Source organism: Coregonus clupeaformis, unplaced genomic scaffold (assembly GCF_020615455.1).
Source record: "Coregonus clupeaformis isolate EN_2021a unplaced genomic scaffold, ASM2061545v1 scaf0472, whole genome shotgun sequence".
NCBI lineage: Eukaryota > Metazoa > Chordata > Actinopteri > Salmoniformes > Salmonidae > Coregonus > Coregonus clupeaformis.
In genome coordinates this window covers 192993-265081 of record NW_025533927.1, presented here as the reverse complement: position 1 = coordinate 265081, position 72089 = coordinate 192993, and the positions used below count along the sequence as shown (strand labels likewise).

The 72089-nt window shown below is 44.2% G+C and overlaps 2 protein-coding genes across 7 annotated transcripts; one reads left to right on the top strand and one right to left on the bottom strand.

Annotated features, from left to right (window-relative positions):
* Nucleotides 1–22904: 22904 nt before the first annotated feature.
* LOC121543538 (mitochondrial inner membrane protease ATP23 homolog) lies at nt 22905–37127 on the bottom strand. Its single transcript, XM_041853483.2, has 6 exons — nt 36879–37127; nt 36544–36589; nt 24358–24439; nt 24113–24250; nt 23918–24001; nt 22905–23630 (listed from the first exon to the last, which is right to left on the bottom strand). Exons 1-6 carry the CDS (start codon nt 37027–37029, stop codon nt 23427–23429), a joined length of 705 nt encoding a protein of 234 aa, XP_041709417.1. The 5' UTR covers nt 37030–37127; the 3' UTR covers nt 22905–23426.
* LOC121543537 (RNA polymerase II-associated protein 3-like) lies at nt 36586–46491 on the top strand. 6 transcript variants are annotated; one of them, XM_041853477.2, is made up of 17 exons: nt 36586–36648; nt 41663–41818; nt 41916–42056; nt 42222–42341; nt 42727–42854; nt 42952–43073; nt 43217–43287; nt 43372–43506; nt 43701–43828; nt 43908–44029; nt 44214–44284; nt 44391–44483; nt 44588–44823; nt 44966–45161; nt 45553–45650; nt 45738–45838; nt 45945–46491. In XM_041853477.2, the coding sequence occupies exons 1-17, from the start codon at nt 36628–36630 to the stop codon at nt 46028–46030; spliced, it is 2025 nt and encodes a 674-aa protein (XP_041709411.1). In that variant the 5' UTR covers nt 36586–36627; the 3' UTR covers nt 46031–46491. The 6 variants fall into 6 exon arrangements, with proteins under 6 accessions (XP_041709411.1, XP_041709414.1, XP_041709413.1 ...); XM_041853480.2 differs by lacking the exon at nt 36586–36648 and adding an exon at nt 37916–38114; XM_041853479.1 differs by lacking the exon at nt 36586–36648 and adding an exon at nt 41125–41209.
* Nucleotides 46492–72089: the final 25598 nt, after the last annotated feature.

Below are 72089 nucleotides of genomic sequence, written 5' to 3'. Positions count from 1 at the left end.
GCCATGCAGTCATGGGTGAACAGAGAGTACAGGAGGGGACTGAGCACGCACCCCTGAGGGGCCCCCGTGTTGAGGATCAGTGTGGCAGATGTGTTGTTACCTACCCTTACCACCTGGGGGTGGCCCGTCAGGCAGTCCAGGATCCAGTTGCAGAGGGAGGTGTTTAGTCCCAGGATCCTTAGCTTAGTGATGAGCTTAGAGGGCACTATGGTGTTGAATGCTGAGCTGTAGTCAATGAATAGCATTCTCACGTAGGTGTTCCTCTTGTCCAGGTGGGAAAGGGCAGTGTGGAGTGCAATAGAGATTGCATCATCTGTGGATCTGTTGGGGTGGTATGCAAATTGGAGTGGGTCTAGGGTTTCTGGGATAATGCTGTTGATGTGAGCCATGACCAGCCTTTCAAAGCACTTCATGGCTACAGACGTCAGTGCTACGGGTCGGTAGTCATTTAGGTAGGTTATCTTAGAGTCCTTGGGCACGGGGACTATGGTGGCCTGCTTGAAACATGTTGGTATTACAGACTCAGTCAGGGACATGTTGAAAATGTCAGTGAAGACACTTGCCAGTTGGCCAGCACATGCTCGGAGTACATGTCCTGGTATTCCGTCTGGCCCTGCGGCCTTGTGAATGTTGACCTGCTTAAAAGTCTTACTCACATCGGCTACGGAGAGCGTGATCACATAGTCATCCGGAACAGCTGGTGCTCTCATGCATGCTTCAGTGTTGCTTGCCTCGAAGCGAGCATAGAAGTGGTTTAGCTCGTCTGGTAGGCTTGTGTCACTGGGCAGCTCGCGGCTGTGCTTCCCTTTGTAGTCTGTAATAGTTTTCAAGCCCTGCCACATCCGACGAGCGTCAGAGCCAGTGTAGTACGATTCAATCTTCAATATTCAGTATTACAATGTTACGTATTAAAGCTGTAGAAAACAGCAAAGATGGGGAATACACACAAAAAAAGCATTAATATTGCCCTTTTATGGTGCTTTCCTCAGCCACATGAAACTTCTAAGATCACATGGCTAGTACCCCACTTAAAAATGTGTGACTGGCCAGAGGGCCAATTCTCTTATCTATAGGGGATCTGCCTTGCACGCTTGATGATGGAGAGGGTCATTCACTTGTGAGAAGGGCCTGATTGGTTTGACCCCAAGGCCATGTCATGTTAAATACACCCCACATTCTTGGAGTAACTGACAGATAAAACGGAGCAAAACTTGGGGTGCCACACAGTGTCTAATCATGTAGGCGACGGCGACACTCCCACACCGAGGCACCACCTGACTGATCTGACCCTTGACCTGTTGGAGCACCGCCACTTCAGACACTCCAGGGTCAAACATGCTGACACAACAACGCAGGAGAACCTCACCATACGCACACACAAATGTTCAAACCACACACCCTGCAAAAATGGGCAAAGACCTGACCTCAACGGTCTTTCACTTAATTGCTTCATTTCTTAAATAAAGAGAGCTTTCCTTTAAAGACATTGAAGATACTGTCCTGGAACTGAGGTGCAGATGAGTCCTTGTCAAGCAATGACATGCCATATCTTCAACTGCACAACTGGGAGTCTACCTACCGCATTGCAATGGATGGCCTGGGACAAGTCAATGGATATGCTTTGAAAAGGTGTGAGTGATGCTCCTCCATAAATGGATGGAAGAGGCCCTTTTGTTAACTATGAGCAAGCAAACACCAAAGGGCTGTAATGTGAAGCCAAGCCCCCTGTCAACAGCTCAAACATCACCTGAATGAGAGGAGGGATGTGGGGGGAGGAAAGGGGAGGAAGGGGGAGGAGCACACAGACATTGACCCTCACCACCCAAAAAAAGGACTCCTTCATTGATTTTAAGTGCTCTTTGTAGAAACCAGATCTGATGACAGAAAACAAACAGGGGAAGAGGTTTAGAGTAGCGGGGGTGTTTGGATTGGTATTTTACCACAGTAACCAATCCACTGTTTACTGAGAGCCAAAGCTGCCAAATGGCTGCTGTTTTAGAATGCTCCAAATGACTCAGCCAAACAGAAGGTGGACCAGGAATGGCATTGGGGAGTAATATGGTGTAGGGAAGATAGCTAGCCAGCGCTGTGCTATGGAGATTACCCGAATGTGCCAGAGACGTTTTATTATAGGGAGTACTTCTATATTCCCATTTATAGTATAATAAGTATTCAGCTCCAAGAGTTTCTCTGTGGAACAGTAGGGAGCGCTGCAGAAATGTTGAGTTCATGTCTTGGCTGGTATGTTGAGGCAATTATCTAATGTTTTTCTGGGTTTTGCCAGTGATTAATGGACACAATCTGTTCGATCCCTTCACATGCAAAGAATCCAGTCTTGGCACCATGGTGTATTTGTTTGCCTCGTGCTCTACTGGCTCTGTCTGGGAGCCTCAAAAAAGGCAATGGAAACACAACTTGTGTGTTTTCCAGGCTAATCATGATATGTGCAGTCAATCTGCAAATGTACACACTTGACATATGCCACGTGCCTAAAGACTATTGAACTGATAAAATCATATATGTAAAAGTACAAACAGGTCTGTGCTGTTGGAGAACTTGCAATAAAGTTATGTAAGAGCCAAAGTTTCTGTGAAGAACTTAAATCTACCCTTGTGTGTGAAACCTCATTTGGGTTGTGTATAGTAGGCTACAGTATGTTTTGAGGCTGGTTGTTGACAATAGAAAAGCCTCCACATCGCCATAAAGCGAGCATGTTCGGACGTGCACTGTTGTGGAAACACTGCTGCTTTTAAGACAACTGAACTGTCTAATATTTATTGTTTGGTTTTGGGTTACAGCACTGAATTACGACACTGGACTGGAGGAGCAACAGGGCCCACAGTGGAGACAGAGGAGGGGGATTTCCCACTTTCCCAGCCCAGACCTGTGCGTCCCAAATGGCACCCTATTCCCTGTGTAGTGCACTACTTTTGACCAGCGCCCCATGGACCCTGGGACCAGAGCCCTATGGACCCTGGTCAAAAGTAGTGCACTAAATAGGGAATAGCGTGCGATTTAGTCTGTGGGTTCTGTTTAAGATATAACACCAACTCCAGTTGATAGATGAAGAGTTTCCATATCAGGTGGATTTGTCCGGAGGGGCTCTCCGTTGATGGATAGGTCTACCTTACCCAGGGTATTTCTTAAGCTGATGTCCCTCCCTCGCTCCAAAATGACGGAGAAGTACAGTTAAGCCCCTGGAGACTTCATTTGAGATGTACATCTCCAAGCCCACCCAGAAGAATATTACAATAAATGTTTAATAAGTTACACAACCCTCCTCTCCGTGGGTTGACTTTCTGGGTATGGTGCCAAAGTCTTGTATACATTACCCCCTCCTCCCCACATTAATTTAGTATGATCCTAATGGAAATAGAGCTTTTTTCTTCTCCTTCAAGACTTTCTCTACAACATGAAGACTGAGGCAGAGGAGCTCAAATGTGCAGTTAATTTTGGTGAGCATCACACTCTTTTCATAACAAAGATTTTCTAATGTTTTCCAGACCAGCGAAGGGGGGAAAAGCAGCGGCAGCAAGCACTGTGGTGGCTCCATCACTGTGTTAGATAATGTCTTGGCACTGCAAGCGTTCTGAAGCATAAATAAGATGATTATAAAAGATGGTGGTGGTGATGGCAGAATGAGTCCAGCAGCTCTCTGTCTCTGCTGCCTTGCGCCCCCTGCTGGAAAACTCAATGCATATGTAAAATAACATTTGATCCCTCCGAATTTTCTCAGATTGTTTTCATATGTGGTGTGAATACCCTGCTTTGAATCTAAAGGGGATTCCAATTCTGCATTCAGAGTAATTCACTTCAGTCAAAGGCCTCAGTCAGCTTTGGAGTGGGGCTAACCTGTGCTATTTCAGATGCCAATGAGTGTGTGCACGGTGAGTGAGAAGTACTGGGAGACATTAAAGTGAAACACAGACAAAGGAATTAAAAGTGGACGGGAGGGAGAGAGAAAGTGAACGGATAAGCGGGAGAGAGAAAGAAAGAGAGAGAGGGGGAGGGAAGGAGGTAGAGAGAAAGCCTGCAGAGGCCTACATCAATCCTGTCATTATTGTAATGGATATGTAATGTTTTCTCTCCTGGGGCCAGTAATTGTTACCAAACCTGGTGTTCAGAAGTGCAGGTGGACAAATTACTCCATACAGAAAAAACAGCATTACTTTCCATGGTAGTGGGTGGAACTTGCTTCGCTGCAGTTAAACTAATCATGTCCACAATGGAGGAGGTAGCTGGGGAGAAAACATGCGCAGTTTGGTGGCAGAATTGTCTGATTATCTCCCTGAGGAGATCCTTTTCTTGTACTGCTTGTTCCTTTCCACCACTACTGTTATATCCTAAAATTATTTTAGGTTATGTACCCCATGTGTATGAAACTGTTTTTCAACCTCCCTCCATTGCCCAGCACTATTGTCTTTGAAATGCCCCCTCGGTTAGCTAGCAGACACCACAACACCACTCGGTTCTGAATGCATTTGGGCATGCTGTTCCTTTGTACAATAAAGGCTGAAAAGTACTGCTAATACATTTAACATTTTTTTTACATTTTAGTAATTTATCAGACGCTCTTATCCAGAGTGACTTACAGTTAGTGAGTGCATACATTTTCATAATAGACTTTTGATCAAATCAAGTGGGAAGACAGCCACTCTTGGCGTAAAGCCACTTCCCTCATCTGTCCTGCTTCATCCAGACTTCTGTGTACTACAACTACTTCACACATTTTTGTGGTTATAGGGAAACGGCCCTAGCATTTCCACATAGACATACTACTCATGTTCCAACCATGCACTATACCGGCATGTACTGACCCCTTTAAACCTCCACGCTCCATATAACCCATCTGAACACCTCCCTCTAGCTGCCTCAAACTACCCATGAGTCTTAAAAACCACCATATGGTCCTCTACGTCATATAAATACTGGACACCTCACAGCTCTCTCCAAAGTCAAGAGCTGGCTCTGTTCAAACGACTTGTTGCACTGCGTTTTCAGATATGAATGTCACTGGGTGGCTTTTTTATTTTATTTTTCTGACGAACATCTTTCTTTTCAATCCCAGATGGCCTTTAGTTGGACTCTTCAAAGTCGGCGCACACGGACGCACATCAAAAGGCGAATTCCACAGCTTTTAAAGTGTTGTAATTACCAGAGTGCAAGAGCACATATGTGGGCCATATTGCATCAATCAATCAAAGACGAACGTCCGAGTTTAATCACTTCGCCACGGTTGCAATGATCATTCTGACACCCGAAAGGTGGTTCAAACTTATCTTTTGAGAAAAGGAAAGAAAGAAAGAAAGAAAGAAAGAAAGAAAGAAAGAAAGAAAGAAAGAAAGAAAGAAAGAAAGAAAGAAAGAAAGAAAGAAAGAAAGAAAGAAAGAAAGAAAGAAAGAAAGAAAGAAAGAAAGAAAGAAAGGGGAAATATGTTGTTTTTGTATCTATAACCAGAGAAGATGACACTGGCCATTTGAGTGTAGGCCCTGTAACCAGATCATACCCACCAAGTCCACAGTTCTTCAGATCAGTGGTCTTGTTGTTATGTTTTTGTATGGCCTTGGATAAACAACATGAAAGCTTATTGTTATTCAACGTAGAACAAAAACTAAATGTTCTCTCACTTTTTGTGGCAAATACTGCTCGGGGGGAGCATGCATTTCCAGACTAGCAGCTCTTGTTTTTAGTGCAAATTAAGTTAACTCAATTCACTTTTTCTTCAAGCAACTTGACTCCTATTCTGTTAACTTTGACTCAAATCCTGATAATGATATTTATATTGTCTGATTGAAATTCTCATGTACACTAGTTTAGATAGCAATACACCTCTTGGACATGATCATATTATTTTGTGTTCTGACCTCCAGCAACATTTTGGGTTGATACACCCCACCATTCTATGTGAGAAGAGTCATGTTTCTGGTCAATGACTCACAACGCCATGCCCAACCGCAGGTCTGTGCCCTTGTGTTCGTTCCTTCAACCCCCCGCTCTCTCCACCCTCTTGTACAGTGCTCTTGTCTGATGGAACGTGCCTCAGAAACCATTTCCATGCTCTCTCACAGAGAAAACTTGCAAACAGCTGCATTTTCCATTAGAAGTGGTTAGAAAGTCATTTTTTCTTTCGGAGAGAGTAGGGGAGCGAGGGAATAAGGAGAATGGGTGGGAGGGGTGTAGATGAAAGCCAGAGAAGTCTAGAGAGTTTAAGTGGGAAAACATGTGGCGGTTGCTCAGCTGCATGGTTCCTGCCTTCCTTCATCAGCAAAACACAGCCTTGGTTAAACATGTTAGAATACAAATTCTATGACAGACAGACAGACAGACACAGATGGACGGAGGGATGGGCAGACATGCGGAAAGACAAGTAGGTAGGTAGGTAGGTTGGTAGCAGTGGTGGAATAAGTACCCAATAGTCATACTTGAGTAAAAGTAAAGATACATTATTAGAAAATTACTCAAGTAAAAGTGAAAGTCACCCAGTAAAATACTACTTGAGTAAGTCTAAAAGAATTTGGTCAAAAGTAAATGTAGTTGCTAAAATATACTTAAGCATCAAAAGTAAAAGTACAAATAATTTAAAATTCCTTGTATTAAGCAAACCAGATGGCACAATTTTATTTTATTTATTTATTTACGTATAGCCAGGGTCACACTCCAACACTCAGACATAATTTACAAACAAAGCATTTGTGTTTAGTGATTCCCCAGATCAGAGGCAGTAGGGATGACCAGGGATGTTCTCTTGATAAGTGTGTGAATTGGACCATTTTCTGTCCTGCTAAGCATTCAAAATGTAACGAGTACTTTTGGGTGCCAGGGAAAATATATGGAGTAAAAAGTACATATTTTCTTTAGGAATGTAGTGAAGTAAAAGTAGAAGTTGTCAAAAATATAAATAGTAAAGTAAAGTACAGATACTTAAGTAGTACTTTAAAGTATTTTTACTTAAGTTCTTTACACCACTGGTAGGTAGGTAGGTGGGTACACTACCGGTCAAAAGTTTTAGAACACCTACTCAGTCTGTCACGGTTTACTAAGCCAGAACCCAGAAGCAGACCAGGACAAGGTAGGTTGAAACAAAGGTGAGTGTTTATTTAATAGATCCACGAGTGAGGCTGAATAATCCAGGGAACAGAGCGGGTGGCGTGGATGGGTTGTTGAGGGTGCAGTGGTAGGTCCAGTAATGGCTCGGCAGCCGCCGACCATCAGGCAGAGGTTGGGTGAAGGTTCCGGATGAGTGACTGCAGATGGAACAAAACGGAGGTAAGTACAAAACAAGCAAACAAGGTGCAAAACAACAAAACTAACGCTACATGCTCTAAGGCTGATCCACTGATAAACATACTGTTCATGGCTAACGATCCGGCAGGGAATGGATGTTAGGACAGAGCCTAAGAAGGGTGATGATCAGGACCAGGTGTGCAGATTGCTGATGGGATGCAGGTGCGGAAATCAAGAGAGCTCCCGCCTAGCAACGTTGCCCGGCAACCAGGCAGGGAGCGTTCCAGAACCCTCGGGAAACTGGAGATCCCGAGCAGAAAAACTAGTACCCAGACAGAAACCGACTCAGACTGCAGGGATCGTTACAGTACCCCCCCCTCCGACCGACGCCACCGGGCGGACTCCCGGAGCGCCAGGATGGAGGCGGTAGAAGTCACGAATGAGGTCAGCATCTAGGATCTGTCGCCGCGGAATCCAACTCCTCTCTTCAGGACCATACCCCTCCCAGTCCACGAGATACTGAAACCCCGGCCCCGCCGTCTGGAATCCATGATGCGTCGCACCGTGTAGGCAGGACCACCTCCGATCATCCGAGGAGGAGGAGGAGGAGGCGGAGGAGGCAACAGAGGACTGAGAAAACAGGCTTGAGGCAGGAGACATGAAAGGTGGGATGGACTCTGAGCGTCCTCGGTAGTTTGAGTCGAACTGCCACCGGATTGATCACCTTCTCCACCACAAACGGACCAATGAACTTCGGTAACAACTTCCTAGACTCAGTCCGTAAAGGAAGATCCCGTGTGGCCAACCAGACCCTATCTCCGATGGTATAGGTGGGAGCGGGGATCCGGCGACAATCGCCTGGAGCTGATACCGGTCCGAAACTCTAAGGAGTGCCTTTCTGGCCCGATGCCAGGTCCGGTGGCAGCAGCGAATATGGGCCTGAACAGAAGGCACTGAGAGCTCCTTCTCCTGAGAAGGGAACAAGGGAGGTTGGTAGCCATACAGGCACTGGAAGGGAGACATCCCAGTGGCAGATGTAGGGAGAGTATTGTGGGCATACTCAACCCAAGGCAACTGAGAGACCCAGGAGGTGGGGTTGGAAGAGACCAGGCAGCGTAGCGTGGATTCCATCTTCTGGTTGGCTCTCTCCGCCTGACCATTAGATTGGGGGTGAAAACCAGATGTGAGACTGACTGTAGCTCCAATGGCCAAACAGAAGGACTTCCAGACAGCAGAGGTAAACTGAGGGCCACGGTCGGAAACGATATCACTGGGCAAACCGTGGACCCTGAAAACCTCCCTAACCAGGATCTCGGACGTCTCCGAGGCAGAGGGAAGCTTGGCAATAGGCACAAAGTGGGCGAACTTGCTGAATCTGTCCACGATAGTCAGAACGACCGTGTTCCCCTCAGAAGCGGGCAACCCAGTGACAAAGTCCAGGGCCAGATGCGACCATGGTCGCGGGGAATAGGAAGGGGGTGAAGTAGTCCAGAGCTGGGCCGATTGGTACTCTTATTCTGCGCACACACTGGACAGGCAGCAACAAAACCCCGAGTATCCTCGGCCATGGCAGGGCCACCAAAAACGTCTGCGAAGAAACGCCATCGTCCGAGCCACGCCAGGGTGACAAGCCATCTTGCTGGCGTGGGACCATTTGAGGACAGCAGGACGAACCGACTCAGGCACAAACAACCGACCGGGTGGACCGTTACGGGACCGGGCTGCGTCCGAAGGGCCGCCATCACCTCCTCCTCAATCTTCCACATAACTGCTCCCACGACGCAGTTCCGGGGGAGAATTGTCTCGGTCTTGGACCCACTCTCTTCCGTCTTGGAGAACATCCGGGACAAGGCGTCCGCCTTGCCGTTCTTAGATCCAGGTCGGAACGTCAGGGAAAAAATTGAATCGTCCGAAAAACAACGCCCACCTGGCCTGACGGGAGTTGAGACGTCTAGCCGATTGCACGTAAGCAAGATTCTTGTGGTCAGTCCAGACAATAAACGGTTGCTCCGCCCCCTCCAACCAGTGGCGCCACTCCTCCAAGGCAAGTTTCACCGCGAGAAGCTCCCGGTTACCCACATCGTAATTCCTCTCCGCAGGCGAAAGGCGGCGAGTAGTAGGCGCAGGGATGGAGTTTACTGTCCGTGGAGCATCGCTGCGACAGGATGGCGCCAACTCCCACATCAGACGCGTCCACTTCAACGACGAACTGACGGGCCGTGTCCGGTTGAGAGAGAATCGGTGCGTTGGTGAATCGCCTCTTCAAATCCAGAAACGCTCGATCCGCCTCCGGATTCCACTTGAAGGTCCTGATACTGGAAGTCAAGGCAGTTAACGGAGCGGCCACACGGCTGTAATCCCGGATGAATCTGCGGTAGAAATTCGCAAACCCCAAAAATCTCTGGAGCTGCAATCTCGTACCGGGCTGGGCCCATTCCAGAACCGCTCTAACCTTCTCCTGGTCCATCCTAATCTCTCCCCTGGAGATGATGTACCCGAGAAAGGATGTCGTGTGGGCGTGAAACTCGCACTTCTCGGCCTTCACGAACAGGCGATTCTCCAACAATCGCTGCAGAACCTGCCGGACATGCTGGACGTGGTCGGAAGGTTCCTTCGAGAAGATCAGAATGTCATCCAGGTAAACAAACACAAAGAGACCGATCATATCTCTCAGGACGTCGTTCACCATACTCTGGAATACCGCTGGAGCATTGGTCAGTCAAAACGGCATCACCTGATACTCGAAGTGACCCATCGGTGTATTGAAACCCGTCAACCACTCGTCCCCCTCTCTGATCCGGACCATGTGATACGCATTGCGTAGGTCTAGCTTGGTGAACACCGTAGCACCCTGTAAGGAGTCGAAGGCAGAACTCATCAAGGGCAGGGGATACTTGTTCTTGACCGTGATGTCATTCAACCCCCCGATAATCAATACACGGTCGAAGAGAGCCATCCTTCTTACCCACAAAGAAGAATCCTGCCCCCAGGGGGTGATGACGAGGACGAACGAGACCAGCAGCTAGGGACTCCTTGATGTAGGTCTCCAAAGCCTCACGTTCAGGTCGGGAGATACTGTATAACCTTCCCTTGGGGTAGACAGCTCCAGGGAACAGGTTGATGGCACAATCATATGGTCGGTGGGGAGGGAGTGACAGAGCCTTCTGCTTACTGAACACTTCCCCCAAATCGTGATATGTCTCGGGAACCAGGGACAAATCTGGGGTTTAGCCTCAATCACCTGACTGGGAACCGAATGGGGACAGGCAGTCTTGAGACAGTTAGCATGACAATCAAGGCTCCAACTCGTTACCTTGCCCGTCACCCAATCGAACGTGGGATTGTGTTCCTTCAGCCAGGGGTATCCAAGGACCAGAGGAACATGGGAAGACGGCAGAATGAAGAATGAAATCATCTCCGAATGATTCCCCGACAACAGCATCTTAACCGGTTCAGTCCTCATCGTGATACGTGCCAGACTACTGCCGTTCAGAGTGGTCGCTTCAATGGCTTCCGGCAATTGCTCCTTGGAAAGCCCCAGCTGTTCCACCAACTCGGCATCAAGAAAGCTTCCACCGGCACCTGAATCGATAAAAGCGTTAATCGCTAAGCTCTGATTCCTGTTCATAAGGGTAGCCGGGAAACGGGGTCTGACAGAGGTATTGAGAGGTCGAAACTGGCTCGCTAAAAGTCCTCCCAACTTTAGCGAGCCGCGCAGTTTGGCGACCGCCCGGGAACAGGTGGCGAGGTAATGTCCCGAACCACCACAGTAGAGGCAACAGTTAGTCCCTACGTCTGAGTTGGCGTTCCTCCTTGGTTAACCCGTGCCGCCCTACTTGCATAGGTTCAGAATCGGGAGACAGGACCTCTCCACTAATCCTGTGTGGTGGACGATGATCGACGTATTCTGGTCCAATCCCCGACCCGATTGGAACCTGAGAAGCTGATCGATTGGACGGAACCCATTGCTTCTCCCTCCTTCGCTCTCGGACTCGATTATCCACCCGAATAGACAAGGCTACCAAGCTGTCCAGGTCACTAGGCTCCGGATAGGAGATCAACTCATCCTTGAGCTGCTCCGACAGACCCTGGTAAAAGGCCGCTTGCAGAGACTCCTCATTCCACCCACTCTCCACAGCCAACGTCTTGAACTCGATCACGAAGTCGAGCCACGCTGCGAGTTCCTTGGCGAAGCGAAAACAGGCGCCTAGCTGCGTCCCTCCCTCGGACAGAATGGTCGAAGAGCTTCCTCATCTCGGCCGTGAACCCCTGGTATGAAGCCATGCAGGGGTCTTGTCGTTCCCAAACGGCTGAAGCCCACTCCAGCGCTCGACCACGCAGCAACTCAATCACAAAGGCTATCCTAGCCTTGTCTGTGGCATAAGAGTAGGGCTGTAGATCGAACACTAACCCACACTGCATAAGGAAAGAACGGCATCTTCCCAGCTCCCCCTCATATTTATCCGGCGTCGGAACCTTGGGCTCACGGAAGGACACAGCTCCAGAAGCGGCAGGCGAGATGGGTGAAACCGGTAGTGGATCCTCCACCGGAAACTTGCGCTGGTTCTGGACCTCCGTCAGACCGGTAGAAAGGTTCCGAACTGCCACGCGATCTCCTGTAGCTCCGTGCTATGATGGCCCAACATCTTCTCCTGATGGGTAATGGCATGGCGAACAGAGTCCAGGTCCGCTGGGTTCATTACTGGCCGGATCGTTCTGTCACGGTTTACTAAGCCAGAACCCAGAAGCAGACCAGGACAAGGTAGGTTGAAACAAAGGTGAGTGTTTATTTAATAGATCCACGAGTGAGGCTGAATAATCCAGGGAACAGAGCGGGTGGCGTGGATGGGTTGTTGAGGGTGCAGTGGTAGGTCCAGTAATGGCTCGGCAGCCGCCGACCATCAGGCAGAGGTTGGGTGAAGGTTCCGGATGAGTGACTGCAGATGGAACAAAACGGAGGTAAGTACAAAACAAGCAAACAAGGTGCAAAACAACAAAACTAACGCTACATGCTCTAAGGCTGATCCACTGATAAACATACTGTTCATGGCTAACGATCCGGCAGGGAATGGATGTTAGGACAGAGCCTAAGAAGGGTGATGATCAGGACCAGGTGTGCAGATTGCTGATGGGATGCAGGTGCGGAAATCAAGAGAGCTCCCGCCTAGCAACGTTGCCCGGCAACCAGGCAGGGAGCGTTCCAGAACCCTCGGGAAACTGGAGATCCCGAGCAGAAAAACTAGTACCCAGACAGAAACCGACTCAGACTGCAGGGATCGTTACACAGTCAAGGGTTTTTCTTTATTTTTACTATTTTCTACATTGTATAATAATAGTGAAGACATCAAAACTATGAAATAACACATATGGAATCATGTAGTAACCAAAAAAGTGTTAAACAAATCAAAATAAATTTTATATTTGAGATTCTTCAAATAGCCACCCTTTGCCTTGATGACAGCTTTGCACAATCTTGGCATTCTCTCAACCAGCTTCATGAGGTAGTCACCTGGAATCACCGGTAGTGTATGTAGGTAGGTAGGTAGGTAGGTAGGTAGGTAGGTAGGTAGGTAGGTAGGTAGGTAGGTAGGAAGATAGGTAGGCAGGAAGCAGAGGAGAGTGGTGGGAGGAGCTATTGGAGGACGGGCTCATTGTAAAGAGTAATGGAATCAATGGAACAGAGTCAAACATGTGGTTTCCATATGTTTGATGTGTTTGATACCGTTCCATTTATTCCATTCCAGTCTGTACAATGAGCCCGTCCTCCTATAGCTCCTCCCACCAGCCTCCTCTGGCACGAACGTATGCGGTACAGTACTAGGTAGGTAGGCATCCGGGGAAGGCCTCCCATAACATGCTCATACATACATTCTCTCTGTTTTTAATTTTACAGCTGGAAGACATTCTCCACTCTCTTAAACTAACATATTACTCGTTAATGCAGTGTGTTTTGTGCCATGGACTATTCCCAAAAGCACCCAAGTAATCTGGTCATCTAATTCTCTCCCAATCTAATTGGCTGATAGTAAATAAACACGCATCGCCATTGTAAATTCTGTGACCTTTCTAGAAAATTGAAGTGTCAAACAAGACATTTGCAGGTTGAGAATGGGTTCCTCTTTAGCATGGATGTCATCATATCACCTCTAAATATTCACAATTCTTCAGTGCCTTTGCCATTCAGAACCTCTTTGATAGACAGTACGGTTGACCATAATGATTGTATAATTACTGTACATGGTAATACAATGGAATGACATTTAGGAGGTTTTGAGGCTCTCTCTCTGACTAAGGAACAAAGTCAGTTACTATGGGTAAAGGTGAGAACAGTCATGAACACTGTGAAAGGTTGTGTTGCTTTGAGGACAAGATGTGAGGACGATTTCCCACTGCAGGTGTTGCCATAGTAATATCTAGTGGCTTTTAGAAAACTGGTGCCAGAACCTTTTTCAAGACAAAATTAATCTCATCTCATCTTTGGTTTGAGAATGTCTGTATGATCTTATCATAACATGGTTATCATTTACACTGGAAATATTTGATTCACTTTCTTCAAGACATGCTATGATGATTACATATATAGGATCTTCATTTCACCAGTATTATCATAGCAAAATAATCCTGCAACACCAGGATTTGACTGTTTAGTCAGTAATGTTGCTTGATCGGTGGTGAGCTGGACAAAAGGAGGCTACATGAAAAGTGCAATACTGTTAATATATACTGAATAAAAATAAAAATGCAACATGTAAAGTGATAGTCCCATGTTTAATGAACTGAAATAGAAGATCCCAGAAATGTTCCATATGCACAAAAAGCTTATTTCTCTCAAATGTTGTGCACAAATTTGTTTACATCCCTGTTAGTGATTATTTGTCCTTTGCCAAGATAATCCATCCACCTGACAGGTGTGGCATATCAAGAAGCTGATTAAACAGCATGATCATTACACAGGTGCACCTTGTGCTGGGGGCAATAAAAGGTCACTCTAAAATGTGCAGTTTTGTCACACAACACAACACCACAGATGTCTCAAGTTTTGAAGGAGTGTGCAATTGGCATGCTGACTGCAGGAATGTCCACCAGAGGTGTTGTCAGAGAATTGAATGTTCATTTCTCTACCATAAGCCACCTCCAATGTCATTTTAGAGAATTTGGCAGTATGTCCAACCGGCCTCACAACCGCAGACCACGCCAACCCAGGATCTCCACATCCGGCTTCTTTACCTGCGGGATCGTCTGAGACCAGCCACCTGGACAGCTGATGAAACTGAGGAGTATTTCAGTCTATAATAAAGCCCTTTTGTGGGGAAAAACTCATTCTGATTGGCTGGGCCTGGCTCCCCAGTGGGTGGGCCTGGCTCCCAAGTGGGTGGGCCTGGGAGGGCATAGGCCCCTGCCCAGTCATGTGAAATCCATTGATTAGGGCCTAATGAATTTATTTCAATTCCGTAAATAAACTGTAACTCAGTAAAATCGTACAAATGTTATATGTTAGTGCAGGTTTTCAGCAATTTTTAAAAAATGTAAATCACAAAGCTCATCTGTATTTTCTGCAGCGCAGGACAATTCTCAGCAACAAAAGAGTGATCTAATTAAGATCCTACATCTGTACTTTGTTTGTTTTCACTCTTTCTCCTCAACCCCACTGTCTGAGAGTGCACAGAGTTTCTCTCATACTCTCAAATGAAATAATTAGCATGCATTCATTATGTCATGCTAAGTGTGTATGCTTTCACAGCTTTTGCTTTTTAATTGCTCACTGCCTCGGGGCGACCACAACATTTAATACAAAGGCTGATCAATAACAGTGGGTTGCATTGTAGCAATGGGCTCGTGGCTCGGCTGCCTCGCTCGCCTAGCTGTTATTAATGAGAGTGAGATGCAACGTTGACGTGAGCCGGGTCAAAGACTGGGTCAGAGATGTACCGTGAAGGGCCACCCTCCCGGATAATGAACCCCCTGTGGATTGTGGGCCAGCGCAGGTTAACGAACATGCAAAGTGCAATTAGAGACTAGTTTGACCGGGGCACCCTAAAGAGGTCGATGAGGAGTTGATGTGGGTGAGAAGTCGTCCTGCTTTGACGTTGGATCAAAACATTGGATGGTTGTTTGGTTTGGTTGGATGGGAGAGGGAGTTGTGATTGTTTTTGTGTGTTTTTTATGATCTCCTTACTTAGGCCCTTGTATTCCTTGCGGAACATAGGCCATCGATGAATCGCCTCCATCCCTTTCGGTCTTTTGCCCTCCTCTCCAGGCGTTGTCATGTCAGACACTCAGCCTTCATCTCCTGCTCCGTGCTTTGTCTCCGGGTGGTTCTAGGTCTTCCTCTTATGCATTTGCCTTGTGGGTTCCATGTTAGAGCCCGTTTTGTGATTGAATTATTGTTTGTTCTGAGTGTGTGACCTATCCAACTTCACTCTCCTCTTGAGATGTTCTTCTATTGGTTCTTGTTTAGTAGTTTCCCACAGCTTGATGTTGCTGATGTATCTGGCCAGTGGACTCTGAGACAGTGGTTGTTGTAATTTGTTCAGTATGTTAGTGGTGGTTCTCCATGTTTCAGATCCGTACAGAAGAATGGATTTCATTTCATTTGAGTTGAATATTTTCCATTTTGTTTTAAGTGAGATGTTTTTAGTTTTCCAGATCTTATTTAGGGTGTTGAATGCTATTCTTGCGTTACCAATTATTTGTTTCACATCTTCCTCCATCCACAGTTATCACACTACCTAGGTGGGTGAATCTGGCTACTTCCTCTAGGTGGTTGTTTCCATGGTTATTGGTGTGTTGTCTTTACTGTTGATCCTCATGATCCTTATGTACTACTAGTGCCAAATCATCAGCAGAGATCCTCTAGCTGCTCGGTCAGGCTCCACTGAATACGGGTTTCGGTTATTGTTGGTTGTTTGTTTCATGATCCAGTCGACGCAAAGGAGGAAGAGGAAGGGAGAGAGTAGGCAGCCCTGCCAAACCCCTCATGAAGGACTTGACACTGCATTCCTTGGTAGGTGTGCTTAATGATATCATGAATTTGGGTGGGATTCTATAGTGTGCCATAAGTTTCCACAGCATCTCTCGGTCTATACTGTGAAACACCTTTTCAAAATCAATAAAATTGACGTAGACAGGAGAGTTAAATTCTATGGATTGCTCAATGATAATTCTGATGGTTTTTCATCCACCACTTCTCGTAGTCTCTCTAATTGCCTTAATAGTAGCTAATGAATGTAGACATACAGTACACTTCTGATCCTAAGATTATAAAGTTGATGTTTGACATTTCATCAAAATAAAACACATTCCTACTGTAACTTTGTGCTAAGCAGTATGGGTTATATAATCCATTTTCCCTCAACAAAGTACTGAACATTTTCAGGAAAGGCATAAAATATTTTCTTATCTGTGTCCCTGTCTCTGCGGCTCAGTGAAGTCAAGGTAAATCCCTGTTGGTCGGGGTTGTTCGGGTTCACTTCCTTCTCATCGCTGCAGGACCATACGCACAGGGGTGTGACAAAGCCCCCAGATTGAGGGGACACTTATCAGGACTTCCAAACGCAGGGGACAACTCAAGGTCACTCTAAATTGGCTCACGAGAGAGATCTGCCCACCACCTCAAGGCAATCTGAGTCCTGCTCCTCCCTTCAATGATGTTTAACTCCCCTGGCCACTCTGCGGCACAGAGAAGGCTGGCCACTGTCTTGCAAATGGGGCGAGACTGACAAAGAATGGAGTGATTCTTGTCTGTGTCCTTGGAGCAGAGACTGACAAGAGCTCAACGTCAGGGAGCGTTTAACACCACCATACTGTTATGTTATATCAAGTTTGATGGTTGTAGGTTTGGCCTTCATATTAACAGTATGTTTCATGACATTTTCCTGTCATAGCCACTAGAGTAAGCTCTGACCTCAGGCTATCAAAGCCACGGTCATAGTCACTTTCCTGTCTTGCATCTCACTCACAGACAGTACACAGCGGGATCAGGGAGAAAGTTTTCTTCACTGTTCCAAAGTCAAGTGTATGCAAAGGCTCTGCTGCACAAACTTCAAGCTAATTGCTCCCAGTATCAGGGGGCATCCCTCCCTCCCTCCCTCCCTCCCTCCCTCCCTCCCTCCCTCTCAGAGCAGTGACAAAGCAGAGCCGTGGGCTGCGGTGGTTACTGAGGTGCCATGCCTCCTCAGTGGAGCTCTGGGACAGTCCTGCTGTGCACAGCAGAGGGGCGGCTCACTTCTACAGGAGCAAACGTCGATTATCTCTTTCTCAGTTCCCTGTAGAGGGGTCATACTATTCTATAGCCCTGGTCCTCTCAGAATGTTGATCCTTGTGGCATATTAGTCGACATAGTAAATATGGATTACAACCCCCTTCCCCCACTGTCACTCTACCTACTTCTTGCTCCTGCTGTTGATGTCTATATTTGAACATTTGTTAAATATGAATTGGCATTGAGTAATTTCCCCTTGCCTTGAACGTACATTAATTGAATCATCCTCTTCCTTTTGACACTGCACACATGAACAAGATTCCATCTTCATTGATGCTTGAAAAACCTTGCTTTCATTCAAATGTATTTTAAATCAATAACATCAGTAATTTGAGGCCAAACTGTGTTGTTTTGCAATTATGTGCTGGAGTGAGGCATCTCAAATCTGCCTCCGAATTCATGGAAAGAGAAAATTCATGAATGACCCAATATTAATGATAAAAACACTATGTTTGTGGAGGAAAGTTTGTTAAGGTTATTGGAGTTAGCTGAAAGGAATCATTAATGAGCACATGGCTCACAGAGAGAAAAAGCATCCCCCTGCTCTTCCCCCAGGACATTGTCCAATGGTTGTTATGCTAATCACTTAATTAATACCACGCATATCATTAGTGCAAAATGAAGATTCAAATGCCAGCAGACATTAATTACCGCTGAAGACCTTGTTGAGCATTTCTGCCATGAATGCTAACAATCTGCCAAGAGTCATTTATGAACATTCGTTTCATCTCTGTCATCTAGCAGACACAATGAGGTGTAGTGTTAAGATGCTTCTTATCACTAAACCACTTGTTGTTCTGCCCTGACCTTACATGCTATGTATGTCTGAGAACAAATATTAAAACAACTGTTGTTGAATATTTTACACAGTTACACGTTTATTATACTGTGGTGATGTAGATACAGTGATGACTTCATAATGATCAAGCCAAAGTAGGGACTCTAAATTGAGAGAGGACAAGCCTAATTATATTTTTCACTCATTAAAATTGTTTCGCAAAAATACTAAGCCTACAGTGTTTCATTGAATCTTTCATTGCAGAAGCTTGGTAATTAACTCATTTTTCTGTGGGGGAGGTTGAATATATAGGTTTTTTAAATTATAAATTGATCTCAGTCTTTTGAGTGACCTCTGTGTTCACATAAGAACTGTTTAGCCAGGTAATTTTGCTAATATGTCTAGTTCGCCTTTAAAACTAGCCCGAGACTCAGTACCAAATCTTCATTACATTTTAAAATATATATAAAAAAGATGGTGATGGCAATTGGGTCTGTGCCAACCTATAAACACCTTCTTAATTAAATTCCCTACACACATAATTAATTGATTTCCAACCGCCATGCTGAGCACCTCTTACAGCAGTTACCTGCTGGGCAAGTTAATCGTCAGGTTAGATGCTTAGCCTGAGGTGACTTTGTGCTGTGAATTATAATGATAGCTAGTCATTTCATTACTGTCAGAGTGAGCTGATTACAGTTTTCCTAATCATATTATTAACCATAATGCCACAATGAGTGCACTTCTTAAAGGCGGTAGTAAACCAGCTGATATTAATTTAGTTTTAGTACATCATGATATTTTCATGTATTGAGTGATTTACAAGGACATTAAATGATTCAGGAATCCATCTTTAGAGAAGCAACCTTGTCCTCAATCAGCTAAAAGTCATGGTCCACTTCAGGCTAAAGAACAGGCACTGATGGACTCAATATTTATCTTTTGTTATAGCATTACCCAAGAGTGAGGGAGATTGGGCAGTGCATGACCACCTTAGCAAAAAGTGTGACCTAACCTTTTATGTCACTCCTCAGAACTCTTAATTTGGGCTGAAATGAAACCTCATCAAACATCCTACAAAAGTGTGACAATGTACTTTCGTTTTAATTGTTATGGTAATCACCATACACAACAGATATGGAGAAACAGGCAATAATTGGCTAAAATAGCCATTAACATAATGGTGGACACATGCCAGGGTATTTTTGAAAGACAGATAACATTGGCAAGATCAATATACTGTAAATTCTACTGGTCTAGTCCCTCTCCAGCTGTTTTTTACCCATGTTTCATGTTTGCTGGTAAGTAGTGTATTACACTTCAGCATGCTACTTAGCTCACTCTCTGGACTGGAAGAGCCATCCAAATAGAACGAGTACCTGCTCCAGTCCTGGCATAATAATCTAGGTTTCACACCTGCCTCTTCAAAACTGTACCGGGGCACAAAGCATATACCCAGGGCTGTCCCCGCCAAAAAAGTCAAGAACAATCCAGTGCCAACATGACTAATGAGCCATACTTTCAAAATGCTGGGAACCTATTTGTGGAATTTTGGCACAAACCGGATTCTTGTCATAGTTCCTTCTATTCTTCAGGTTTAAAGATGGTATTACCCCTCACAACTAAATCTGGAATTATTCAAGTTAAACACATTAGTTCATCAGTGAGGTCTGGGTTAATGTGTTGTCCTAGAGTAGATTAGAGAAGGCAGGGGACTTAAATGATGCTGGAACATTCTAATTAGAACTCAGTGGGAGCTGCCTGTTTAAATGGATGGAGTAATGAGATAAGTCATTCTCTCAGTGGTAACTTAATCACCATGCTCTATTTTACCCTATAAAGGCTTGGCATTCACCTGAACCAGGGCTCATTGAAATGGATTCAATTATCTGTATCACTAAAACTGTGATCGCACTTCTTTCTCTGTCTCCTTTATGGAGTCTAATCAACCACTGTAGCCTGTTTGATACATCAAGACTGCCATCTTAAGGACATTGATGGTACTACAGATGAGATGACTCCAGATATGTCTTAGGTCTTGAATGCAAGGATCAAACTTGAGCATGCAGTAGTATTTATATATTCGACATTGATGAAGTGTACTGCATTTCAACTGAGTTGTGTGCAATCACCCAATATGTACAGGAATCAACTGCGTGGTCCTGTGTGAACGAAGTCAGTCAGTTCCAATTCCAAAATCATGATGCTAAAGATGTTTTACATGAGGCAGATTTGGGGAAAAAACACCCTAAAGTAAGGACCTATTTAATTAGAGTACAAAATACACCAGCCATTCAAACAAGTATAAAAGTCATAAATCCACATACTCAAGTGCATGTATGGAAAAAACAAGGAGAATGTCACAAAGCACAGTGAGTCGTTCAATACGGCAATTAACAGAGTTAAGTTAATAATTCTACAAGTAATTATATTGTTTAATTTGAATGCCAGTTTTCTTGTGTGGCATTTCCATAGTCCTTTGGTTAATATCCTCTAACTGCTGTTGTTTACTAATTATTATGCAGTTAACACTAATCCCCTGTTTGCCTTTGAGGGTGTAATTTTCTGTAAACTTCTCAAATTAACCTAATCTTATTTTCTTTGTCCTATTCAACCGACTCCTCTTGTTGTTTGAGCCCATGTAAGATGTATGCCCTCTGTAGTGCCTGTTGGCGGAGTGTACATTACAGACATTACAAGTACAGTGTAACATTCACCACACAATTTCTAATTACAATTCAGATGTCGATGTCTGGACTCTTTGCGATAGCCTGAAAGCTACCATATGCAGCAAATGGTGGAGGAAGATTAGGAGGCTAATTCCCACATAACTGTTCCTCATTAATCCAAAGAAGATGGATAACGGATTCTCAAAATGCTAATGTCCTATAAAAAGTTTATAAGACGTAGAGGTAGTGTTTGCCATCATCTGTCTGGGGAAGAAGTAAAAAAAAAGTTTCTCCCCACACACTGAGAAAGAGAGGCCTAAACTAACACTAACCTTCAGAGGGCAACAGTGTACCTTACAATATAGGTGAGACTTGTCTCTACAGTGCCTTCAGAAAGTATTCACATCCCTTTTTCCACAATTTGTTGTGTTACAGCCTGAACTTAAAATGTATGAAATTGAGATTTTGTGTCACTGGCCTACACACAATACCCCATAAGGTCAAAGTGGAATTATGTTTTTTAGACATTTTTACTAATTAATTAAAAATTAAAAGTTGAAATGTCTTGAGTCAGTAAGTATATACCTTTGTTATAGTAAGTCTAAATAAGTTCAGGAGTAAACGTTTGCTTAACAAGTCACATAATAAGTCACTCTGTGCGCAATAATAGTGTTTAACCTGATTTTTGAATGACTACCTCATCTCTGTACCCCACAAATGCAATTATCTGTAAGGTCCCTCAGTCAAGCTCTGAATTTCAAAGACAGATTCAACCACAAAGACCAGGGAGGTTTTCCAATGCCTCGCAAAGATGGGCACCTATTGGTAGCTGTGTAAAAAAAAAAAGAAAAAAAGCTGACATTTAATATCCCTTTGAGCATGGTTAAGTTATTAATTACCATGAGGCCAATGTTGACTTTAAAACATTTACAGAGTTTAATGGCTGTGATAGGAGAAAACTGAGGATGGATGAACAACATTGTAGTTACTCCACAATATTAACCTAAATGACAGAGTGAAAAGAAAGAAGCCTGTACATAATCAAAATATTCCAAAACATCCATCCTGTTTGCAATAAGGCACTAAAGTAAAACTGCAAAAAAATTGGCCAAGAAATTAACTTTATGTCCTGAATACAAAGCGTTATGTTTGGGGCAAATCCAACATAACACACTCTTCATATTTACATTTTTTTTTTACATTTTAGTCGGACACTCTTATCCAGAGCGACTTACAGTTAGTGAGCGCATACATTTTCATACTTTCAAGCATGGTGGTGGCTGCATCCTGTTATGGGTATGCTTGTCATCGGCAAGGACTAGGGAGTTTTTTTAGGATAAAAATAAACAGAATAAAGCTAAGCACAGGGAAAATCCTAGAGGAAAACCTTTCCAACAGACACTGGGAAACAAATTCACCTTTCAGCAGGACAATAACCTAAAACACAAGGCCAAATATACAATGGAGTTGCTTACCAATACTACATTGAATGTTCCTAAGTGGCAGGGTTCAATTTTTGACTTAAATCAGCTTGAAAATCTATGGCAAGCCTTAAAAATGGCTGTCTAGCAATGATCAACAACCAACTTGACAGAGCTTGAAGAATTTTTAAAAGAATTACAATTCAATCCATTTTAATCCCACTTTGTAACACAACAAAATGTGGAAAAAGTCAAAGGGTGTGAATACTTTCTGAAGGCACTGTATATTAAGGTCCTGAGAAGTAACATCACTTGTCCAACTTGATCAAGAACTGATTTGCTCTTCTGATGGATAGAGGAATTATGCTAACACGGATTAATGCATGCTTCTCGACAACATGAAACATGCTTATTTAGATGTCATACTGTCTTCGGGGAATGCTGTGTCTGTTTAATGTAACTAGGGTATTAACTGTGCACTTTGTAGAATTCGTTTTTAAACGTCTTTGTCAATTCATCAATGCTAATGCAATAATAATCAAGACTCAATATCATATTATTCATAATAATCAAATATTTATTTCAACAAGTTGACTAATTCAATACAATACAATAACATATATTTACAGTGAACTCCCAGTTCTCAGTAATTGTATGTCCACATGGCAAAGAGTAGAGGGGCGTCCCCACCTTTCAGTCTTGAAATACGTTTTACAGGCAGCATATACCCTGCATAAACATCAACTTTGGAACCTCTAAAAGGATGACAAAAAAAATATTAGGGACACCTTTTTCAATTTCCAAAAGGAAACCACTCCATCACATTCTTTAGTTATAGCATTAGAGTCCACAAAAGTGTGCTATAAAAACATATAATGTATTATATCCTTTGATTTATTTAAAATGACAGAGAGAAAGAACTCTGAATATTTCCCCTCAGGAGGTAATTTCATACCATTTTTGACACAGTCATTCTGCTGAGGGTAGTGGTAGTTGCCCAGCTTTCTGCAAGGATCCTCACAATAGCACCCATGGAAATTAAATTACAATTAATCTGTGCACGTAATAACACATTAAAGGTTTGCATAATACCGATCTCGGTTCTCAAAATCTCTGTAGGCAAACTTGGCGTCCTTCTTGTCATGTGGGATGCGGCCGAAGGGGGCGTGGTCATTGAAGCAGGTATCGAATACCTCGTCCACTACTTTCTCCGCCTCCTCTCGGCTCACCTTCCTAACAGCAAGGATGGAGCGCAAGGCACGTCCCCGAACACATTCCTGTTAGGTAGTAGTGGGATGGGTTAGGTAGGGAGTTCTTCATGTGAATATTGGCCATCATAAACACTTCTTGTTAATCACTAAGCACTGAAAAAGGCAGTGCTATACTTGCCATTACTTTCAACTACAGTTTCAACTAAACCGGTTGTCAATTCAAACATACCAATTCACAGGATGGGAAAAATCATGTTATGCTACACCATGAAGGATACCAGTTTTGACTGAAATACATACAAATAAGAATGCAATTTTGGTTGCAGTGAATTCACATTATCTCCTGATATTACCTGATGGTGCTTCTTGAGGCCAAAGTTGAACCTCGATACTTCATTGTGGAAGGAGCAATCCCCACTGAGATTTGCTGCACGAATCTGAAAAATAAGAGCCAAACAATTAACATGACTTCCTTTAAAACACAATTAAAACTGAGCACAAACACAATGCATTCCCCCATAACATGCATGTTTATCTCTTGGTCTCACCTCTGAGCAGGCCAAGTGCTTGAAGTTGTTAAACCAATCTACATGCGCCCGGCAGTGGTCAAAGGCATGGATGAGCTCATGTGTAACCACTCGGTTCATGTGGGACTGCTGGTGAATATTATTCTGACACAAAACAATCTAGAATTGGGAGGGGGAAAAACAATTGGTATCTTACAGATGTGATACAAAGTACACAGCATGGCATTTGAACCTGTACACAAAGGAAATGGTTCTAGCTTTCATACTTGTGATGATGTTGCATCAAAACCGCCACTGACAGTCCCATCACAGTCTTCACAGGAGAAATGTCTGTCTTTGTACACTGCACTGAAGAGACAGGATAATACTTGACAAAGGGGTGGCATAATGATGCCAAATGTTCATTAGCATGAAAAAAAAACAATATAACGGCATCATATCTATTACATCACGTGCCAAACTCATTCCACGGAGGGCAGATTGTCTACGGGTTTTCGCTCCACCCTTGTACCCGACTGATGAATTGAGGTCAGTAATTAGTAAGGAACTTCCCCTCACCTGGTCGTCTAGGTCTTAATCGAAAGGAAAAAACAAAAACCCGCAGACACTCGGCCCTCCGTGGAATGAGTTTGACACCCCTGTATTACATACACTGAGTGTACAAAACATTATGAACACCTGCTCTTTCCATGACCTAGACTGACCAGGTGAAAGCTATGATCCCTTTTTGATTTAAATCCACGTCAATCAGTGGTATTTAAAGTCGGGGTCGCAACCCCACTAGGAAACTGCAGTGGGGTCGCCAATAAAAATAATAACACAAATTAAGAGTACAGATTATTGTATGGGACATTATAAAACGTTTTTGAGAAAGATAATTTGAAAGATACAATTTTATTGAGTACAAATATTTATTGGTTTATTTTCATTTTGATAAGAGATAAAAATGCAATGAATTAAAGGTTATTTGTTGATGTAAAAAATCTATATTTACAGATTTTAAGGTTGTGTCATTAGATTTGGGGTGGGAGCGCAATAAATTATTGGGGAACAAATGGGGTCCTCAGAAATTCTGCCGAAAAAAATGGGGTCACCGCTGAAGAAGTTTGAATACCACTGGTGTAGATGAATGGGAGGAGACATGGATTGTGTATGTGTGCCATTCAGAGGGTGAATGATTAAGTGCCTTTGGTAGTAGGTGCCAGGCGCACCGGTTTGATTGGGTCAAGGACTGCAACGCTACTGGGGTTTTCAAGCTCAACAGTTTCCGTGTGTCTCAACAATGGTCCACCACCCAAAGGACATCCCCCCCAACTTGAAAAATGTGGGAAGCATTGGAGTCAACATGGGCCAGCATCCCTGTGGAACGCTTGACACCTTGTAGTCCATGACCCGACAAATTGAGGCTGTTCTGAGAGTAAAAGGGGGTGCAACTCAATATTAGGAAGGTGATCCTAATGTTTTGTACACTGTGTATAATATAATATACTGTACCAAAACAATATGTTCTGACATATTATTATGCTTGACTTCTGTTCATGTAACTAATGCCTTACAATATGTCTTAATGTAAGTGTAATGTCTGTCATATATATATATATATATATATATATATATATATATATATATATATATATATTACTACATGATTCCATATGTGTTATTTCATAGTTTTGATGTCTTCACTATTATTCTACAATGTAGAAAATAGATCAAATAAAGAAAAACCCTTGAATGAGTAGGTGTTCTAAAACTTTGACTGGTAGAGTATATAAACGCAACATGTTGGTACCATGTTTCATGAGCTGAAATAAAATATCTCAGAAATGTTCCATAAGCACAAAAAGCTTATTTCTCTCAAATGTTGTGCACAAATTTGTTTACATCACTGTCAGTGAGCATTTCTCATTTGCCAAGAAAATCCATCCACCTGACAGGTGTGGCATATCAAGAAGCTGATTAAACAGCATGATCATAACACAGGTGCACTTTGTGCTGGGGACAATAAAAGGTCACTAAAATGTGCTGTTTTTTCACCACAATACAATGCCACAGAGTTTTGAGGGAGCGTGCAATTGGCATGTTGACTGCAGGAATGTCAACCAGAGCTGTTGCCAGAGAACAAAATGTTAATTTTGCTACCATAAGCCGCCTCCAACGTCGTTTTACAGAATTTGGCAGTACATCCAACTGGCCTCACAACCGCAGACCATGTGTAACCGCGCCAGCCTAGGACCTCCACATCCGGCTTCTTCACCTGCGGGATCGTCGGAGACCAGCCACCTGGACAGCTGACGAAACTGTGGTTTTGCACAACCGAAGAATTTCTGCACAAACTGTCAGAAACCATCTCAGGGAAGCTCATCTGCGTGCTCGTCGTCCTCACCAGGGTTTTGACCTGACTGCAGTTTGTAATAATCGACTTCAATGGGAAAATGCTCCCTTTCGATGGCCACTGGCACGCTGGAGAAGTGTGCTCTTCACAGACGAATCCCGGTTTCAGCTGTATTGGGCAGATGGCAGACAGTGTGTATAATGCCGTGTGGGTGAGCGGTTTGCTGATGTCAACGTTGTGAACATCAGCAAATGGCGCTGGAGGGGATGGCTGCCGTTTTATGGGCTCTTAAACAAACGTGCTATTTTGTTTGTTTTTTTGCATTGTTTGTAACTTATTTTGTACATAATGTTGCTGTTACCGTCTCTTGGGCTCCCGAGTGGCGCAGTGGTCTAAGGCACTGCATCTCAGTGCTTGAGACGTCACTACAGACACCCTGGTTCGATTCCAGGCTGTATCACAACCGGCCGTGATTGGGAGTCCCATAGGGCGGCGCACAACACCATCATTAAGTTTGCCGATGACACAACAGTGGTAGGCCTGATCACCGACAACGACGAGACAGCCTATAGGGAGGAGGTCAGAGACCTGGCTGTGTGGTGCCAGGACAACAACCTCTCCCTCAACGTGATCAAGACAAAGGAGATGATTGTGGACTACAGGAAAATGAAGAGGACCGAGGACGCCCCCCATTCTCATCGACAGGGCTGTAGTGGAGCAGGTTGAGAGCATCAAGTTCCTTGGTGTCCACGTCACCAACAAACTAACATGGTCCAAGCACACCAAGACAGTCGTGAAAAGGGCACAACAAAACCTATTCCCCATCAGGAGACTGAAAATATTTGGCATGGGTCCTCAAATCCTCAAAAGGTTTTACAGCTGCACCATCGAGAGCATCCTGACTGGTTGCATCACTGCCTGGTATTGGGGCCAAAGGGAGACTTAAGCCTGGCAAACAAAGGGGGGCTGAGCTGGGAGGGTAGAGCACCCTTTGTGTGTGTACAGGCAGCCTTACAGAGAGAAAGGGGCAAGAAGAGATGGATAGAGGAGAAAGGGAATGGAGAAAGAGATGGATAGGAAGATCAGAAGGGAAACTAAACTCGGGGATCTGAGGCTGCCAGTTACCATTCTCCATGAACCAATCTATAGTCTATTTAGGAGGAGCAGTATGAAAAAAATAATGTATGCACTCACTAACTGTAAGTCGCTCTGGATAAGAGCGTCTGCTAAATGACTATAATGTAATGGTATGGCAACTGCTCGGCCTCCGACCGCAAGGTCCTACAGAGGGTAGTGCGTACGGCCCAGTACATCACTGGGGCCAAGCTTCCTGCCATCCAGGACCTCTATACCAGGCGGTGGCCCTAAAAATGGTCAAAGACTCCAGCCTCCCTAGACTGTTCTCTCTGCTACCGCACGGCAAGCGGTACCGGAGCGCCAAATTTAGGCCCAAGAGGCTTCTAAACAGCTTCTACCCCCTAGCCATAAGACTCCTGAACATCTAATCAAATGGCTACTGCATGGCAAGGCACGACTTGCCATGCAGGCACGACTTGCCTTTTTTTAAAGGTATCGTGACCAACAGATGCATGCATATCTGTATTCCCAGTCATGTGAAATCCATAGATTAGGGCCTAATGAGTGCATTTCAATTGACTGACTTCCTTATATAAACTTGTTGCATGTTGCGTTTATATTTTTGTTCAGTGTACAATAAAATCAGTGTCATGAGAGCATTATGGCAGCTAGACCCGAGCAACGCGTTTTTTACAATGAATGAGCTGCGCCGGGCGATACAAGGAGGAGAAAACGCGGCCCCGGGAATGGATGGGCTATGCTATGAGCAACTTAAACACCTAGATGATTTGGTACTGGAGGAGGTATTGGCATTAATTAATACAGTATGGGAAGAGGGGGCGTTACCAGCAGTGAGGAAACATGCCATAGTGGTGCCAATTGTGAAACCAGGAAAATAGGCATTACACCCGGGTTCATACAGACCCGTAGCGTTGACCTCTGTACTGTGTAAAGTAATGGAAAGAATGGTCACAGACAGATTAGTACATATGTTTGAGAGTAAAGGTATTTTTTCCTCGTACCAGAGCGGATTTAGGTTAGGACAGTGTACTATGGACTCAGTGCTAGCACTGGACTGTGATATAAAGAAGGCGCTGGCCTACAAGGAGGGAATGGTGGCGGTGTTTCTGGCATACGACATTCTCTAGAAAGGGGGACCGCTGCTGGAGCTGTATTCTGCTGGGGTGAGGGGTCGGCTGTTTAATTTAATCCAAGATTTCTTGAAGAACCAGAACATCCAGGTCAGAGTTGGTGGGGCTTATTCTGAGTTAGTGGGGATAGACAATGGGACACCGCAGGGAAGTGTAATTTGGCCAGTTTTGTTTAACATAATGGTGAATGACATGTTCAAGGATGTTGGGCCTGGTTTTGGCCTTTCCCTGTTTGCTGATGATGAAGCGCTCTGGAAAAGAGGAAGGAATATTCCGTTTGTGGTCCGGAAGGTGCAAGAGGCATTGGAAAAGGATCTCGAATTTCAGCAGCAAAGACCAAGTTAAAAAATGTTGTATATAAAAGTAAGAATATGGTGAAGTATGGTTCACCGCTGGAATGGGTCAAGGCGTTCAAATTCCTGGGGGTTTGGTTGGAAGAGAGAATGTCCTGGAGGACCCATGTGGGAAAAATTATTTTAAGATGCGGTAAAGTAATTAATATAATGCGGTGCCTGTCTGGGAAGCGCCATGCAAATGATTTACCAAGCAATGATCCGCTCAGTGCTGGACTATGGGAGCATGGCATTTGGTTCCGCGGTGGCTACAACAGGCAAAGGCGCTGAGGTTGTGCTGTGGGGCATTTCCAACGACCCCTAACCCTGCGTTGTTGGTTGAAATGGCCATGCGCTATGGGATAAAAGTGCGGGGGCATGTATCATCTCACCCTGCAAGGTGTATGTTGGGAGAGGCATGGGAATGGGGAGGAGAAGGAACTAGATTGAGAAGAGGTAGGCCAAGCTATGTGACCAAGTGCAGGAATGGGGGGAGTCAGGAATGGGAGGTCTGCTGGCCGTGAGTTCCTCGGTGGCTGTTGCCATTCTTGATGCAATAAGGGCTAAGGACTTTGGAGAGCCTTCTCTGGTGGTTGAGGCCCATCTGCGGCAGGACTGGGGTCCCTACTTGTGCATCTCCACAGATGGATCAAAGGATCCAGGCAGTGGGAGAGCAGGGTTTGGGATACATGTTCCCCGGTTTCGGATACACCGGGGAGGCGGCTGTCTGATGGAGTTTCAGTCTTCCCTGCTGAAATGCTAGCACTAGTGTGGGCATTGGGATGGGTGGAAGAAGTGGGGCCTAAAAGGGTAATTTTGTGATCAGACTGCTGCTAGCCTGGTTGCGCTGAGAGAAGGGAAGTCAAAGGCACACCCAGACCTGATAGTAGAGCTGTTGAAGTCTCTTTATAGGGTGGGGTAGAAAGGGTGTAAGGAAGGTTTTCTGTGGATCCCAGCTCATGTTGGGGTAGGGGGAAATGAGGCAGCAGATATGGTGGCGAAGGCCGCTTTGAGGAGGGAGGAGGTAGATGTGGTGGTCCCGTTAGGGGGGGATGGAATGTAGGAGCATCATAGCAAAGGGGTTGACCCAGGAGAGGCAACATGAGTGGGAGAGAGAAGAGTGGGGTAGGCAGTTTTTCTCTATCCAGAATTCTGTAAGGAAGGGCAATAGATATCTTGGGAAGGAAAGGAGGGATGGGGTTCTGTTGACAAGGCTGAGGTTGGGGCATTGTGGATTGGAAAATGGGTTATTGTTAGTCAGAGGTGGGTAGTAACGAGTTACATTTACTCCGTTACATTTACTTTAGTAAGTTTTTGAAAAAATTATACTTCTAGGAGTAGTTTTAAATCACTATACTTTTTACTTTTACTTGAGTAGATTTGTGAAGAAGAAACTGTCCTCTTACTCCGCTACATTAGGCTACAATGAGGTCGTTACTTTTCTTTTTACCTCTTTGGTATTCTACGCGTCATTGTCTTTATCCCCCCGCATATGCATTATTGTAATGTTTTATTTTGACAGAGAGAGAGAGACTTCCGCTAAGGCTCTACCACGTGACTGTGTTTCACCAATCAAACGTAGTTGTGCAGTCTCGTCACGTTACCATACTCAATCTCAGCGGCGGGACGGGTTAGCTTTACAGTCGTAGCAACACAAAAATGTCAGAATTAGCCGTCGGCAATGCAGACACAGACGAGGAGGAACACCCGCACCCCTGGCCTCATATTGAAAGCATGTTTACCTTAGTAAAAGTGCAAAAGAGCAGCTACATTATGCAGTGTCTTCTGTGTCTACCAAAACAAACAGACATTTCAGCATTCAAGAACTCAACATCTAACTTGAGGAAACATGTACAGTGGGGAAAAAAAGTATTTAGTCAGCCACCAATTGTGCAAGTTCTCCCACTTAAAAAGATGAGAGAGGCCTGTAATTTTCATCATAGGTACACGTCAACTATGACAGACAAAATCAGAAAAAATAATCCAGAAAATCACATTGTGGGATTTTTAATGAATTTTTTTGCAAATTATGGTGGAAAATAAGTATTTGGTCAATAACAAAAGTTTCTCAGTACTTTGTTATATACTCTTTGTTGGCAATGACACAGGTCAAACGTTTTCTGTAAGTCTTCACAAGGTTTTCACACACTGTTGCTGGTATTTTGGCCCATTCCTCCATGCAGATCTCCTCTAGAGCAGTGATGTTTTGGGGCTGTCGCTGGGCAACACGGACTTTCAACTCCCTCCAAAGATTTTCTATGGGGTTGAGATCTGGAGACTGGCTAGGCCACTCCAGGACCTTGAAATGCTTCTTACGAAGCCACTCCTTCGTTGCCCGGGCGGTGTGTTTGGGATCATTGTCATGTTGAAAGACCCAGCCACGTTTCATCTTCAATGCCCTTGCTGATGGAAGGAGGTTTTCACTCAAAATCTCACGATACATGGCCCCATTCATTCTTTCCTTTACACGGATCAGTCGTCCTGGTCCCTTTGCAGAAAAACAGCCCCAAAGCATGATGTTTCCACCCCCATGCTTCACAGTAGGTATGGTGTTCTTTGGATGCAACTCAGCATTCTTTGTCCTCCAAACACGACGAGTTGAGTTTTTACCAAAAAGTTATATTTTGGTTTCATCTGACCGTATGACATTCTCCCAATCCTCTTCTGGATCATCCAAATGCACTCTAGCAAACTTCAGATGGGTCTGGACATGTACTGGCTTAAGCAGGGGGACACGTCTGGCACTGCAGGATTTGAGTCCCTGGCGGCGTAGTGTGTTACTGATGGTAGGCTTTGTTACTTTGGTCCCAGCTCTCTGCAGGTCATTCACTAGGTCCCCCCGTGTGGTTCTGGGATTTTTGCTCACCGTTCTTGTGATCATTTTGACCCCACGGGGTGAGATCTTGCGTGGAGCCCCAGATCGAGGGAGATTATCAGTGGTCTTGTATGTCTTCCATTTCCTAATAATTGCTCCCACAGTTGATTTATTCAAACCAAGCTGCTTACCTATTGCAGATTCAGTCTTCCCAGCCTGGTGCAGGTCTACAATTTTGTTTCTGGTGTCCTTTGACAGCTCTTTGGTCTTGGCCATAGTGGAGTTTGGAATGTGACTGTTTGAGGTTGTGGACAGGTGTCTTTTATACTGATAACAAGTTCAAACAGGTGCCATTTAATACAGGTAACGAGTGGAGGACAGAGGAGCCTCTTAAAGAAGAAGTTACAGGTCTGTGAGAGCCAGAAATCTTGCTTGTTTGTAGGTGACCAAATACTTATTTTCCACCATAATTTGCAAATAAATTCATTACAAATCCTACAATGTGATTTTCTGGATTTTTTTTTCTCAATTTGTCTGTCATAGTTGACGTGTACCTATGATGACAATTACAGGCCTCTCTCATCTTTTTAAGTGGGAGAACTTGCACAATTGGTGGCTGACTAAATACTTTTTTTCCCCACTGTAGCAGTAAGTTTCCTAAATTTGTTTTTTTTTGCTGTGGATAGGCGAATGTTTGTCTTTTAGGTTACTTATGTTTTAAACATTTTCTATATATATATATATATATATATATATAGAAAATGTTATTATCACAAATTTGATGTGATAATAAGTCTCTTTTAATGTCTTGATCTCCCTGTAGCCTCACAGATTTTTTTTTTTATCCACAGAGGGTTCTCCCCAACAAACTGGCAAAGTACACAGACTTACTAGAGAACCACAGAAAGCATAAGTCCTCCTCTTCCAGTGATACTCTTGTGAAAAATGAAAAAATCATGCCCAGGGCGGGTAACACAAGCAACGCTTGACAAACTGGTGCTAAATTATGTATGTGAGGCCAACCAACCATTTTCTGTGGTTGAGACGCCATCCTTCAAGACTTTGATAGAAACCTTGCAACCTCATACAGTAATGACAAGGAAAACGTTATGCACAAGAATACAAGAAGCTGCAAAACACAAGAAGAGCATAATCATCAAAAAGCTGAGTGCTGTGAACTATGTTGCTACCACAACAGACTGCTGGTCTGCCAGACAACGTAGCTACTTAGGTGTCACCTGTCACTGGATAGACAACACCTCACTGGAGAGGCACTGCGCTGCATTGGCTTGTAGACCTGTCAAAGGCTCGCACACGTTTGATGTCCTTGCTGCTGCATTAGAGGAAATACATTCTGAGTACCACATCAGGGAAAAAGTGACCAGGACGACAACAGACAGTGGCTCAAACTTCCTGAAGGCCTTTCGATTATATGGTGAGGAGAAAAAGGAGGAAGCCATCAATGTACAAGAGGAGAGTGACTCCACCCTTGATGATGCAACAGAAGATCAGAGTGAGTCAGAGGTGGAGTGTCAAGATGTGTCTGCTATTCTGGATGACAACACAGGCCTTGAGTACCAACTTCCAAGGCACCAAAAGTGTGCATGCCATCTCCTCAATCTTATATCCACAGTTGATGCCACTGCTGCAGGAGGAGCTGCAAACGAAACCTACAAGAGGCTGTCTCGGTCTGCTTTTGCAAAATGTCATGCTCTTTGGAATAAAACCAGCAGGTCAACCATGGCTCATGAAACAGTGGAACGTGAATGCAAGCTGCAGTTTCTCCGACCCAATCAGACACGCTGGAGCTCCCTGTTCCTCGCTGTAGAAAGGATTGTGCGCATTCACCGAGAGCAAGGAGAACAAGCAATTCGCAATGTCTGCACAGCATTAAAGATAAAGATGTAAGTTGACAAAATGTATATTTTGTTTTAAAAGAATAATAAAAATAAATAAGCCTTGCTGATTAATGGGTGAATCCACTTGTCTCAAGTAACTAAGTTTTCTTTGCATGGTGGTGTGACAATTGTGGATGACTTGAATGAAATAATTTAACTAATTTTTATTTATTTGTGTATTTAACATGTACAATGCATAATAAAGACATTGTACCAGAAATAGCTATAAGTAATTTTTTTATCGTTAATCCAGCTGAAATTGGGTTTTTGGTCGAGTATGCTGCTGTGATGAAGCCTGTTGCCATTGCCCTTAATATCCTCCAAGGGGAATCGTCTGTGCATATGGGCCTCCTGCTGCCAACACTTTACCAGTTGCGGGACAAGCTGAAGAGGTTGGAGTCAACTTGCAAAATGTGTACACCTCTTGTTCACGCCCTGCAGCAAGGGATCCAGAAACGTTTTGGAGACGTCATGAAAGAGCCTGAGCTGATTGCAGCAGCAATACTCCTACCAAGATTTAGAACATCCTGGACCACAGAGGAGAACATCTTAAATGCTGGTAAATATACTTGTTTATCAATTCAAATGTGAACCAGTAGACATTGACCTATATAACTCTGTATAATATTACTGTAATTTAGGATTATAGTGTGTCAGTGACAAACCACAGGGTGGCAATATAGTTAGAAGCTCAGGTAGCTTTTAATGTCAAACATCAGCAGCTTGACAGCCTATACAGTAGAAGGGTAAGAATAATGTGCAGACTTCATTCGTTTGAAAAACGATTTATCTTGCCCTAAAACCCACAGGCCTTGACTACATCAGAAATCACCTCGACACCGACTTGGATGATGTCACCAGCGCAAACAGCGGCCTCTCTGATGAAGACGACTTCTTTGCGTCCATGGAGTTGGGAAAATCACAAGTAGGAGAGCTGGAGAGGTACCTTTCATGTCTGTCCCCTGCAGGTATGGATCTACTCCACACCTTTCCTCGCATCAAGAAGCTGTCACTCAAAGTCAACACAGGTCTTCCTGCATCTGCAGCCTGTGAGAGACTTTTCAGTCATGCAGGACTCCTGTTCACTGCTAAACGATCACAGCTTCACAGCAAGAACCTTGAGAGCCAGCTACTGTTGAAGCTTAATAGTGACATCACTGAGTGATTCTTTGGTGAAATAGTTTGTTTCTGCATGTTTTGACACACACACACACTCCCAGTGGGGCCTTCAATATAAAAGGGTTTTCATGTTACTGTGCCAAAGAGTTCCTGGAGTGTTGACTGAAGTCAACCAGTCAAAGGGCCAGTGTCAACCTAAAGGTTAGAATATTGCCATATATGTTGTCTGTCTGTGGGAGTCTAGATGGGGGAAGCTGCTCCTCTCTCAGCTGCTTTTGAGCAAAGCGTTTAATCCACTTAACTGTGTAATGGCTGTGCTAGAGAGCGCAGAGCTATTAATGTATAACTCCATTGTAAAGACACAGACATACATGCTTTATGCTGCTTATCTTGGGGGGGGACAAGTGTGACTTTTTTTTGCTGACTTTTCTTGTTAGATATTGGAGCTGGAAGTAAACATAATGCCCCATCTACAACTACATCACTCTCCTCTGATGCCTTTTAGAGAACATGCATTCAGCTTAATTTGTGTTCTGGGATACTAGGCCTGCAATATTGTTTTATTTGGCCATCTATCATGGACTAGTGCTTTTTCAGTTGATGTGTACTGCTGCTCTTTTCCTCTGCTCAGTGAGATGTGCAGTGTGGCCTAATCACAGATCAGAGTATTAATTTCTAGGCACACAGAAAAAGGGCTGTTGCTTGCCATGCAATACAAAGGTACTGAGTAGGCCTAATCAACACCTATTGATTATTTTATGTTGACCGCTTCCTTCTGGTGTGCAGTTTTCTGTTCAGCATGCCTGGTATGAAATGTTTGTGTTTCCTTCTGTTGTTCTGTCACTGTGGAGACACTGTGGAGACACACTCACAGTTTATGGGCTGCCTCGTTCTAGTTCTGCCTGGTAAAAAAAGTATAAAGGTTTGGAAATGTGTGTTACTTGTGCTTATTTATTTTTTATTTTTTATTATTATTTTATTTTATTTTTTAAGTACTTGAATTTACCTGAATTATTTTAATTTAAGCTATTTTGTAATTCATTTTAATTTATTTTATTGATTGGATGAACTATAATTTGCCTAAAGATGATTATTTTGTATTTTTGTCTGTCTGATTGTTGTCTTGTGTTAAAAAAATAAACTCAAGTAACTCAACAGTTACTCAGTACTTGAGTAGTTTTTTCACCAAGTACTTTTTTACTCTTACTCAAGTAATTATTTGGATGACTACTTTTTACTTTTACTTGAGTCATATTATTCTGAAGTAACAGTACTTTTACTTGAGTACAATTTTTGGCTACTCTACCCACCTCTGTTGTTAGTGGGGAAACACCCAGATGGGAAGTGTGAGGAACGTGGGGAGGTAGACTGTACTACTGTGAAGCATGTTCTGTTATATTGCAGACAGTATGATGAGGATAGGAGGGTATTTTTCTGTGAGCTGACTGAGTTGGGAGTAACCACATTTTCGCTTGTAACTATTTTGGCCTCAAATGACAGGCAGCGCGAAATAGCAAGGAAGCTGTTGTGGTTTCTTTATTCCTCCGGCTTGCACCTAGGATATTTAGATAATTATGTGTGGATCTCACTCTCCAGCCTGAGAAAGGCAACAATACGCATTACAGGGTCTAGTCTGCCAGAAACTGATAGGAAGAAGAAGATTTATGGCAGCTGACAGCTGTGTTGAGTTGTGATTGATGAACATAGTGGCTGGCTGACACTTACCATCCTGAGCTTTTCATGGCTCCAAGGAGAAGCTTTGCATATGGACCTGAAATGGAGACAGACTGAGATTAGGCCTAACCGGTCATGCACCATGACAGCAATCAGGTAACACTCATTTAACAGTTAACGTTATAGCTGACTGGCTTACTCATGACAGTCTCTTTACTATTCAACGATAGCTAGCTAGCTAAGCTTGCTAGAAACATGGCCATGACGTATATGACACATGTAAACATGGCATCAATGGTTACACGGTCATTTAGCTAACTATTGCAATTCGATATTTTTTGGAGGATGACCGACAGATCAGCTTGCTAGCTAGCCTGTTAGCTTACTTGTTTCCATTGCAAATTGTAGCATGACCTGACATTTGTGATTGAAAGTGAACAAGCTTTCTGCTATCGATCCCTTTTGGAACTTTCCCGAATTCCTCTCCGGAAATAGGTTATATCCGTAGTCCTCTTCTTGCTGTTTAGTTTGATCCATTGCATGGAAATTGTCTCTAAAATAGCCACTTTTGCTTCTAGGAACAAACACAGCCTAGCTACGAGAGGTCATTCTCTGTTTTCAAACCACTTGGTAAGCCAGACCGAGGTAAAATTAGTTGTATATTGGATATTCGGATTTCAATCTTCAATAGCTCTTACACAGTGTGCCATGACTTTGATAATTATATACTGTATTTTGAATCAGGGCAGGATGGATGAATTTTTAAAATGTATTTTTTCCCGTTTTCAATCTTCAATAGCATGCCAAGACTATGAAAATTATATTCTTAATCAGGGGCGGATTAACAAAAATCCACAACTTTTTTTTGTGTATATATAAATCATACAGTGGAACCCGTTCTATTTCAGTGCCAGACATATGGGAGGGAGAGATTGTTATTAGATTTAAGGAGTAATGGTGTTGAAGAGCCAAGCTTAAATGAACTGCTGATAAAATCATAGTCATGGCATGCTTTGTGTAAGAGCTATTGAAGATTGAAATACAAAATCATATTATAAAATATATATATATATATAGAGAGAGTGAGAGAAAAAGGTGTAGATTTTTCTCCATCTACCCCTGATTCAGAATGTACCATTTTCATAGTCATGGCATGCTTGGATCAATAGCTATTGACAAGAGAAAACAGAATATCCAACATAAAACTAATTTTACCTAGTAAACCAAAGGTGAAAGATTCAATAAATGAATGTCTGCAACAACATTGTTGCTAGCTAGTTAACAGAAAATACATGAGCTTTTTCTAATATAATTACAAACAAGGTTTATTGAAAAACATTACTCCATGCATTGGCAAGTGACTGACTGCGTGCACGTTCGGTATAAAACAAAGCGCAAAGGCTGCTGGGACGGCCAAACGGTGGATGGTGGCTGGAAAAGCGCTCTTGTTTGAAATGGAAAAGCGTCGCGGTAGCAATTGATAAAGAACAACATCAAGACGAAGCAGTTGCTTTACAAGTGGGATGCACTGTTGAGCTCTACATCCCGAGGGGTTCGTGCTGATTGTACGGAGATTGTGGCAGCCGGTTAAATGGCGTCCCTTGAGAAGGCAAGAACAAGATGTATGTCAGGAGAAGTGCAGTATTATCATAAGGAGACGTATACCTGGAATAGGAGGGATGGAGGGGAAAAGAGAGGCAGGGGAGGTTTGAGAGAGAGGGAGGAAGAGGGTGAGTTTGAGTCGGTTAAAAATGGCGGGGGAAAAGGAGATGGTTTGTTAAAGAATGGTAGAAAGTGTAAGCAGAGTGAGCTGAAGACAGGATGAGAAATGGAAGTGAATGAAGGCGAAGTATCGGAGGTGGTAGGTGTGGTGAAGTTCTCGGAGCCCGAGGCTTTCACCGAGGGTCAGGATGAAGATGAGTCTGTGACAGAAGGAGTGAAGTTTTGGGAAAAAGTGGACCCTTGCCTTTTAGCTGATCCATTTGTGGTTTCAGGTTGGGTGAAAACAGAGTTTGGTGCTGTGGATTCGGTGAGAGTAACCAGAAGTGGTCTTTTGATAATTGTTTGTTTCTGCTGGTCAGAATGGGGGCAAGAAATGTTAAATGAATGGGGGCAAGAAATGTGAATCGTTTTGCTCTCAAGAAAAGGGTGCCATTGAAAGGAGTGATTACTAGTGTAGCAGTAAATGTGAAAGTTGACCAACTGAAGGATAAGATTCCCGGTGTTTGTGATGCTCGTCGTTTGGTGCGACGCAGACAGGGTGGCGGGAGTGGGGAAACAGAATAGTCGGTCTGTTCTTTTGAGTTTGGATGTTGAGTCTTTGCCCCACAAAGTGATATTAGGATATATACATTATCCTGTACAAGCGTTTGTGCCGAATACGTTACGTTGTTACAGGTGTCAAGCTTATGGGCATGTGGCAGCAGTGTGTAGGAGGGAGGTTCCTACATTGAGGGAAAAAAGTATTTAATCCCCTGCTGATTTTGTATGTTTGCCCACTGACAAAGACATAAGTCTTTCATTTTAATGGTAGGTTTATTTGAACAGTGAGAGACAGAATAACAACAACAAAATCCAGAAAAATGCATGTCAAATGTTATAAATTGATTTGCATTTTAATGAGGGAAATAAGTATTTGACCCCTCTGCAAAACATGACTTAGTACTTGGTGGCAAAACCCTTGTTGGCAATCACAGAGGTCAGACATTTCTTGTAGTTGGCCACCAGGTTTGTACACATCTCAGGAGGGATTTTGTTCCACTCCTCTTTGCAGATCTTCTCCAAGTCATTAAGGTTTCGAGGCTGACGTTTGGCAACTCGAACCTTCAGCTCCCTCCACAGATTTTCTATGGGATTAAGGTCTGGAGACTGGCTAGGCCACTCCAGGACCTTAATGTGCTTCTTCTTGAGCCACTCCTTTGTTGCCTTGGCCGTGTGTTTTGGGTCATTGTCATGCTGGAATACCCATCCACGACCCATTTTCAATGCCCTGGCTGAGGGAAGGAGGTTCTCACCCAAGATTTGACGGTACATGGCCCCGTCCATCGTCCCTTTGATGCGGTGAAGTTGTCCTGTCCCCTTAGCAGAAAAACACCCCCAAAGCATAATGTTTCCACCTCCATGTTTGATGGTGGGGATGGTGTTCTTGGGGTCATAGGCAGCATTCCTCCTCCTCCAAACACAGCGAGTTGAGTTGATGCCAAAGAGCTCGATTTTGGTCTCATCTGACCACAACACTGAAATCATTCAGATGTTCATTGGCAAACTTCAGACGGCCCTGTATATGTGCTTTCTTGAGCAGGGGGACCTTGCGGGCGCTGCAGGATTTCAGTCCTTCACGGTGTAGTGTGTTACCAATTGTTTTCTTGGTGACTATGGTCCCAGCTGCCTTGAGATCATTGACAAGATCCTCCCGTGTAGTTCTGGGCTGATTCCTCACCGTTCTCATGATCATTGCAACTCCACGAGGTGAGATCTGGCATGGAGCCCCAGGCCGAGGGAGATTGACAGTTCTTTTGTGTTTCTTCCATTTGCGAATAATCGCACCAACTGTTGTCACCTTCTCACCAAGCTGCTTGGCGATGGTCTTGTAGCCCATTCCAGCCTTGTGTAGGTCTACAATCTTGTCCCTGACATCCTTGGAGAGCTCTTTGGTCTTGGCCATGGTGGAGAGTTTGGAATCTGATTGATTGCTTCTGTGGACAGGTGTCTTTTATACAGGTAACAAGATGAGATTAGGAGCATTCCCTTTAAGAGTGTGCTCCTAATCTCAGCTCGTTACCTGTATAAAAGACACCTGGGAGCCAGAATTCTTTCTGATTGAGAGGGGGTCAAATACTTATTTCCCTCATTAAAATGCAAATCAATTTATAACATTTTTGACATGTGTTTTTCTGGATTATTTTGTTGTTATTCTGTCTCTCACTGTTCAAATAAACCTACCGTTAAAATTACAGACTGATCATTTCTTTGTCAGTGGGCAAACGTACAAAATCAGCAGGGGATCAAATACGTTTTTCCCTCACTGTAGGTGTGAGAAGTGTGCAGAAGGGCATGAGTCAAACTAATGTGTAGCATTGGGGAATGTAGTGGTAAGTGTTAATTGTAGGGGTGCCCATGGGGCTGGGGATCAGAAATGTCCGGTGCGAGAGAGGCAAGTTGAGGTTTCAAGGGTTAGAGTAGTGCAGAAGGTGTCGTATGCTGAGGCAGTGAAGAAAGTAGAGGAAGATGGGTGAGGGATCCTGAGAGGAGTGGTGTGAGTAGTAGATCTGTACCAATACAGAGGGATAAGCCAACAAGTGATATGTTTAAGTAATATTTGGTTTTTAACATTTATAGCAATGGTTATCAACTGTACTGATGGAACGTAAGTCGCAGAAAATTGAGGTTGTGGTGGCAGCTGCAGAGAGGTATTTGAGTGTGTGAGACTTGCCATCAGAAGAGTTAGTGTGTTAAGTGGTGGTGTCCTGTCCTTTCAGGCTGTTGGCCTGAAGTAGGACTAAATATATTTCAATAGAGAAATAGAGTAGGGTGTTTATTTTTTATGAGTGTTAGATGGTAGGGTATTTTTTATTTTATTTTTTCAAGCAAAGTATAAGGGAGTTATACTCCAGTCTAGTAGGTGGCGGTAATGCAACATTTATTGGATGCCAAACGCCGTTAAACCTCATCGAAGAAGAAATGCTGTCATGGCGCCGAACACAAACATAAAACGACAGTATGGTGATAGTTTGTAGCTAATATAAAATGCTAGTAAGACTCGTTTAAACGGATAAGTTATAATCATTTTGGGACGCAAGGGACAGGTACTCAAATATTATAATGTAATCTGCTCTTATTGGCAGGTCGAAGCTCGTTAAAAGCATTGCGTTAGCTTAGCTTGCTACCAGCTATAAATTGCTGCTTTTGCGAGACAGCCGTGACTAGCTAACTAGCTAAATTCTCAACTGTAGCTAGCTACTTGGTGTTATAGTAGCTAGTCAACAGTAGCGTACTAGCCACACAGTTTTTGAGTAACATCAATAAAGAACTGACTGTTGGCTAACTAAGTTATTGTTTTATTGAATATCTGTCTCCGTTGACTAGCTAGATAGCTAGCTGACTAACATCTTAAATGAAAGTGATCCTATCTCCTGTTTTGTCAACCTAGTATAGTCAATGTATTTGACAGGTAGACATGTCTGAAAACAAATCCATTGAACTCCAACTGCAAATGCGAAAAAATGCAGAGGACCTGCATAACTTCATGAAAGATCTTGACAGCTGGGAAACCGACATAAAGAAGAAGGATGAGCAATTAAGAACTGGGAGCATTGGCGAGTCTCAAGTATGTTACACTTGAAAATTGGTATATTTTATGTTTAACTATACAGTTGAGATTGTGCTATGTTAGAAACATCCTGACCTATGTATTCCTGCCTTAGAAAACCCTCCAACCAGTGCGAAACAAGGACTTCAAAAAGAAGAGGGAGAAGAAGGCATCAGACAACAATGCAAAGACTGAACCAAAACAAGCACCCAGGATAAAGTCTTATGACTATCAGTCATGGGACAAATTTGATGTGGTAATGGATTAGGTGGATCTTGCCTGTTTCTCGTTTGATTTCAATAGTGAGTTTTAAACTAAGTCTATGGTTTTAAACTGAATGGCAGCAGTGCACCCTGTTAAACAGTATGTACTGCTTGCTGTTACACTAAAACATTTTGGGATGTTTTTTGTCTTCTGGTAGGACAAGGTTTTGGAGTCCATGGATAAAGAGGACAGCGCTGCTGAGTCCAATGACTCTGAATCTGAGGATTCTGGGGTTCCTGCTACTGACCAAGACAAAGCTCTTGCTGAGAAGGAGAAAGTACGTCTTCACACTCATAGTATTGCAGTCAGACTCAGAAACAGCAAACCTAACACAGACATACAGAAATATGAATTCTCGCGTATTTATGTCGTCATTTAAAATATTACTTATTATTATGATGACACAATGACCCCCATTGAAGGTGAATTCAATGAACATATTTGCAAACTGGGAATTTGTTTGCAGTATGCTGTGATTTAGATGTCTGTAGGACTAGAAAGTTGCCTCTGAAATCCTAGACAATTACCCATACAATATACCATTATCGGGTCCTTGTCAATAATACTCAGTCACCTGTACTCAGTAGATGTTACTACTTGACTGTATGTATGGATTGCAAAGTCTTATATTTGCTGTACTGAATTTCACAGTTGTTTTTCAGGGTAATCAGCTGTTTAAAGAAGGGAAGTATGATGATGCCATTGAGTGTTACACCAGAGGCATGGGCGCAGACCCTTATAACCCCATTCTGCCTACAAACCGAGCTGCCTGCTTCTTCAGACTCAAAAAGTAAGCAACAATCAGTCCATTACTTGAATATTCATGATATGTCATATTTTAAATGACAACATTAATGTGATAATTCATACTTCTGTATGTCTGTCAGGTTTGCTGTTGCCGAGTCTGACTGCAACTTGTCCATCGCGCTGGACAGTAACTACTTCAAAGCATTTGCACAAAGAGGAGCGGCTCGATTCGCCCTGCAAAATTATAAATCTGCCCTAGAAGGTGAGGAGTAATGGTAACACAACAAAACATGTTTTCAAATGGGTAGAATGCCGGCAGAAGATGTATAGTTTTTATATGGCGTATTATCTTATAATAATAGGTCACTTAAAAACAATTTCTGCTTTCTTCCTCTACACAACTAGATTATGTAATGGTTCTCAAGCTGGATCCTGGGAACCTGGAGGCACAGAATGAAGTGATGAAATGTAAAGAGGTGAGACATTATCTGGTGCTGGATCTATTACTGTACCTCTGTATCCCCCTCCCTGATCCCCTCTAACCTCTCCTCTATCTGTAGGTCATTGCTAAACTGAGTGGGAAGGCAGAAAGCCCAGAGGCTGCAGTGGTGGCGCCACCTGTGGTGGACGTCAAGCAACAGCAGCTCATGGAGGAACAGCAGAGAAGACAAGAGGCGGTGGTGCAGAAAGACAGGGTAGAGCCACCTGCTACACTTATCTTTTGATGTTAGTGTAGGCCCACTACATATTGGGTACCAGTTACCCAGCGACTCTGAGACACTGCAGCTCTGAAGACATATCACAGTTGTACTACAGCATGTTATTTGCCTGTTTTTAAGTGCATTGTTTTCTAAATGGTTACCACCGCACTGAACCTCGACTCTTTCAGGGGAACGCATACTTCAAAGAGGGGAAGTATGAGGCAGCAGTAGAGTACTACACCAAGGGCATGGAAGCGGACAGCACCAACGTCCTTCTGCCTGCCAACCGGGCCATGGCTTACTTAAAGCTGCAGAGGTACGCATGATAAGTGAGTATTGGATAAGTGTAAATTCTGTCAACGCTGTGCATTGATTAAGCTTGATTCTCTCCTCAGATATATAGAGGCTGAGGAGGACTGCAGTAAGGCCATAGCCCTGGATGGCACCTACTCAAAGGCCTTTGCCCGCAGAGGGACAGCCAGGGCTGCTCTGGGACTGCTCAAACAAGCTAAAGAAGGTACAGTAGACAGGCATCCAAGATAGGCTATATCTTATTAGTAGATCACATGACATTAGCAACCATTTTGTATAGGCTAGGCAGGTTTCTATGTAACTACCTTGAGCAGGTTAAAGTATTTTAGTGTGAATGGTAGCAGTAGTCATGGAACTGTTTGTCATGGTTATTAATTTATTTATTGTAGATTTTGAGGAGGTCCTGAAGCAGGAACCGGGAAACAAGCAGGCATTTCATGAGATGAAGAAGATCGCCATTGTACGTATGTGGTTCCATGCTCACTAAGGCTTTTAGTGTTAATGTTCTTACACCTGTTGTCTTTGTTGACAAATCATTGACATAGCATCTCTCTGCTCCTGTGTAGGACATGGGCACAAGTGGTCTGCTGGCAACAGAGGAGCACGCACAGCGGAGAACAGTACAGCCAATTAACAAACCACCTCACCTGCAGTCAACCGTGAGTCACTCAGATAAAACAGGCTGTTTCGCTAGGCTGTTTCTGAACTTGGCTTGAGAGATTCACACATAGCAATGTTCCTATTGGATTTCCTTGTATCTCAGAAGCCGTTGAGGAGAGTGGACATTGAGGAGGTTGGTGGAAAGATCCTGGTCCAGAAGGAGCCCTCGGCTGTGTTGACCTCAACCACAGCCCCCCGTGTTAGGCCCCAGAAGACCACCTCCATCGCAGACACTGTGAGAGAGGGTCAGGGTGAGGCCTCACCTCCCTCTACCTCCCCCAGCGCTAAGATCCTGAAGATTGAAGAGATATCAAACGTCTCCTCACATTCCCCTGTCAAGTAAGAGATACGATACTGTTTTATTGCTTAATCCCAAACCGATTGGCTCGAAGATTGTTTTTAGTTAGTTTATAATATAACTTTTGTCAACAGTTAGGCTTTCGTCAATAGCACCACTGATGAGGTTGTTTCCTTATTTCAGAGGGCTTGAGGGGGATGCTGTGAGAGCACGGACACAGAAGCACAGGGAGGCAACCGTCAGTGAACCAACAGAACCGCCTGCTACACCCTCCTCCTCGACAGAGGTCGTACCTCCTGCCCCCGCCAACAGCTTCCAGCTAGAGGCAGACCTCAGGAAGATTGGAAATGGCCCTGAAGTCATCTACAAGTATTTGAAGGTGGGTGTGGAATTAAAACGTGACTTAAAACACATTACACTCACAAATTATATATATATATATATATATATATATATATATATATATATATATATATATATATATATATATAAATAAACATTAAATATGGGTTGTATTACTGTCCATTTTTATTTAACCTTTTATTTATAGCCTATACAAAATGGTTGCTAATGACGTGACTTACTAATAAGATATAGCCTATTTTCTTGTGATCATCTTTTCTTCAGAGAGACCTGGTCTCTTGTTTGGGATTCTATTTGTACAAAAGCAAATCACCATACAACTAGATTAGTCTTTTCTGCTGAGAAAAACATGTAGATGCCACCAAGGACTGATGTTTATTTGTTGTGTGTCTGTGTTCTGTTTTTAGCAAATCGAACCTCAGGCGTACGCCAAGATCTTCCAGAGCTCTCTTGAACCAGACATGCTCAATCAGATTCTAAGGACGTTACAAAGCTTCTACATCAAGTAAGAACTGTACAAATACCGTGCTATTATGAATGTTATGGTTCATACAAGAAATGTGACTGAGTTATCACATTGTCCTTCTATGAGGAACGAAGAACCACCTGTCATACTGGAGATCCTCAGGAGTCTGGCCGGGGTGAGGCGATTCGACATGGCTGTCATGTTCATGTCCAGCCCTGAGAAGAAAGGTACCGATTGGTTGTTGATCTGGCACAGTTTCGGATACATTATTTAACCCAAATGCAAAATTATTATACGGCATTGATAACTGCTAACTTTTGTTTGTTTTTCTAGTTCTACAAGAACTGTTTGACTTTCTTCTTCAAGCTGGACTTGAGGACGCTTCAGTTGGAGCCCTGCGAAAGAAGTATGGAGTATGACGTGATAAATTACTTTTTCCCTAAGCAAGCAGTCGATTTGAAGTAGTGTTTTTCAATGCTCTATTACATGTTACTAATCCAAACAGTGCTGTATGTACGCAACAATGAATCAGTTAATTTTGGCTGCCATATTGGAAGGTATGTAACATTTGATGTAATACTATAGTTTTTTTCTATGGCTCAAAGCATGTATAAGTTTCATCCTCGTATGAGAAAACAGTACTTACTATATGCATGGCCAAAAACAGAATGTTCTATCTGACTGCGGCCCAACACACCCATATGGATAATAGTTCAAATATGCATCTACCAGTCTTAGAAAGCCTGGAGAACTGAAATACTAATAGAGGCACCTTTTTTAGTTATTTTCAATTCTTCTGTCCAAGACTGTACATCTCATGTTCAATACATAAATTGCAGAGAATGAGTGTGAATACCTAAATACATTGGCTTAATCTTTATTGATGATTACTGAAAGTGCAGATACGGAGAAGATCATTTTCAGCAAATAGCATTTTTACAGGGATATACTCATGGACTAAGAGGTTGGCAAGAAAGTATACACAATGTGTGGAAAACAAACCAATTACTGAAAGTCTGTCAAACTGCATTAACAAAGCACACATTTTCCAGACAGCGGTACAAGAAAAGAAAGACGCTATTAGATTGCATTGTTGTCCCACCGCCATTGAATGGAATTCTTCTCTCGACGGTTCTCAACATCCACACCAGTGAGGATCTTTGGGAATAAGAGGAGAAATGTTAATAGCTGGCTGAATTTTGTGGCACGTCTACACATGATGTAGGGCTGGCAGAATAATTGTATTGGCGTGTAACTGACAATTATGGAGAGTAACTGTGAACTAAAAGAAAAGTGTCATAGTCGTCTTAATACCTTTATTTTAGGACTGGGGGATTAAACATTTTTCTCAAGTAATAGTTTACCCAATAGCAGTTTTTCATTTTTACATGAAGTGGGTAAAGTTAGTCATTTTACAAGCAGAACGGCATGGTCGGGAGGAGAAGCTTCCTTTCTGGAAGTTCGACGCGGTCAACACTAGTTATTGAGACGCTGGTTTCACCAAAGCTGTATTGTATTCATTAGTTTTGTTGTAGCTAATTTTCAAACATGCATTATGATACATTACAGGCTAATTTTTTTGTTGCTAAAATGACAATTATGGCAATAACCGTGGCCGGTTGCATGACAATCGTTACCCAAAATGCCTTCCCCAGTTGAAATAGAGAAGTAGAAAGTGTTATAAGATCAGCAATTAAATTGATGGATCATAGTAGTTTGACCATACCTGTGACACTGAGTGTCTCATTGGCTGTGGCCGTCTTCCCGGTGATCGTGTTGTGTGCCTCGCAGCTGAAAGACTCAGTGGCCACGTAACGGTTGACGGTTATATCGACCACACTGCCGTGCATGGTCCGGCCATACACACTCCAGGTGTAGCTGCAAGAGGGAGAGCACTGGGCCATACACTTGAAGCTGGCCTTTACCCCTACCTCTAGGGCACCTGGTCCTGAGATGGTCACGTTAGACGGTCCATCTGAGAGAAAGGTCAACATTAGACCTAGAATGGCTAATTTGTTCTTCGCTACCAATTTTTCGGGCTTTATACTTCATACAACAGTCACAAGACCACTCGGTTAGTTTCAAGGTCCACACAGAAACAGATTTTTTGACAAATACAATCTAACTGCTGCTCACCAAGTAACACTACTGAGGTATTGGCAGCGCTGTTTTCATTGGTCACTGAGTTGTAAGCCGCACAGCTGAGGGGTCCTCCGTCCATGGTGGTCTCAGGTGTGAGGGAGAAGGAGGCGTTCATCTCTGCCAGCCTCCCCTTGTATATCCAGGTGTAGGTACAGGTGGGGTAGCACAGGGCCGAACACTGAAGGACTGTCTTTGATCCAGGCAGGAGATACAGGACTTTACCTACTGGGCCTTTGCCAGATTGGATGATAACAGCTTGAAGTGGTCCATCTGTAAAATGTCATGAAATATCTTTTATGATTAGCTTGGTAACATTGATTGATATATATATATATATCTCAATTATTATTATTTTATTTTTTATATATATATATATATATACACACACACACACACACACACACACACACACACACAGTGGGCGGCAGGTAGCTTAGTGGTTAAGAGCGTTGTGCCAGTAACCGAAAGGTCGCTGGTTCTAATCCCCGAGCCGACTAGGTGAAAAATCTGTCGATGTGCCCTTGAGCAAGGCACTTAACCCTAATTGCTCCTGTAAGTCGCTCTGGATAAGAGCGTCTGCTAAAATGACAAAAAATGTAAAAATACTAGTCAAAAGTTTGGACTCATTCAAGAGTTTTTTATTTATTTTTACTATTTTTCTACATTGTAGAATAATAGTGAAGATATCAAAACTATGAAATAACACATGGAATCATGTTGTAACCAAAAAAGTGTTAATATATTTGACATTCTTCAAATAGCCACCCTTTGCCTTGATTACAGCTTTGCACACTTGGCATTCTCTCAACCAGCCTCTCAATGGGGGGGGGGTAAACATATGATACCCCTATTTGGTAAAATACCAAGTCCATATTATGGCAAGAACAGCTCAAATAAGCAAAGAGAAACGACAGTCCATCATTACTTTAAGACATGAAGGTCAGTCAATATGGAATATTTCAAGAACATTTAAAGTTTCTTCAAGTGCAGTTGCAAAAACCATCAAGCGCTATGATGAAACTGTCTCTCATTAGGACCACCCCAGAGTTACCTCTGCTGCAGAGGATAAGTTCATTAGAGTTACGAGCCTCAGAAATGGCATAAGTTGCATAAATGCTTCACAGAGTTCAAGTCACAGACACATCTCAACATCAACTGTTCAGAGGGGGCTGTGTGAATCTGGCCTTCATGGTCAAATTGCTGCAAAGAAACCACTACTAAAGGACACCAATAAGAAGAAGAGCTGCTTGGGCCAAGAAACATGAGCAATGGACATTAGACAGGTGGAAATTTGTCCTTTGGTCTGGAGTCCAAATTTGAGGTTTTTGGTCCCAACCGCCATGTCTTTGTGAGACGCGGTGTGGGTGAACGGATGATCTCCGCATGTGTAGTTCCCACCGTAAAGCATGGATGACGAGGTGTTGGGGTGCTTTGCTGGTGACTGTGATTTATTTAGAATTCAAGGCACACTTAACCAGCATGGCTACCACAGCATTCTGCAGCGACACGCCATCCCATCTGGTTTGCGCTTAGTGGGACTATCATTTGTTTTTCAACAGGACAATGACCCAACACACCTCCAGGCTGTGTAAGGGCTATTTTACCAAGATGGAGAGCGATGGAGTGCTGCATCAGATGACCTGGCCTCCACAATCACCCGACCTCAACCCAATTGAGATGGTTTGGGATGAGTCGGACGGCAGAGTAAAGGAAAAGCAGCCAACAAGTGCTCATCATATGTGGGAACTCCTTCAAGACTGTTGGAAAAGCATTCCAGGTGAAGCTGGTTGAGAGAATGCCAAGAGTGTGCAAAGCTGTCATCAAGGCAAAGGGTGGCTATTTGAAGAATCTCATTATAAAATAGATTTAGATTTGTTTAACACTTTTTTGGTTACTACATGATTCCATATGTGTTATGTCATAGTTCTGATGTGTTTACTATTATTCTACAATGTAAATAGTAAAAAAAAAGAAAAACCCTTGAATGAGTAGGTATGTCCAAACTTTTGACTAGTACTCTGTGTGTGTGTGTGTGTGTGTGTATGTATATATGTATATATATATATAGGCTGCAGGTAGCCTAGCGGTTAAGAGCATTGGGCCAGTAACTGAAAGGTCGCTGGTTCGAATCCCCGAGCCGACTTGGTGAAAAATCTGTTGATGTGCCCTTTGGTCAAGGCACTTAATCCTAATTGCTCCAGTAAATCGCTCTGGATAAGAGAGTCTGCTAAATGACTCAAATGTAAATATAACTGGATCTTTTTATGATCTTTCTTGAAAAACTGGTATATGGTGAGAAAAAATGGCTGTTTAAATGTAATTTATCTCTGCATACTCACAATTTACATTCAGTTGGTACCCGACCCCTTTGATGGGTGCTCCCCCCTGAGAAACTATGCATTGGTACAGCCCATCATCAGACTGGAGCAGAGGACTGAAAGACAGAGTGATGTTGTTGGGGGAGAGACTGACCCTGCTGGACACAGCTACAGGGAGGCCATTTTTTAACCACAAAATGGAGGCTGGATTCTGAGAGCCCACACACTGCAGTGAGAAGGGCTGGTGTGCCAAGGGCTTGTCCTGGGACACCGGCTGTACAGAGATAGGGTCTGGAAGACAGGGGAGTGGAAAAGAGGTGAAAAGGACAGAAAGCAACATTTTTATTTTCAGAGATACAAAGTTAAATACTTTGAGTTTACTTTTACAAAATGGTGGGCTTTCACCTTCAAACATCTGATTCTAAATATTGACTTGTGTCAAATTATTTCTCACAAACTCTGACTTACCAATGACGGTCAGGATCTTGGTGCCAACAGCAGTGACCCCTGAGGCAACATTCTTGGCCTCACACGTCAGTGCCTCATTGTGCCTGTACTCATCAACAGTAACCACCAGTTTACTGACAACCATGGGCTTATCGCCCTTATGGAAGATGGGCAACTGGATATCGTCGCCATTGAAGATCTTTCCATTGAATGTCCAGATAAAGTTACAGGAGGGGGTGCAGTCAACAAAGCACACAAAGTTGTAAGTGTCTCCTACTGTCACTGCGCTGTCACCCATGATCAAAATGGCCCCCGGTCCCTCTGGGAAGAGGTGGAAGTAAACACATTACTATGTTTCATTGATTGTAAACTCTTAGAACTTTCTAGAATATATGACTAACATAATATAGTAATAATAATACTATATGCCACTTAGCAGATGCTTTCATCCAAAGCGACTTCAATGGACCACTCAAGTTTTAAAAAAGGACAAATTCCACTCACGGGCCACATAAGGTGTAACATAGGTTGAGATGTAGAGGAGTGAGACGGTGTCCTGAGCCTCGCAGATCAGTTCCTCTGCAAACTCCCAGGAGGCAGGTGTGACTGAGATGGTTTGGCCGTATTTGGTGGTCACGGTGCTTTGTCCTTCAGAACTAATCATCCAGGTGTAAGAGCAGGACGGGTAGCAATCAGCAGAACAGGAAAAGTTGGACGTCACTCCACTGGACAGTGCATCAGGACCTGTGATTTTTATATTGGACGGTCCAGCTAGAAAAATAATTGTCATGGGTTGAATTAGGTTGGAGAGTGTGGAACAGAGCTCCATAAATGTGCAATACAGAGGCACAAAAGCATATCTTTTGGCATAGGATGATTTCTAAATATAAATTTAGATTGATAAAGATTGATATAAACTGATTATAAGTAGCTTACATGTCACGTTGACTGTTTTGCTGACTGTCACTGACTTCCCGGTGGTGGGGTTTATCGCCATACAGATCAGGACCTGTGGAGGAACCTGCTCCTTCAGCTGGAGGTTGAGCTCTGGGCCCTGGGTGGTGAGCCCTCCTCTGGTCCAGGTGAAGGTGCAGGCTGGGAAGCAATTGGCTGAGCACTGGAAGCCATAGGGAACCTCCAACGTCACTGTGTTCACCCCACTGATCTCCACAGTGGACGGCCCATCTGACAGAATAGAAAACAAGCCACTGAGTCATACACATAAATTATTTTTTATTGTTCACCGTAATGTTATAATGTTAGCATAAGGATAAATAATGAGTGATTAATGCATATCGTTTTTTGGCAAACATTTATTTTGTACACTTAGAAATGATGCCAGAAACCTAATGTATCTTACATGGTGTGGTTTCCTCTGATGTCCTGCCCTGCTCTCTCTCACTGGCAAGTGTTCCTACAGAAACACAGAAAGAAAAGGAATCCCATGCCATCACAATTGTTCACTTTACATAAACTGTCTTATAAAGCATTAATAACACATGTATATGGCCTAGGCCCTAGATACACATTACATGCAGCCACTTTTCTCTGTTTAAAACATTTGGATTTTCATTACTAAACTATTTCTTATTGGCTACTTTGATAATTCAGAAAAATTCATAACGTTTTTTCCCATACAAATTGCGTGAGCAAATGTAAATCCTGACTTGAAGTAGATTTGACCTCAACACTAACAGATTCAGTTGAATGTGGTATCTTACCTGCCAGGCAGGTGAGCAGCAGAGGCAGACTCAATGTGCAGAGGAGAACCATGGTGCTATTGCTGAGATCTGGGTGACTAAGTTGCTGAAATGTCCACACAACAGCTGTTCTCCTCTTATACCTCAGAAAAGTGAGACACAATCTTATCAGGAACCAATTCATAAACAAAACGATTATCCAACAGTGCCAGCTAAGCGCTGCTAGTGTTTGGACCTTTATGTGGGTTATCAGCTTTACGTCATTGTGTTCTGGTTAGGGTGTGTGTGCTAGTTTCTTGTGTTCGTAGACGTTTATCTACTGTGGCTGAGCCTTTTGATACTGCCAAGTGACATGTCTCTGAGCTAGGGAGCATTCACATGGTTTGCTTCTTGTCCATTCAGACGGGTGAAGGTTACAGACATGTTTTAATCGGTTTATCCTATTATGTAGAATAGCTCTTATGTAGATACAGAGGTTGTCGGTATAATAATAATATTAGTAAAGGATACTTATTATTTTTCCATTTAAAATGCATTGATTCACTTTGACCTAGATCATCACCAATGTAACTATAATTCAAGATGATAAGAGTGTTATAAATTACATGGAAAAACTTGAAAGATAGAAAGGGTGTGTGTGTGTGTAGGTGATACCATTGCCTCTCTGGAACATTGATTGTTCTTATGTACCATAAAAGAAACTCCTGATTTATAATCAGTGATAATCAAAAATGGACTAATCGCACGCCATGATCAAGTGTGTTTTAATATTTACTCATGTTGATTGCATTCAAGATCAAAATGTAGATGCAGGGTGGGCCCCTCATCTGTTGTGAAGTTAATGCTACACATCAAACAGACAATATGTGAACATAGCACTTCAACTACCAATAGGGAACTATTTCACATTTCACATATTTAATTCACTATGATGGTAATGGATTAAGATAATTGTTTCAGAATTTATTGGAGAGAAAACACTAAGAATTTCATGTATTTTATTGCAGTTATGCAATTTGTAGACAAATATTGGGACTGTAAATTACTTGCGCAAACAAGATCTATATTACACTGATTTAATCCAAAGGCACAGACTGAAGTAATTTATTTTAAATGGTGTGTTGAGCTGGACCTGCCCTGCCTTGAGCCTGTCCACCTCAACACGCCATTTAAAATACATTACTTCAAAGTCTGTGCCTTCCATGAAGGTGGCATGCTTGCAGGTTTCAACTTCATCTCAAGTCTGGAAAAAAGTTACACATTGCAAAAAAGACATGTTACTAAATTAATGTAAATGTGTCTTTATTAAACATTTAATCCAAATAGGCTATACACGTGATGATGCTTGCACACTCACGTAGTGCTTTGTTATTGAAAGATTCAGCCAAGCCTTTCCACTTCATTTATTATCAGCAAATATGGTTAACATCCTGATATGGGAGGTACTGTTTGTTCTTTACCAATAAACCACATGTTCCATCACTGTAATAATGATGGATGTTTTCAAATTATTCAGATGTGCATGTGGAGAACCGCTCACTTCCTTGTACCAAACCGCCCTCTCCTGGATTATGGTGATATGATGGTGTAGAGTGAGAGTGTGAAGGCAAACAGAAGCAGGTCTAAAGTCTGTTCAGGGTGTGTGGCCATGGATTTGCCATCATCTGTAACACACACAAAAAAACATTACAAAAGGAACACCTGTCACGTTCGTTGAATGACGGGTCAGACCAAGGCGCAGCGTGATATACGTACATGTTTATTAACTTATAAACACAACGACAAAACAACAACCGAAACGCGAAGTCCAAGGTAGAACACACAACATACCTTACAAGGAACAAGATCCCACAACTAGACAGTGCCAATAGGCTGCCTAAGTATGGTCCCCAATCAGAGACAACGAGCGACAGCTGCCTCTGATTGGGAACCACACCGGCCAACATAGAACTATACATACTAGATCACAAACATAGAAAATACAACATAGAACATTCACACCCTGACTCAACATATAAGAGTCCCCTGAGTCAGGGCGTGACAACACCAAAAAGCCAACTGACATTTACTCCTGAGGTGCTGACCTGCTGCACCCTCTACAACCACTGTGATTATTATTTGACCCTGCTGGTGATCTATGAATGTTTGAACATCTTGAAGAACAATCTGGCCTTAATGGCCATGTCATTTTATAATCTCCACCCGGCAAAGCCAGAAGAGAACTGGCCACCCCTCAGAGCCTGGTTCCTCCCTAGGTTTCTTCCTAGGTTCCTGCCTTTCTAGGGAGTTTTTCCTAGCCACCGTGCTTCTACATCTGCATTGCTTGCTGTTTGGGTTTTAAGGCTGGGTTTCTGTATAAGCACTTTGTGACATCTGCTGATGTAAAAAGGGCTTTATAAATACATTTATTTTGATTTTGATTTGTCTGGCATATTTATTTTATGACTAGTTACTAAAATGTATAATCATGAGATTTCTGCTGTACCTTCCACCCGTACGGTCTTGGTGACCACCTCAAAATGAGTTGAGACCGTATTCTGAGCGTGGCACATAATCTTCTCTGACTTCACATGCCGCTCGACCGTCATCTCCATCTCACTGCCATGAACAGTGTGACCATCAACGGTCCACCGGTAGTCACAAGCGGGAATGCATTTGGCAGAGCACCGAAACGTGGACTTGAAGCCGACTGCAACAGAGTCTGGGCCTCTGATGTGGATCTCTGATGGACCAGCTGATAGGAGACAAAAAGAAAAGGAAGAAACTGGTTCAAGTATCACTTCAACCAAAACCCCAACATCACTCTTGAATCATCAAATGTAGAATGTATACTGAATAAGGGAAGTGTGTATATTGATAGATCTAGCTATTGATGTGGACAGGGCCAGAATAATGCAGGGGTTTACAGGGGCCGAAGTCCCTGGGCCCAAGCCTGTATGGGGTTCGAGAGCCCCCCCCAAAAAAATTCCAACCAGGGTGCCTTTAAAAAACCAAAGCCCCAGGGCCTATGATTTCTTAATCTGGCCCTGTATGTGGATATGGACAATTGCATTACACTAATGACAATAGAGAATCTACAATTGTTAGAGGAAGCTCTAAATCTCCCAATAACCTACATATAACAGGTATTGTCCTTGTTGCCATGTCATAGAGCCCAGACACACTGTTGATGGCCTTGCAGGGTAACAGAGGTGGCCAACTCTTCGGGAGTTAGGGTAATCTCGTTCCCCTGTCCTCTGAGCCATCGGCCCTTTATCCCCCAGGTGTAGTTGCAGGAGGGACGGCAGTCGGCGTAACACTTGAAGCTTTGTGGGGCCCCTGGGGTCATCAGGGCAGGGCCTGTGATCGATACGTTGGTTGGTCCAGCTAAAAGGAGGAACACATACACATTTAGATAATAGTTTAGATCCTACAACCAATGTGAAAAACATTAGCAAAATAATTTCATCTAACACTAATCCAGTAAACCAGACATCTTGTCCGTAAATTACAAGGCATTAAATTATCACTCCATTCCTAATATCTAATTTCAGGTGTAGTGGCATAAAAACCAACAAACCATCCACGCACCTAAAACCTGCAGTATCTTTGTTACTGTAGAGGACCTCCCAGAGTCATCATTCCTTGCAGTGCATGTGAGGTTTAGGGACTCCTCCCATTTGCGAGCTGTGAAGAACAGCTCGTTGCCCTGCCCAATCTGCCCGTCGATACTCATGCTGTAGCTACAGGAGGGAGAGCATTTGGCGGCACAGTCAAAACTGCATGGCACGCTGACAGTCACAAAGTCAGGTCCCACAATGTTTAGTTCCAAGGGACCATCTGAAAATTACAGTGCACAATCAGGCAAAGTAGGCCTACTGGATTTTCTGCACACAGGGTGTAAATTAACTTGTAACAGTGATAAATTACTACTAGAAGGCATTTCAAATAAACCCCTCACTTTTGTACAGTAGTTAGCTGCTAGCTGTTAGCACTACCGTCCTACCACAGGTACAATCCAGAGGACACAGAGTCCGAATAATGATGTTACCATACTGTAATACGTTGACTAGTATGTGTCTGTGGTTTACTTACTGGTACTGCCCTTCCCTCCATCGCTGGTCACAGCTGATCCTGGAAGTTCATAAAAACAGTCTATCATCAACACATTATAATGTATATGTATATGTAACACTAAAACTATCATTATGCTTAGACACATATGTTAGCCTATTGTCCGAACAAAAGTTTAACCTCAGCAGACACTGAACATATACATGGTTATAGAGCTTAACAGGTGTCCAGAACATATACACCTACTGACTGATGTCAAACTGAGTTCGGCATCCTCAAAAATACATTTTGACAAAATATTTGTTGTTTTTTCCATATCATATTACCTTCTAGGTACACGAGCAGCAGAAGCAGATTGAGCAGGATGTGTGTATCCTTCATTGTCTCGCAGCGATGGAGTGAGGTGAATGGACACCAGGACATGTGGGACTGTTACAGAGTCAAGTAGTAGAGTGAGAAGGTACACACCTTATCAGTGAGAACAGACTGAGAAAACCTGCCCTGCCTTGAGCCTGTCCACCTCAACAAGCCATTTAAAATACATTACTTTTGTAGTGACCATTAAATAGGGCGATACAGAACTGGCAGCTTTTACATTGCAGAGGCAGTTGCGCAATATTGTAATTGCGCAAAATGGTACGCATCATCATCTGGACATGTGTTCAACACAAATTCTAGGTATGCACCACACAGAACGCACTGCAACTGCCTCTGCAATGCTGCAAGGCAAACGCAGCGTTCCATTGGATATTAATGTACTTCTGGTGTACCAAAATGCAATTATGCTGTAGGTGTGATCGAGAGGTTAAACCCTCATATCCACCGCTCCATTTGTCCTAGAGACTTGAAACTTTGTCTTTCCTCATGCTGAACAAATGTGCCTTAAGGACCCATAAGGTCCGTCAGGAAAGATTTCCTCCATCTTGAAATGTTAAAATAACACCAAATTCAGTATATATACCCATGGTTCATTTCTTAACCTTAGTTTGAGAAAAGCTAACGTATTGGTTAAGAGAGAGCTGAGTTATTGATAAATCAGGAAATTATATTTTACGTGTCCATTTAAATCCTTTGTAAATCAACTCCACAATGGCCTATAAACTTTTTAGGGTCAAAGACATTACCTGTTATATTTGGCATTGATATCTTAAAAATATATACAGTGAGGGAAAAAAGTATTTGATCCCCTGCTGATTTTGCCACTGACAAAGAAATGATCAGTCTATAATTTTAATGGTAGGTTTATTTGAACAGTGAGAGACAGAATAACAACAAAATAATCCAGAAAAACGCATGTCAAAAATGTTATAAATTGATTTGCATTTTAATGAGGGAAATAAGTATTTGACCCCCTCTCAATCAGAAAGATTTCTGGCTCCCAGGTGTCTTTTATACAGGTAACGAGCTGAGATTAGGAGCACATTCTTAAAGGGAGTGCTCCTAATCTCAGTTTGTTACCTGTATAAAAAACACCTGTCCACAGAAGCAATCAATCAATCAGATTCCAAACTCTCCACCATGGCCAAGACCAAAGAGCTCTCCAAGGATGTCAGGGACAAGATTGTAGACCTACACAAAGCTGGAATGGGCTACAAGACCATCGCCAAACAGCTTGGTGAGAAGGTGACAACAGTTGGTGCGATTATTCGCAAATGGAAGAAACACAAAAGAACTGTCAATCTCCCTCGGCCTGGGGCTCCATGCAAGATCTCACCTCGTGGAGTTGCAATGATCATGAGAACGGTGAGGAATCAGCCCAGAACTACACGGGAGGATCTTGTCAATGATCTCAAGGCAGCTGGGACCATAGTCACCAAGAAAACAATTGGTAACACACTATGCCGTGAAAGACTGAAATCCTGCAGCGCTCGCAAGGTCCCCCTGCTCAAGGGCATTGAAAATGGGTCGTGGATGGGTATTCCAGCATGACAATGACCCAAAACACACGGCCAAGGCAACAAAGGAGTGGCTCAAGAAGAAGCACATTAAGGTCCTGGAGTGGCCTAGCCAGTCTCCAGACCTTAATCCCATAGAAAATCTGTGGAGGGAGCTGAAGGTCCGAGTTGCTAAACGTCAGCCTCGAAACCTTAATGACTTGGAGAAGATCTGCAAAGAGGAGTGGGACAAAATCCCTCCTGAGATGTGTGCAAACCTGGTGGCCAACTACAAGAAACGTCTGACCTCTGTGATTGCCAACAAGGGTTTTGCCACCAAGTACTAAGTAATGCTTTGCAGAGGGGTCAAATACTTATTTCCCTCATTAAAATGCAAATCAATTTCTAACATCCTTTTACATGCGTTTTTCTGGATTTTTTTGTTGTTATTCTGTCTCTCACTGTTCAAATAAACCTACCATTATAATTATAGACTGATCATGTCTTTGTCAGTGGGCAAACGTACAAAATCAGCAGGGGATCAAATACTTTTTTCCCTCACTGTAGCTGCGAGCAGCCATTAACGGGGTTTACAGGATGACACAATATCCGTTGGATAACAAAGCAGGCACTTTGTGTAGCCTAGTGGTTAAGAGTGATGGGCCAGTAACCAAAAGATTGCTGGTTCAAATCTGTTAGCTGACAAGGTGAAAAATCTGTCAATGTGCCCTTTAGCAACGCACTTACCCTAATTGCTCCTATAAGTCGCTCTGGATAACAGTGTCTGCTAAATTTGTACATGTGTACATGATTTGAATCTCAGTTGGTACACTCCATCTTAGTGTTCCAAAATACTTCAATAAACTCTCAAAGCTGTAATACGTTGACTGCGCAAGCAGCAGGACTTCCGGTTTCTAATTTTCCCCAAATAAAATATCCACTTTTCACTACGTTCAGACCACATTATACGGCAACAATATGTGATTATACAGATATGCTAATCACAATATTTCAAATTTTCTGCATAATTTAAATCTAACATTAATTTACATGAGACAAAGTTCACTTGATCAATAGTTATTCCTCTAGTATCCTATGGTGCCACTGGTGCCAATGACATATATAGTGCCACCAACTGGTCTGGTGCAGCCATCTAAGGTTGCAGTGACTTTATATTCACACAGCTTCTAAGGACATATATGGATTTCACATGACTGGGCAGGGGCGCAGCCATGGCCCACCCACTTGGGAGCCAGGTACATCCACTGGGGAGCCATGCCCAGCCAATCAGAATTCGTTTTTCTCCATAAAATGACTTTATTACAGCCAAAAATACTCCTCAGCATCCCCCCTCCTCCTCCTCAGACGATCCCACAGGTGAAAAAGCTGGATGTGGTGGTCCTGGGCTGGTGTGGTTACACGTGGTCTGCGGTTGTGAGGCCAGTTGGATGTACTACTAAATTCTCTAAACCGACGTTGGAGGCGGCTTATGGTATAGAAATTAATATTCAATTATCTGGCAACAGCGCTGTTGGACATTCCTGCAGTCAGCATGCCAATTGCACACTCCCTCAAAACTTGAGACTTCTGTGGCATTGTATTGTGTGACAAAACTGCACATTTTAGAGTGGCCTTTTCATTGTCCCCAGCACAAGGTGCATCCGTGTAATGATCATGCTGTTTAATCAGCTTCTTGATATGCCACACCTGTCAGGTGGATGGATTATCTTAGAAAATGAGAAATGCTCACTAACAGGGATATAAACACATTTATGCTTAACATTTGAGATAAATAATATTTTTGTGCGTATGGAACATTTCTGGAATCTTTTATTTCAGCTCATGAAAAATGGGACCAACACTTTACATTTTGAGTTTATATTTTTGTTCAGTGTGAAATGAAATTATTCCATGTGTGTTCTCATTCCCTATTCAAATACCCTTAGTATAACCTGACACATTATCTGACCACTGCTACGAAATGTACACTGAGCAATGTCTCAGTTGAGAATTTGTATTAATAATAAATCATATGTACAAATAAGATAAACAACACCTCTTGTACCAGCTGGTCTTCATAGAAGGACACAAAGTTTATTGACCAATAAAATGAAATGAAATGAAGATATAGTTACTTGCAATAAAATGATTCACTCAACCAATAACCAAAACTGCAAGAATGGCAAGAACCTTTCTTTAAACCTGGCAAGACCTCCCGGTAAGAATGGCAAGAACCTCTCAGTTCGTGGTGCTCGAGCTGCCAAACGATGAAACTAGCTGAAGTCTTGAGCGGCCGCAGCACATGGTTGACCAATGAGCAGAATTAATCTAGTTAACCAATCGAACAATGTTTTTTTAATGACAACATTCAAGCTGACAAAAACCAGGACCTCTGGTCTCTACACATGGTAGGCAGATTTTTCCACAGTTCAATTGCCATTTACTGCGGCCCGTCTGTAAGCACCTAAATCCAGCAACGCGCGGAGCTGTAGGTGCTATCTAGTCTCCTTTGGTAACTTAGAGTTGATTGAAGAATACGATTCCCACCAGGGTCAGTGGGCTACTGATCCTGATAATATAGAAACACACAGACTACTTACTCTAACTAGCTAGCTAGCCCTTAGCGGGATAGATGGCTTAGTGCATGCAGTCCTCAATTGAAACAGCCCGCTCGTGATAGCTAGCCATCCACTTAGCTAGCTAGATCACTGACAGGCTAACTAGCAACTCAAACCATGTGATAGGTCACAACTCGCTCTCTCCAAACAGTGCACACAACTAACCAACTCTGGCTGAGAAGGTTGGAAAATAAAACAATTGTAGATCAATTTAAAACATAGCTACCTATGTACAAAAGTTGGCGTTAGTCTCTGCCTCAAACACTCTAATTCTCCTCAGGACTAACTCCCGCCCCCAGGCTATTCTCATTCATTTTCCTCACTCCCACTAAGTTCCCTCTGATCAGTGGTGTAGTGGTGCCTGGAGAAGTGGGTATACTCTAATAAAAATTAAAAAACGGCCCCCCTGGCGAAGGAAAGGCGCCCTATGTGAAAACTTCTATGAGAAACAGTGACATACTCTGAATGATCTAAATGGATAAATCCCATATTGGTCTTTCACAGTCAGGCCGATCCAAGCTGAACTGTGCAGTAGGCTAATAGTAGGCCTACTATTGAAACAAATAAAATGAGTCATAAATTCATAGGTTTCAGATTTTCCCCAATTTTTTCAGGTTTTCGTTGTCACACCCTGGCTCTGGGACTCTATATGTTGAGCCAGGGTGTGTTCATTCTATGTGTTGTATCTCTATGTTGGGAGTTCTAGTTTGTTGATTTCTATGTTGGCCTGAGTGACTCCCAATCAGAGGCAACGAGTGTCAGCTGTGGCTGGTTGTCTCTGATTGGGAGCCATATTTAAACTGTCTGTTTTTCCCTTTGTGTTTGTGGGTTCTTGTTCCGTGTTGGTCTATGTTACCTAGGACGTTACGAGTCGTTTGTTGTTTTGTTCATTGTCAGTATTTATCACTATAGATAAATAAACATGTTCGTTCATCACGCTGCGCCTTGGTCTATTCCGTACGACGATCGTGACAGAAGAACCCACCATACAAGGACCAAGCAGCGTGTCCAGGAGCAGGCAGACTGGACATGGGAGGAAGCGCCGGGAAAGGAGATGGAGAGGTTGGCGATGGCCCAGGTGGGCAAGTCCTGGACCTGGGAGGAAATCCTGGCCGGGATGGATCGCCGGCCATGGTGTGAGACGGTAGAGGCGCGACGGAGAGAGGAGCAATGGCGTAATCTGTATCGTCGTCGGACGGACGAGAGGCAACCCCAAAAAAAATTTAGGGGGGGACACACGGCATGGACGACGGGGCTGACGGAGGCAGAAAAGGGGCGTATTCAGAAGGCCACCAGGTTACGGGGGCCACTGGTCAAAGTAGGGAAAGAAGGTTTAGAGGCACGGCGAGAGGTACTGGGGTGTGTTACCAGTCCGGTCCGGCCCGTTCCAGATCCCGGGGTAGAGCCAGTGGTGTGTGTCCCCAGTACGGTCCGGCCTGTTACGGCCCCTCGCACCAAGTGTACGGTGCGCGTCGCCAGCCCGGCCCCGCCTGTTCCTGCCCCTCGCACCAAGCCTACGGTGTGCGTCGCCAGCCCGGCCCGGCCTGTTCCTGCCCCTCGCACCAAGCCTAAGGTGTGCGTCGCCAGCCCGGCCCGGCCTGTTCATGCCACTCGCACCAAGCCTACGGTGCGCGTCGCCAGCCCGGCCCGGCCTGTTCCTGCCACTCGCACCAAGCCTACGGTGCGCATCGCCAGCCCGGCCCGGCCTGTTCCTGCCACTCGCACCAAGCCAGGGGTGCGAGTCGTCAGCCTGGTAAAGCCCGTTGCTGCTCCACGCACCAAGCCAGGGGTGCGAGTCGTCAGTCCGGTGAGGCCCGTTCCGGCTCCACGCACCAAGCCAGGGGTGCGCATTGTCAGCCCGGTCCGGCCCGTTGCTGCTCCACGCACCAAGCCAGGGGTGCGAGTCGTCAGTCCGGGTGAGGCCCGTTCGGCTCACGCACCAAGCCAGGGGTGCGCGTCGTCAGCCCGGTCCGGCCCGTTGCTGCTCCACGCACCAAGCCAGGGGTGCGAGTCGTCAGTCCGGTGAGGCCCGTTCGGCTCCACGCACCAAGCCAGGGTGCGCATTGTCAGCCCGGTCCGGCCCGTTGCTGCTCCACGCACAAGCCAGGGGTGCGAGTCGTCAGTCCGGTGAGGCCCGTTCGGCTCCACGCACCAAGCCAGGGGTGCGCATCGTCAGCCCGGTCCGGCCCGTTGCTGCTCCACGCACCAAGCCAGGGGTGCGAGTCGTCAGCCTGGTAAGGCCCGTTCCTGCTCTACGCACCAAGCCAGGGGTGCGTATCGTCAGCCCGGTCCGGTCCGTTCCTGCCTCACGCACCAAGCCAGGGGTGCGCGTCGTCAGTCCGGCACAACCCGTGCCTGGGTCACCGGTGCCTAATCAGGTACCGGTCAACTGCTCCACAACGGAGCTGAAGCTAACCGCTCCTGCTACGTCCAGTTCCAGCCAGCGGGGCCAGACCGGACCAGGGGCGCTATGGGGGGTTTATTGGAGGGTGGTGGGCAAGCCCGGAGCCAGAACCGCCGCCGAGGAGGAATGCCCACCCAGCCCTCCCCTGTTTTGTTCTAGTGGAGGCGCGGTCGCAGTCCGCGCCTTTAGGGGGGGGTAGTGTCACACCCTGGCTCTGGGACTCTATATGTTGAGCCAAGGTGTGTTCATTCTATGTGTTGTATCTCTATGTTGGGAGTTCTAGTTTGTTGATTTCTATGTTGGCCTGAGTGACTCCCAATCAGAGGCAACGAGTGTCAGCTGTGGCTGGTTGTCTCTGATTGGGAGCCATATTTAAACTGTCTGTTTTTCCCTTTGTGTTTGTGGGTTCTTGTTCCGTGTTGGTCTATGTTACCTAGGACGTTACGAGTCGTTTGTTGTTTTGTTCATTGTCAGTATTTATCACTATAGATAAATAAACATGTTCGTTCATCACGCTGCGCCTTGGTCTATTCCGTACGACGATCGTGACATTCGTTCTCAAACACACTTTTTGTTTCTTTGTTGAAAAACAACAAAATTGTATGTTCTAAGTCCATAACCATGCTTAAACCACATCAGGAGACTCTTGCGGTCTGGGTAAAATCTACGTTTTGTTTTGTTTTTGAGTAGTAACCCTTTAATTCAAGTGTGCAGGCACCTAGCACTATTGTTTGGTTAGCAGTGTTTCTGTAGCACATGAGATGGAGTTAGCAAAATAAATGGCCACTGGATGACCGCAAATTATATGATATCATTCTGACAGGTAGTCATAGGCTACTTTGTAGCGAGTTAACATTACATAGAGAAGGTTTTAGGGAAAGCCTTTCCATCTACCAGAAAACGGTTAGGCCTATCATTAGCATTGCTATATTTGTCCTGTTCCTTAATTCTTTGAAACCTGGATGTTTTACTTCATATCATGTCTTATCTTGCTTGCTTCAAAGCAGCCTATAGCCAAAATCCCACCATAGAAACGTGGAGGCAATTATTTTTTGAAAAGACCTACTCATTATGCGTTCTCCTGTTCTATTGGTTTATTTAAACTTTCTTTCATTGTCAGTTTGGTTTTTATTTGCCATATATTTCTCAACTGTGCTGTGATGTTTCACAAAAGTTCTGAACCTTTCTATTTTCAGTTTCCACAGATTGTAAATTAAAGAAAATAGTATTATTATATTATTGATTGATTGACTATGACTTTTTAAATCACCCAGCAGTGCTATTTGCAGAGTTATCTCCAGGTAAATGTTGCAGTTCTTCAGCCATTCCTGAACCTGCGACCAAAACAGTACCAAAACAAATGATCTAATGATTCTGTCTCTTCACAGCAAAATCTGCAGAGCTGGGATGGTTGTATCCCCCATATATAGAACATTCTACACCCAAACGAGGGCATTGCGTTCATCCACCTCTGGCCTGCTGGCTCCCCTTCCTCTGCGGAAGCATAGTTCCCGCTCAGCCCAGTCAAAACTGTTCGCTGCTCTGGCACCCCAATGGTGGAACAAGCTCCCTCACGACGCCAGGACAGCGGAGTCACTCACCACCTTCCGGAGACATTTGAAACCCCACCTCTTTAAGGAATACCTGGGATAGGATAAAGTAATCCTTCTACCCCCCCCCAAAAAAAATTGTAAAGTGGTTATCCCACTGCCTATAGGGTGAATGCACCAATTTGTGAGTCGCTCTGTTTAAGAGCGTCTGCTAAATGACGTAAATGTGCCCTTGAGCAAGGCACTTAACCCTAATTGCTCCTGTAAGTCGCTCTGGATAAGAGTGTCTGCTAAATGACTAAAATGTAAATGTAATGACCCATCAACTTAGCCATGTGTGTCTGGGTAAGCCTCATATTTTACTAAGATTTTTTGGTCTGGAATTTGTCTTTTAGCAGAAAGACCAGAGTGAACACTTTGTGACAGATTGCTGGCGTGGTGAAGGACAGCACTGTGACAGGGGTCAACTAATGATTTATATATACACTAGATGACTGATAGGGGGCGCTGTGTTGAAGCCACCGTGCCTCCATCTTGGCACTCCCTCACCATTGTAAAAAATATTTTTGGGAAACTATAGAAATTTATTTATTAATGTCTACATTCGTTGTTGCCACATTTTTCTATTGCAGAGCTAAACATAAAAAATTGAACATATATATACAAATATATTTAAAACAATTCCTTAAACTATAATTTTTTGAGACTACTAATGTTACTATCCCCACTACTACAAAAAAATACTTAAATAAATGTCATTAATTGAAATGGAGGACTGCTCCTACTGGGGAGTGCCAATATGGCCTCTCAGTGGCTTCATAGCCTGTCAGTGGTCAATACATAGCATCAGCAATCCAGGGTTTATATACAGTCGTGGTCAAAAGTTTTGAGAATGACACAAGTATTGGTCTCCACAAAGTTTGCTGCTTCAGTGTTCTTAGATCTTTATGTCAGTAGTTACTATGGTACACTGAAGTATAATTACAAGTAATCCATAAGTGTCAAAGGCTTTCATTGACAATGACATTCAGTTTATGCAAAGAGTCAATATTTGCAGTGTTGACCCTTCTTTTTCAAGACCTCTGCAATCCGCCCTGGCATGCTGTCAATTAACTTCTGGGCCACATCCTTACTGATGGCAGCCCATTCTTGCATAATCAATGCTTGGAGTTTGTCAGAAGTTGTGGGTTTTTGTTTGTCCACCCGCCTCTTGAGAATCTACCACAAGTTCTCTATGGGATTAAGGTCTGGGGAGTTTCCTGGCCATGGACCCAAACTGTTCTTGGATGGTTGGGAGAAGTTGCTCTCGGAGGATGTGTTTTTTGGGGATTAAGTTCATTTTCATGGCAAAGAGGGACTTTGCAATTAATTGCAATTCATCTGATCACTCTTCATGACATTCTGGAGTATATGCAAATTGCCATCATCAACACTGAGGCAGCAAACTTTGTGGAGACCAATACTTGTGTCATTCTCTAAACTTTTGACCACGACTGTACATCATTGGGGTCAACGTCCCACAGCTGGTTGGACTGGAAGACAGTACAGTGCGGTACAGTGCTGGTGGAAAGTACGGACTAGCAACAACAACTGACTCCGTACTTCAGGCCTCTGCCACAGATCAAGCAGGACCAGTAATTATCATTGTCATTGCATTGTATGAGCTTATTCGTTTCAGATGAAAATGGAGGTCAATTTATGTTATACAGTGTCTTCAGTAAGTAGTCACACCCCTTTACTTTTTCAACATTTTGTTGTGTTACAAAGTGGGATTAAAATGGATTTAATTGTCATTTTCTGTCAACGATCTACACAAAATACTGTATAATGTCAAAGTGAGAGAGAAAAGTCTAACATTTCTAAAAAATTATTTATATATATAGAAAAATAAAACACAAATATATCTTGATTAGATAAGCATTCAACCCCTTGAGTCAATACATGTTAGAATCACCTTTGGCAGCGATTACAGCTGTGAGTCTTTCTGGGTAAATCTCTAAGTGCTTTCCAGACCTGGATTGTGCAACATTTGCCCATTATTATTTTCAAAAGTCTTCAAGCTCTGTCAAATGTGTTGTTGATCATTGCTAGACAACTATTTTTAGGTCTTGCCATTGATTTTCAAGCAGATTTAAGTCATAACTGTAACTTGGCCACTCAGGAACATTCAATGTCTTCTTGGTAAGCAACTCCTGTTTAGATTTGGCTTTGTGTTTAAGGTTATTGTCTTGCTGAAAGGTGAATTCATCTCCCAGTGTCTGGTGGAAAGCAGACTGAACTAGGTTTTCCTCTAGGATTTTGCCTGTGCTTAGCTCCATTCCATTTATTTTTTATCTTGAAAAACTCCACAGTCCTTAACAATTACAGTGGGGGAAAAGTATTTAGTCAGCCACCAATTGTGCAAGTTCTCCCACTTAAAAAGATGAGGGAGGCCTGTCATTTTCATCATAGGTACACGTCAACTATGACAGACAAATTGAGAAAAATAAATCCAGAAAATCACATTGTAGGATTTGTAATGAATTTATTTGCAAATTATGGTGGAAAATAAGTATTTGGTCACCTACAAACAAGCAAGATTTCTGGCTCTCACAGACCTGTAACTTCTTCTTTAAGAGGCTCCTCTGTCCTCCACTCGTTACCTGTATTAATGGCACCTGTTTGAACTTGTTATCAGTATAAAAGACACCTGTCCACAACCTCAAACAGTCACACTCCAAACTCCACTATGGCCAAGACCAAAGAGCTGTCAAAGGACACCAGAAACAAAATTGTAGACCTGCACCAGGCTGGGAAGACTGAATCTGCAATAGGTAAGCAGCTTGGTTTGAAGAAATCAACTGTGGGAGCAATTATTAGGAAATGGAAGACATACAAGACCACTGATAATCTCCCTCGATCTGGGGCTCCACGCAAGATCTCACCCCGTGGGGTCAAAATGATCACAAGAACGGTGAGCAAAAATCCCAGAACCACACGGGGGGACCTAGTGAAGGACCTGCAGAGAGCTGGGACCAAAGTAACAAAGCCTACCATCAGTAACACACTACGCCGCCAGGGACTCAAATCCTGCAGTGCAAGACGTGTCCCCCTGCTTAAGCCAGTGCATGTCCAGGCCCGTCTGAAGTTTGCTAGAGTGCATTTGGATGATCCAGAAGAGGATTGGGAGAATGTCATATGGTCAGATGAAACCAAAATAGAACTTTTTGGTAAAAACTAAACTCTTCGTGTTTGGAGGACAAAGAATGCTGAGTTGCATCCAAAGAACACCATACCTACTGTGAAGCATGGGGGTGGAAACATCATGCTTTGGGGCTGTTTTTCTGCAAAGGGACCAGGACGACTGATCCGTGTAAAGGAAAGAATGAATGGGGCCATGTATCGTGAGATTTTGAGTGAAAACCTCCTTCCATCAGCAAGGGCATTGAAGATGAAACGTGGCTGGGTCTTTCAGCATGACAATGATCCCAAACACACCGGCCGGGCAACGAAGGAGTGGCTTCGTAAGAAGCATTTCAAGGTCCTGGAGTGGCCTAGCCAGTCTCCAGATCTCAACCCCATAGAAAATCTTTGGAGGGAGTTGAAAGTCCGTGTTGCCCAGCGACAGCCCCAAAACATCACTGCTCTAGAGGAGATCTGCATGGAGGAATGGGCCAAAATACCAGCAACTGTCAGTGATGCTGTAGGTGGGTGTGGTGGTGGAATCAGGCGCAGGACGCAGAAGTACAGTCCAAAGACTTTAGTGAAATATCCACAAGAGAAACGCACAAACTAGCCCGAAGGCGAAACTCCGCACGCAGGCGAAAACAAAACGGGCGCACTACACAGGTGCGACAAAACACTCCAACACAATGGAGAACAGCTCAACCGAGCAAACAGTAATACGTCCAGCAAAACGCACGACAGTAAAACAATCACACACAACACTAGACAAACACAACGAGAACTTATAGGACACTAATTACACTAAACGATAACAGGTGTAACAACAATCAGACAAAAGCAAACGAACATAGAAACATGCAACGGTGGCAGCTAGTATTCGGAGACGACGAACGCCGAAGCCTGCCCGAGCAAGGAAGAGAGGCAGCCTCGGCCGAAACCGTGACAGTACCCCCCTTGACGCGCGGCTCCAGACGTGCGCCCGACTCCGGCCTCGGGGACGACCAGGAGGACGCGGAGCAGGGTGCGTCGGGTGCCCACGATGGAATTCCGTCAGGAGAGACGGGTCCAAAATGTCTCTCCTCGGCACCCAGCACCGTTCCTCCGGGCCGTACCCCTCCCACTCCACTAGATATTGGAGACCCCCATCTGACGTCTCGAATCCAAGATGGACCGCACGGAGTGCGCCGGTGCCCCCTCAATGTCCAATGGGGGCGGAGGAGTCTCCCTGATCTCATTTTCTTGGAGTGGGCCAGCTACCACCGGCCTGAGAAGAGACACATGGAACGAGGGGTTAATACTTTTATACTCAACAGGTAGTTGTAATCTGTAACACACCTCGTTCAATCTTCTCAGGACTTTAAATGGCCCTACAAACCGCCCGACCCAGTTTCCGACAGGGCAGGCGGAGGGGCAGGTTTCTGGTAGAGAGCCAGACTCGATCACCAGGTGCGTACACCAGTCCCTCACTGCGGTGGAGATCGGCGCTCGCCTTATGACGACGGAGGGCCCGCTGCAGGTGGACGTGTGCAGCGTTCCATGTCTCCTCCGAGCGCCGCACCCACTCATCCACCGCAGGAGCCTCGATCTGGCTCTGCTGCCAAGGTGCCAGAACCGGCTGGTAACCTAACACACATTGGAAAAGGGTTAGGTTAGTGGAGGAATGGCGTAGGGAATTCTGGGCCATTTCGGCCCAGGGAACGTACCTTGCCCACTCCTCCGGCCGGTCCTGGCAGTATGTTCTAAGAAACCTACCCACATCCTGGTTCACACGTTCCACCTGCCCATTACTCTCCGGGTGGTAACCCGAGGTGAGGCTCACCGAGACCCCCAACCGCTCCATAAAAGCTCTCCAGACTCTGGAGGTAAATTGGGGACCTCGATCAGACACAATATCCTCGGGTACCCCGTAGTGCCGGAACACATGGGTGAATAGTGCTTCGGCAGTTTGCAGGGCAGTAGGAAGGCCCGGCATAGGGAGCAAACGACAGGCCTTAGAAAACCGGTCCACAACGACCAGTATAGTGGTATTCCCCTGTGAAGGAGGAAGGTCAGTGAGGAAATCCACCGAGAGGTGAGACCATGGTCGTTGTGGAACGGGCAGGGGTAGTAACTTACCCCTAGGCAGATGTCTAGGCGCCTTACACTGGGCGCACACCGAGCAGGAGGAAACATAAACCCTCACATCCCTCGCCAACGTGGGCCACCAGTACTTGGCACTAAGACAGTGCACTGTCCGGCCGATACCAGGGTGTCCAGAGGAGGGTGACGTGTGAGCCCAATAGATCAATCGATCCCGAACCTCGAGCGGAACGTACTTCCGACCCTCCGGGCATTGAGGTGGACTAGGGTCGGTGCGTAACGCCCGCTCGAGTTCAGCATCGACCTCCCACACTACCGGTGCCACCAGACAAGACTCCGGCAGTATGGGAGTGGGCTCCACGGACCTCTCCTCCGTGTCATACCGCCGAGACAGTGCGTCTGCCTTACCGTTCTGTGACCCAGGGATGTACGTGATCTTAAATGTGAACCGGGTCAAAAACATATTCCACCTCGCCTGGCGAGGGTTCAGCCTCCTCGCTGCCCGGATGTACTCCAGGTTACGGTGGTCCGTCAAAATGAGGAAAGGGGTGTTGAGCCCCCTCAAGCCAGTGCCTCCACACCTTTAGGGCCTGTACCACGGCTAACAGCTCCCTGTCCCCTACGTCATAGTTTCGCTCCGCCGGACTGGAGCTTCTTGGAATAAAAAGCACAGGGGCGGAGTTTAGGTGGCGCGCCGTGCACGTTGCAAAGCACGGCTCCTATACCGGCCTCTGACGCGTCCACCTCTACCTGAAATGGTAAAGAGGGATCCGGATGCGCCAGCACCGGGGCCGAGGTAAACAGGTCCTTCAGCCTCCCAAACGCCCTGTCCGCCTCGGCTGACCACTGCAGACGCACCGGACCCCCCTTCAAAAGAGACGTTATGGGAGCTGCCACCTGTCCAAAACCCCGGATAAACCTCCGGTTGTAATTCGCAAACCCCAAAAACTGCTGCACCTCCTTCACAGTGGTTGGCGTTTGCCAATTACGCATGGCTGACACCCGGTCTACCTCCATCTTCACCCCTGACGCAGACAACTGATAACCCAAAAAGGAGACCGACTCCTGGAAAAACAGACACTTCTCTGCCTTGACATACAGGTCGTGCTCCAACAGCCTCCGCAACACTCGGCGCACCAGGGCCACATGCTCGACTCGGGTAGGCGAGTACACGAGAATGTCATCTATGTACACGACCACCCCCTGCCCCTGCATGTCCCTGAAGATCTCATACACGAATGATTGGAAAACTGAAGGAGCGTTCATCAACCCGTATGGCATGACAAGATACTCGTAATGGCCCGAGGTGGTACTAAAGGCTGTCTTCCATTCATCGCCCCCCTAATGCGCACCAAGTTGTACGCGCTCCTGAGATCTAATTTAGTGAAGAAACGCGCCCGTGCAATGACTCCGTCATGGTCGCAATCAGCGGGAGTGGATAACTGTACTTCACCGTGATCTGATTGAGACCACGGTAATCAATGCACGGGCGTAACCCACCATCCTTTTTCTTCACAAAAAAGAAACTCGAGGACGCAGGGGAAGTGGAGGGCCGTATGTATCCTTGTCTCAGAGATTCGTCTATGTAAGTCTCCATAGCTCTCTTCTCCTCCTGAGACAGAGGATACACATGGCTCCGTGGGAGCGCAGCTCCTGCCTGGAGGTCTATAGCACAATCTCCCTGCCTATGGGGGAGGCAACTGCGTCGCCCTCGACTTACTGAACACAATAGCCAAATCCCCATACTCAGGGGGAACGTGCAATGCGGGCACCTGGTTTGGACACTCCACCGAGGTAGCCCCTACGGAAACGCCTAAACATCGACCCCACACACTGGGCAGACCACTCCATCAGAGCCCTCTCCTGCCACGAAATAGATGGGTTATGGGTACTCAACCAGGGCATGCCCAGCACCACCGGATACGCAGGCGAGTCGATCAGAAATAGCTGGATCATCTCCTGATGACCCCCTGCGCACACATCCTAAGTGGCGCCGTGACCTCCCTGATCAAGCCCGCACCCAACGGACGGCTATCTAGGGCATGAACGGGGAAGGGGACGTCAACAGGGAGAAGGGGAATCCCTAAGGCTAAACAAAATTTCTTATCAACAAAATTCCCAGCCGCGC

Coding starts and splice junctions, on each gene's coding strand:
- LOC121543538 (XM_041853483.2), bottom strand. CDS start 37,029: ATGGATCAAACTAAACAGCAAGAAGAGGACTACGGATATAACCTATTT. Junction 24,251..24,357: donor TTGATGCAACATCATCACAA/GTATGAAAGCTA, acceptor TCCCAATTCTAG/ATTGTTTTGTGTCAGAATAA. Junction 24,002..24,112: donor AGCACTTGGCCTGCTCAGAG/GTGAGACCAAGA, acceptor CTTATTTTTCAG/ATTCGTGCAGCAAATCTCAG.
- LOC121543537 (XM_041853477.2), top strand. CDS start 36,628: ATGCACCATGACAGCAATCAG. Junction 36,649..41,662: donor TGCACCATGACAGCAATCAG/GTAACACTCATT, acceptor TGTATTTGACAG/GTAGACATGTCTGAAAACAA. Junction 41,819..41,915: donor GGAGCATTGGCGAGTCTCAA/GTATGTTACACT, acceptor TTCCTGCCTTAG/AAAACCCTCCAACCAGTGCG.